The 72,089-nt window shown below is 40.0% G+C and overlaps 1 long non-coding RNA gene across 1 annotated transcript; it reads left to right on the top strand.

Annotated features, from left to right (window-relative positions):
• The first annotated feature begins 18,066 nt into the window (after positions 1–18,066).
• On the top strand, positions 18,067–52,610 carry LOC141949007 (uncharacterized). Its single transcript, XR_012630624.1, has 3 exons — positions 18,067–18,189; positions 29,044–29,190; positions 52,429–52,610. It is a non-coding gene; the product is annotated as an uncharacterized LOC141949007 (long non-coding RNA).
• Positions 52,611–72,089: the final 19,479 nt, after the last annotated feature.

Below are 72,089 nucleotides of genomic sequence, written 5' to 3'. Positions count from 1 at the left end.
AGTTTGAAAAAAACCCAAAAGATAATAAGCTCTAACCACTATATTTTCTGGTTCACTCTTGTAGTAGTAACACTGCTCTCCCTAAAAATTGCAGGATGATCTGGGACTTCATCCAACTCATGCTGAAGTCTCTCCACTCAAACAGAATCATTGATGAAAAAAATTAGAGGTGATTACTCAGTAAATATAATGCATTGTCTGTTAGGGGTCTTTCAGGTACGCCTGCATTTGTTCCAAAGCCTGGTACAGGATGCTTAGGAGAACTGCACAGTATTACAGGCCTTTCTTTGAATTCCATCCTTTTTATTTTGCAGATTTTTTTTTTTAATATAAAAAAGGAGCAGGAAATTTATGAAAATGCAGGCCATGTCAACGTAGTTCAATTTCTCAACTTGTCATCTTGTCTCAGTTCTAACTGGAAGAGCCTGAAGAAGGCCCTATGGCCAACTTGTCAGCTCTAATCTCCCCTTCTACTCTTAGCGGATATTTTATTAACACTTTTTAAGACTATTTTTTATTTATTTTGCAGTCTACATGCTGAGGCAGCAGCCAGTTTGTTTCGCTTCATCTTTCTCTCTTCTTGCTCTCTGCTGCATGAGAGAGAGGTTGGCTCTTCTGCCATCAGAGCCCACAAATCACGGCAAAAGGAATTGTTGCAGTTTTCATAAATGTGGTGTTACTTGAAAATTATAGACTGCAACTGCTTATTGCAGTTCTGTGCAATGGCTGTAAATTGGGCCCTGTATCTTTCTGGTGACAGTCATTCCCGCAACAGGCCTTTTAGGAAATTAGAAGGGAAATTAAACAAGAGCAAGGGGTAGCTTTCCTTTTATCTTTGACGTGCCTTCCTGAAATCCTTATCTATCATATTCAGGCAGAGATGTTACTGAAATGGTGGTGGATTTAGATGTTGTCTGTTTCTGAAGCTACAGACTGCTGATCCTGCATGCTCTTTGAGGCAGATCTGTTGACAGGGTCTAGATACACATGAAATTTTATGAATGATGGACCAGGATGACATGGCACCAATGCAATGTGTTATTTCTCCATATTCACTGTTCATTCATTTATAAATCAGCTTTCTCAAGCCCATTTTAAAGGATTGAGCTGAACATGCTGTGGCCATAGGTAGGGAACGGTTTGCGGGGAAGATTGAGTGGTCAGTAAAGGAAGGCTACATGGTGACTTCATTTCTCTTGCGCAGGAGATAAACGAACTGAATGCTCCGTGGTCCCCTTTGTTGGCTGTCTGGACCATGGATCCAGGCATGCAGAAGTAAACAAATCTAGCTGCTTGGTTGCCCTTGCAGGATGGACATGGAGGCAAGGAGAACTGTGATTGCTTGTCTTATTCACTGGCCTAATTGCCTGAGCCAGTGCATAGAATGGTGGGTAGTGCATAGAAAACTAATATTAAACTGTAATCCCACCTTCTCATCCCGTATGAGGAAGGGAACTGCAAATGCAAGGTGCGTTTCTGAGACTCAATGCCTTCTTGAGGTGATGGATGTTACTCACCACCCTATGTGCTGGGATGTGCCCAGTCCTAATCCAGCCCTGCAGTCCTGGCCTTCCTTCAAGTTTGGTTTGATGGGAAGGGCTCCTCACCTAACCTTACCTTTCTCTTCACCACAGAACTTGCCTGAAATGAACTCTGTGTTGACACTCACGCAGGCAGAAAGCCTCAGTCTGGAAAGGACTTTTTATATCTGTTCTACAGAAGAAGAACACATGTTAATTCTGGCTGTGGCAGATCCTCTAGGCCCACACCTCTGACACACCCAATATAAAGAGAGTTTAAACAAGCACTTACCCTTAAGGGTGGGAGGGATGCTCAGTTTTATCACCTTACCACACCCCAGATGCAGTCCTGGTTTCCTTCAGGCCCTGTTAGAGCAACCAGGTTTTTTCCCTGTCTGTGGTAAGTGGCCTCCATGCTGTGGTTTGTGTCACTTTGCAGTCTCTTGCTCCATAATAGTCTCTACTGCAAGAAAACAGTCAGGTACAAAAACACCTTCTCGCACAGGTTGGAGAGAATCAGTCAGTGCTAGGGATATATCAAATGGTGGATTTAACACCCTCATGCATCTCAGACCAACCAGCAACCTGACCTTGAAACACCTGTGCCTCTCCAGCGTTCCTGGTGTTAGCGCCAGTGGAACAATGCCTTACCTAAAACACAGCATGACAAACCCTCAGACATGCCTGGTGAGAGCTGGCACAGATCTGTGGTTATACTAACTGCTCTGCCAGGGCAAAGCCTTTCTCACTTGCTATGCCATATTTAAAGGGGCATGAGCAAATTAAAAGGCACAGTTAAAAGCACTGGTTTCCTTATGTTTGCTGTTAGTATTGCTTTTGATTATTCTGAATGATAGATCCCAAGAAACAAGATTTGCTTTTGATCCTGAATACCACATGCTTACTTTTCACTAAGCCCAAACAAGGAAAACCTGTAACTCAATTTCACTTTTGTCTGTCCCCTATTTGTTTTCATGTATGAGCACAGTGCTGCAATGTTCAGGCTGTAGAAGATGCCAAGGAAAATTGAAGTCCAAACCGAGAAGCTGCTTTCACTGGAATTTAGGAAAACAAATACAGAAAGCTTTCTGTTGCTCATTTTATTTCATTTTTAATAAATCTAAAACCTGACAGTGTTTATCTAAATAAAAATGCAACAGTTATGGGAATGAGAGCGGAACCTTAAATCAGAGGAGGAGGAGACTTTGATTAGTATTTGGCTAGGAAGAAGGAAAGCATCTAAGGCAAGAGGATTTGAAGGCCTTGCCATGTTCCCACTGAAGTGGGTATAAATTTTATTAGTGCCTTTGAAGCAAGTAGAATCAGACTCTAAATTAGTGATTCTGCATTACTTTACAACTCTTACCCAAATCTAGTGCTTCTAGCTAACTTCAGATTTTAGCTGGAGAGCTAACTGAAGGGGTTATTTGGAGTTGCCTTAAACCTATATGCTGCTAAATGATTTACTGGATATCTAGATACCTATAATCCTGGAATTAGACCTACTGGGATATAAATCCCTGAAGCTCACAAGCAGTTAAATAAGGACTAAAAGGAAAAAGAAAAACCCATCTAATCCTTTCCATGCTAAGGTATATAATAGCACAAAATTGGAAAAATCCATCTTCCACACCGAATAAAGAGTGATTACAAATGAAGGCAAGAACATTATCCAAAAATATTAGGAGATGGAGAAGTACTATGATCAAATAGCACAACAAACAATTTCTGAAAGAAAGGGAAACTGCATAAATATTCATGTATATGTTTTAAAGGGTCTGCACTGACACTAAATAGAGCTCCTTTGTATGCACTTTTATCAAAATTCTTAGTGAACATAATTCCATACCTTTACTGCAAAATTTTCCTTCTTCTGTGCCAGGAGAGCATAGGAGAGCGAAACCATGGGCTGGATTTGCTAAGGCCTGTGAAACTTCTTCTGCCTTATTGTGAGCAAATGTGGACTGAATTGCCCTGGATGGAAGTTTAGCGGTCTGCCTCCAAAAACTGCTGTGGGCAGGAGAGAACTGCCTAAGGACTTCAGTGGCCTGAGACCCAAGCCCTGTTAGTATCCTTGTTGGTCTGTGTTTTCAGCTCCAGATGGGTTGATAATACAGTTCTCATTTTAGACAACCAAACTCAGGAAGGAGATCCCCAGTTCTGGTTGCATTGTTCAAGAGGTGAACTGACCACTTGTGCTTTGCAGGGGTAAATACAACTGTGTACGAGTAATGGAGCCAGAAAAACTGATTTTGAAGGACCTCAGTGTGATTCAGTGTTGATACAAAATGCTGCACAATGCTGAAGAAATTAGGAAAGAAAGTTTAAGCTTATAGAATGGTCCTTTGCACAGCTGTTGCTGAAAGGGGGCAAATGATATTCATTTGATAGAGTGTGTGAGGCAGCGTGCACGGCAGTATCTCTTAGAACAAGGGTTATTGTATTCACTGCAGTTATCCTGTGGGAAAGGAAGTAATATGCTTCCATCCTAATTCCTGAAGTGTTCCTGGAAGAGCCAACTGATGAACTGACTGTGGTACTTCCAGTACCTCGTCTGGTCATTCTGAAATTGATTTCACAAATATTTCATGTGTGTCAGGTGGGCCGATGAGAAAGAGAAGAAATTTAAGAACAATTGATTCTACCCTAGCTCTGCTATATATCCGTATCACCTTAATATTGCAGAAGTCCGGCTGCATCCTGCGGTCCTGATGCTAAGTAATTAGAAGCAATTCCCTCAATAAGGCGACTTGCGTGTGAATAATGACAAATACTGCAGGATCTGGCGCTGCACCGCTACTGTATAAATGTAATTTTGTACAAATGGTCACGTTCATGTGCAACCAGTGGATATATTACTTTGATCATTTAACAAAATGAGCAGAGGCAGGTAATTAATTGTGGCTAGTAAGTGTTTGCCCAGTATTCACAAGTAGGAGCGAATCATGGTTATTCTGCCTCTGGGGCTATCTTTGCATAATTTCCTTTGTTTGGTAACACAATGCGCATTCCAGACGCTGGGGAAGAGTCATATAATCCCTCTACGGTGAAACCTGTGTGTTTACTAATACCCACGTACAGTTTATGTGAATGTATTTGCGGCCAGCGTCTGCCCACTGACCTGGGTTGTGTATCCGTGCAGGAGGAGCAGTGGGCACCTGCCCATTTCAGGAGGCAGTAATAAGCCTTGGCCAAATGCAGTATGCTAAAATCACGTGCTTCCCAAACTGCTCCAAATCTCAAGGCAATTTCATGTGTTTTGCCCTTCAAGAGATGATTTACGTTACTGAGTTGTGGAGTCAGCATTTCCCTTGATAAATTTTATTCTACAATAGACATTATTGAAATGGAGAACTTACTGGGTTCACAGACCCGAGGTTCTCACGTACTACGCTGCAAGGTGCGCGCCCTCCTACGCTGGCGTTACTCATTAGAGACTGGCTATTCGGTGACCCTGGAGGATACGTAGCAAAGCCACCACTGACTCCAGCCCTTCTGAAACTTGCTGATAGGTCAAAAGAGCTTCCTTAGAGTTTTCTTTTTTTTTCTTGGAGATGTACATTTTAAGTGCTTCTCCAACAAATACCAACAAGAGCAAAAGCAGATAAATGTTAAGCTTCCTTTGCATTCCACAAGAGGTCCCAGCTGGTCTTTCTCTTCCAGCGGCAACCCTGGGGCAGAAGGCAATGCTTTTTATTTCCTCTAACAGTATGCAAAACAAAACCTTAATAAGGCTTGACATAGCTGTTCTTCTCCATGTGTAGTTCAGGGGGTTTTCCCTAAAAATCGCACTGGACGCAGAGTGGCCTAAGACTTTCTAAGCGCTTTGGCTGAAAATCTATTCAAAGTTTTATCACAGGGCTTTGCATGTGGATGAATTTCAAACATAGTTTCTGTTTCACCTATATTACTGATTTTTAAGGCCAGCAGGAACCATTATAATCATCTTGGCTGACTCCTATAAGCCAGAGGATTTTACTTAGTGATTGCTGCATTGAGCTTGTGGTAGAGCTTGAGCACATAGTTCAGAAATACAGTCAAACTTGATTTAAAAACTCAAGTGACAGGGAGTTTGCCCTGGATAGTTTACTACCCATCCTGGCTTGTTCTTGCAGATCAATTATCTGACTTACAGAATTTAGGTTGTACAAGAAAAGGAAGCAAAATATAGTGGTGTCTCCCTCCACAACCCCCGTATTACCTCAGATGAGACCAAGAACTGCATATATTGAGAATTATTTTTTACAAATCAGTGCACAAGTATTTTCAGAATTTCAAAGAAATAGCACATTAAAACAAGACACCCTGAGAGCTGGAGGTTTTTCTTTCAAATATTTGTAGTGAAGTTCCTATATGTTATAAAACCCATAATTTTTCTGGCAGTTGAACTGTTTACTTGGTGGCTTGAGTCTGGGAAGTAGTGAAGTTGAAAAAACCTGATGCTGTTTAGCAAGCCAACACAGAACTAAAAGTTGACAATTTGCTTTCAATGAAAAAAAGTGTGTATTGCATGTGCTGAAAAAACGTCTTCTTGATCTCTGTTGGTTGTGCTGCAGTCAACCTCTGTCTAATTAGACCTGTAGCCTTATTATCCCGTCAAACTCCTGCGAGCTTGTCCTTCCGAAAGTTTGTTGAGTCCATTGCACTCGTTTCTGTGTTGATAAATGGGGTCCCAATACTAAGATTTTGTGCCTCACCTTGTGCTTGTTTGCTCATGGAAACACATGGCACGAGCTGTAGAGCAGTGGTCTCTTTGCTGACTGCTTGGCAGTAGTGTCTTGGCAAGTAGTAAGCTGCAGGCAACATCACCTTTGCCTTCCCTCTTAACTTGGACCATTGCAGAAGCATTGCCTTTGGTCACAGGGCATGTGGAGGGGCTCTTTGAGGGGTGTGTTGGCTCTGAACTGTGAGAGCAAGTCTGTGCTCTCACTGCCAGTCATCTTTCAGCTGTACAAACAGGGGGCAGGGTACCAAAATGTTATGTAACATTAGACAAGTCCAGGTTAAGGTCCTGTGATAATGAAATAAAGGTTGCCTGTAGGAACAATCATTCTTTAATTGTTTGGGTTTTTTTTCTTACTTGGTAAATATCTTATCAAAGTTCCGAAGGGAGGCCTATATTAACAAGCATGGGGAAGAAAACCTTATCAACTGGAGCCTCAGTTAATATTTGCCCATTTATTTAAGACTTTGCTTGTGGGTGAGAAGAATAATTGCATCAATAGTAATTGATTAGCCATTAATATCTGTAATAGCTGTTAAGCCACTGTGAACTTGTAAATGGAATAACATATAAAACTGGCCGAGTGCCATTTGACTTCAGCAAACCTTACGGAACCACCAGGAGGTGGTCAGGAGCACAAGAGTGTTCTTCTGCAGGTGCTGCTACTGCATCTGTACGACATGCAGAGCCCTTAAAATGGAAGCCAAGTAGCAAGAGGTTTCCAAAATTTCCCCTGTGTCAAATCATAGAAAATTTGTGATTACAGGAAATGTTCTGAAAAAAATACCAGCCTTATTTTTGACTGGATCAATTGAAATGATTTCTTTGGGAATTTGAAGCCTCTCCTCTGCTTTTTTAGGCCAATTTTTAAGAAATGAAAATTTCTTTCCTTCTGAAAAATGAAGTATATTTGGACTACCCAAACTTGAACTGAATTCAAGTGTCTTGGTGTTTCATTGGCAAGAAATAAAAGAAAAAAAATTACATCCTTTGTAGGTTTATCCATCACCTAAACATCCAGTGTTTCAATATTTAGCTGATATTGGGACTATAATGTTTCTGTATCTTTAATAAGAAGCATTTTACACGTTATGTAGGATACTCACCTTTAAAATGTCATTTACTAATACAGTTGTTCTCTATGCTTATATTAGAGAATATCTGAATCACTACATGATGCTAATTCATTTTTAATGATATGTAAATGTCAATATAGTATATATACATATGTATACAAAGAAGTCTTTAGGACAGAAAAACATATTAACCATAGCTGACTGATAAAAGTGAGAAAAATAGTCTTCATATAGAAAAAAGAAATCAGAGGGGAAAAAACCCTCTCCTCTGTACTGAGTATCAGGATTGATGTATGCCTTAGATCATGCAGGAACAAGATTTTGTTGCCTCTGAAAATGTTCACTGCTGGCAATAGATATCCTTATCTCAAGTTCCACAACAGAAGTCCCACTGACACTACTGGGAACATGATTCTACCCGGTGTGCGTTGGTCTGTGAGATGCACAGTGCAGCTCTTCTGCAGGTGTGATCCTCTCCGACCCATTCAAGTGACAATAAGTGAGAACTTTCTCAAGGCTCCAGTTGTTTCCATCTGGTAAAGGAAGGATGCACTTGACACAGGTGTCTGCTGGCCTTTTCAACTTTAAATGGCCAATCTCCAACTGGCTCAATAGTGGGACTATTCACGCAGGAAGGAGAAACATCCCTGTGTGCACACTTCCTTTCACAGCTAATCCTCATGCCACGAAGAGCCTGTCTGAGATATTTCAACATGCTTCAAATTCATATCTAGAGAAAAAGTTTGATGCAGATACTTGCTGCCCATTTTATCTTAAACAGACTGAAAGAGCTGGCTATCATTTGCAATATATTCTGAAATCAGTAGTCCCAGAGCAACGTCCTTTATTTTTTAACTTTAAGCTGAAAAATACTCCAGCATGCTCTAGCTTTGCTTCTCAGTTTTTGCCCTTTCATTTATTTTTTTCCTAACAGGGACAAGCCTTAAGCACAGGTGCCTGCTGTGGTTCTTTATTTCTGCTGATAGCTATTGACCTGCCAACTGGCTATTCTCTTGGTAATAGTAAACAGGTTCCTAATGGTTAAACTTCCTTCCATTTAAATTCTGTAGTCCAAAAATAATCTAGTATTTTATTAGCCAGGGAACATATTATTAAACACATACATCATTCTTACCAGACTCGACCTCTGTAAACCTAAGTAGGTTTAAGTCAATATTTTAGATTTTGTTGTTTTTTTTCTTTTAAAAATTTTGGGATAGGACTCCAAACAATGGAAATTAAAAAGTCAATTGAGTGATTGGTATGTAAGTAGAAGGCCTGGGAACTAGAAGCTGTACACAGTTTTGACAGTGTGTTTGAAACTACATGAGAAAGAGTGTCTGAGAAGTAGCAGACTCCTTGCTGGTTATGATAGACTCAGAAGTCAATACTTGATTTCAAGGGGTATATTTCTCTGGATTATCTTGGTTTATATGAGTTATGACACCCCGATTTTTTTATTGTTTGCTATTTACATTACTTGTTTAAATTGTAAAAATTCATCATACTTTCTCAACTATTAAAAGAAAGGCAAGACCTTCCTGGCATCAGCTAGATGACCCCTTGAGTTAACTGATTATGAAAGCATCAGAGCTTTCATATGTTAAGATGATCTGGGCAAGACCCCTTCTGGTATAGCCAAACCATATGGAATTTATATCTCAGTCAGTACATGGGAAGACGGTGTTATTTACTGCAGGATATGGTAATGCTCTCATTGACTTTCTGAATCTTTGTGAATGAGTGTTAATGCTCATGGAGTTGACAGACTGCTATCACAGGCTCGGCTGAAGTACAATCCAGGAGGCTCTGGTCAAGCTCTTGCACACGCTGCTCTGCCAAAGGACTTCAGCCTTCACCTACAACACCCTTGTTTTTCCATTACTAAGACTTTCCTAAATATACAGAGCCAAAGAGACATATTAACACATGCATGCACGCCAGAAGGCACAGTATGTCTCTGTGACCAGGAAGCGCGCTCGTTATTTAACAATGGATAGAGCTATCTGCGTTTGTTTTTCATCTGACTTAATTTTAGCCACCTTAGTTAATATCATTTAGGTCACCCAATACATTATTTAAGTGAACTGTAGCTGGCCAGAGTGTCCAAATTTCCTTTTCCCACAATAATGGGAAAAGACAGCTTTACTTCTTGTTGCCTCATTTGGATGTCACACGCATACGATCCTGTCCTATTGTGCTCTTTAGAAAGGTCTGCGGGTTCAGCATCGGTGACCCCACTCGTCTGGACATCCCCTTGCAAGGCTAAAAATCCATGTATTATTACAATCTGTAACTTTTACCATCAACATGGCTGCTGCTTCTCTTCAGTGAAAGTGTCATTCCCTTTGTTTTTCAAAATATATCCCTACTCTGCCTTGAGAGAGATGTATTTTTCTACCTTTCTGCCAAACAACAAAAAAAAAAATCAAAATGGGATTTTCTAGATTGTTCAATTCTTGAAACAATCCTTGGCCACACATGAGTAGTCTCTTGTTTGTCTATGAGAAGAAGGCTCAAGGGGAGGTACTGAACTAAATCGTATGAAAATCAAGTGGTCTAATCTAGAAATGAGGTCTGCGCCAAAGTGTTGGTGTTTTGTTTTTTTTTTCTTTGGTAACTTTTAATGACAAAAGGCTGCTCATTCTTAAATCTTTTTTTTTTTTTTTTTTGAAAAATTATGATGTGTTTGGAAATTCTTTTGTTCTTTTTCAGGATGAGTTTTTCAAAAATGCAAATTTTTAAATTTTTTAGTAAATTGTGATATATATTCCCACTCACCCCCAATCCATATAAAATTTAAAAAGTATATTTCTGTTTTTTTGGTATAAATCCAAACTTTTCAGGCTACATGAGCCCTTCTGGTAAATAATGAAAGCCAAACCCAATGGGGAGAACTAGAGAAGAGAGAAAACATGGACATAATTGGTTTGGGGATGGGAGGGCAGCGCCAGAGAAGGGGACTACTCCAGAATCCTTACCCTTGCCAAGTGTCCCTATAGCAGGGCTGTTCCTCCTGAAGCCATCCATCAGATACCACTGTTTTTCACTGCTTCTCTTGCAGGGATCATGCTGGGAGAGTCCCTCACAGCTGACTTGAGGAAAGTAAACACAGTGTTGAGTTGCATGGCTTCCACCTTAAAACTCTGCGTGGAATTTGGGAGCTCTGTGGGGCACCCAGTGCTGCTTGTTAGCCTGTCCTTACATCTCAGCAGCAGTCTGGCCAAACCTCTGCTCTTCGTGCCTCTGCTATGCCCCAAACACCACAGGCACAAATAATTTTGGGTAAGTCTGTACTGAAGTTTGATTTAATAAATCCCCTCTAATAAGTGCAACAAAGGAACAGAAAAGATCCCTTTGGTGGCTGAGCCAGCTTAAATGAGCAGAATGCTTTATAATTAACAATCCAGTGGTTCACTTCACATGCTTGGTTTTATGAAGAGCAAAGTGAAAAATACTTTTAAAGCATCCAGAGAAATCTTTGTTTTAAAGGAGTATAGAAATGCTGTTATATCCAGTGACCATCACCACAGATCATAAGGCCATACAGTTCTAGGTCACTCCCACAAAATGGTTGCCAATATTTTCTCAACAAACTCTCTATCGATTGCATAAATACAGTACAGTACCCATGAGGTAGTGTTGACCTGTCACATAGTAAAGATGTGGCAAGCCCCATAATTCATTACCAGTTGGAAATAGAACATCATTGGAGAGATAAGGATAACAATGACTTTCCATCCAATGATAAATTACTAGCAGCTGCATTATTTTCCCTCACTTATATATGGCTCTCTTTATTGAATTTAGCTTGAGATAAATAAATGATCTGCCAGGAGCCTGGTTAATATTACTTCTCTGGGACCCATTTCAGGCCCAACTAGGCTTTTGCTGATAATATCTTTAAGCTTTTCAGTAGGGAGAGACATAACATTTGTTTCTGACAAGAACCCTATGTCGCCTTATCTGTTTCATTTGAGAGGCCGTCGACCTCAGCTTCTTTAGTTAAAATGAGAGCTTTACTGTAGAGGCTAAGTTCTTGAACTTGACTCTCTTCTTACAATGAGATTATATGTCCTGGTTGTAAATTTGAAGCCACACATGATATACAGTTATTCTTAGCATTTCCTGTTGATCACAGGGTGGTATTGATTGCCCCCGCTTTTGAATCTTTCTCCTATTGGTTTGAAAAGGAATTCCATCTTTTTTATATTATTATTTTTCACCCCACGATAATATGTGAGTTTGTCAATGCACTTTTATATTTAAGTTCATGCTTAGAAAAGGTAGCTTAGCAAACACATATCCACTTGGTTAAAGAATAAAAAGGCCCATCTAGGAACAAAAGATTAACTCTTTCTGTGAATCAAGATGCCAAGGAAGGCACTTGAACTCCCCAAATTCTTTTTATTACCATTAATAATTTCTATACTGCTTCAGTGATTCTGGGCTTTGTAGATATTGTTGGAAGAGACGAGGCAGGGAAGGCATGGAGCAGAGGTGTGAGGCAGCAGGTGTAATCAGCCTGTGCTGTACTCCTACAGTAACTGTTTGGATACCTCGAATGTGGTATTTTTGTTGTTTCTGGGAAGCCCTATCATCAGGTTATAGATTAAAATCAGACAGTTGCCATTTTTCATACAGTGTGAATTAGAGGAAATTAAACCCAACCACTTCTGATAAATCCTCTGATAAATAAACTAGCTGGTGGTGTTAAATATAAGTCCAGCCACAGTTTGATTCGCATTACAGAGAACAAAGAACAAGTTCTGTCTATTTTAACACTCCATCATCCTTATTGTTATTTATACTATAGTAATGCCTGAGGGTTCCAGCTGAGTTTGGAGCCCCCATCTGCTAAACACATAATCAGAGTTGCCTCAAAGAGTTTGCAATAGTTGTAAGACAGAAAGAAAAGGGAAGGAACTATTATACCTTCCTGTCCCTTTTACTTTACAGTTAGGAAACTGAGGCACAAAGAAGGAAAGCTTTTTGCTCAAGGCAGTGAGGGAAATGTTTGGCAAATTTGGTTAGCAACTCCCAAGAGATCATCTGAGTTTCTGTGAGGTGCCTTGATGTCAGATCATTTTGCACATTTTTTTCTGGGGGGGGGAGGTCACCTGTCTCCTTTATGCTTTCCCACTAGGCAAAAGTTAAAAGATAAAATGGGAATATGACAATAAATCTCTTTTATCTGATGTTAGAAGAATTTGTGGTTAGGAAAAAAGGCACACCCTAAATAGCATCTTGCATAGATTTGTGTGAGAGAAGATATAATCTGTGTGCATATTAATTTTAATTTGAAAAATGTCTTCTCTTGAAATGAAATAAGGAAAATTTGCCTTTTTATATAATAGAAGTAGTTTTGGCATGTACAGGCCATTTTCCATGTCAAATCAGAAGATAAAAAATCTTGCATAATGCTCCTAAAAGGCAGATTAATATTTATTAAATCAGAAAAATAGGATAGTCATGTGACATACAATCTGTGTCAGCCGAAACCATTTCTTGTTTATCGTGAGAGATTGACAGGATCTTCTCACCAATAATTATTAGCTAAACTCTTCAGAAATTAATTTCACATACAATCACGAACACAGCCAGCAGGGAAAAAAAAAAAAAAGGATGGCGGATATCAAATAAATTATTTGCTGCCAATGAATGATAATGCATTTTCCATTTCTGCCATGCTGCCATTCTAATGTTTCCCAGAGTACCCTGAAAGTATCAGGATGAGATTCACACACTCACACAAAGCCCAATTAAAGAGGCTTCATGCAGAGCTTTCCACAGAAGACTGGAAGACTGAATTAACTCTTGTGCCCTTGTGTGTACATGATGTGTGAGCAAAGGGAGGGGAGGAGGACTGCAGCAGGACGCTTATGTTGTAGTAGTCCCCACAGCAAGCTGGGACAACGTTTCCAGGGGTTTCTGATGACATTCTAGTAGCTTTGTCACCAGATGACTTTACTCACCAGATCTATGTGATGTCCTATTTGGGCCTGGAGGTGTAAGGGACTGCTTATTGGAGGGGTGAAGTCATCAGACACCCCTTGCTTCTAGTCCAGCTGTCTCACTGCAGCAGGAAACAGCGATACATATCACTGGAAAAGTTTACTCTGGTGAATCATTCTTACTAAGATCCCTGGGCAGTGGTGGGTAAATGCAGCCTCTCTATTTTGTGAGCCTGGAAACCAGAATGCTGAAGTGACTTGACCAACATCGAGGGAGGCTCAAGTGGGAATAAAACCATTTTGGACTTGATTAATAGAACACCCTTCCTTGCTAAGAAGTGACTGCTTTTTCCTATAGTACGGGTAGTGACTCTTATTACCAGCCATGTGGCATTCATCTGTTGCTCTGTACTTTGTTCACTCTGCCATGGAGGACTCTTGATCCCTATTGCCTTTTCCACAGAATTGTTTTTTCTATGCAAACCATGTCTCTTACAGAAAGTGGTTTCTTCATCTACTGTGAGGTTACCAGAGAATTTAATCTTTAGTCTGCTGCTGAGAGGTTTTACAGCATGGCTGTCAGAACATCTTTGACAAGGATCTTTTGCAAACTTTGGCAGAGGATATGTAGCTTCTGTATCTAGCTTTAAATCTAGTTTTGTTCAGTTGAACCATGGACTCCTTGGTTTTTGACAGTCAGCCTCAACTCTGTCCACCTGTGTGCAGGAACACTGCAGTAACTTCCCTGCTAGTCATCAGATTCATCTTTACAGGCAATTAGACCCACACTTACCCTTGCCTTTGGTGATGATTATTATCCCTCCTGCTGGAGTCACCACCTTTACAGCTGATTTACAGTAACAGATCATACCAGTGCTCCACAGTTCACTTCAGATTTAACTGGTCTTCTTCAGTGGTGGTTCAAGAAGAGTGGTGTGGTGTTAGTCATTTGGAGTGATATCCATAGGGGCCTGGGCCAAGGCCAATGACTCAATTCACTTCATTGGCTCAAGTGGCAAGAAAAATGCCACTGATGTTGACCTTGTCATAAATTCACAGCCCCTGTCCCTATGCCACCAGCTGTCCAGACCAGCCTTTTAAAGACCAATTGTATCTGCGTTCTGGTTGCTAAAATTGTTTGAGGTTTTGTTATTTCAACTCTGTGGTCTCAGAGGGACAAATTCCTCAATAATTTTGCTTTCTCATCAGCCAAAGGCACCACTCTGTGCTATGCACTAACAAGGCTGGAGAACAAGGCTGTCTTTAAATGAGAAAGCCCTGCCTTTTCCTCCTCGCATTCATACAAGTTAAACATGACTTCTTGCTTCTGTCATTCATCCTATTAAGAAAACCCCAGACTGCCAAGTTCAACCTCATTTGCCAGTTTCCAGGGGATGGCAAGCATTTATACTGAATCATAAACCCTGAAGGAAGGGCCTTATCTGATGTGGTACACCAGGCTTAATGGGCTGGTATATGCAGCTGCATCACCTTGGGTAAGAACTTCAACAGAGCCTCTTATAAATAGCATGCCTGATGTTACATGCATTATGCCGAAGGACACAGGTGTTTATATTTACAGACTTAGTATGTAACTGCTTTAAGTGGTTCTTTGGTGGTAGGATCTAATTGAGCAATATTCTAAACTGGTTTGATTCAGTTTGAAATTCCAGCTCTGCAGCAAGATTTTGAATCTAATGCAGTTTGACCAGTTACCACTGTCTCTCAGCCTTACTTGTAGGATGGTGATGCGTTAACGTGTTGATGATGTAAGAGTGAAGGCAGACTTTCTTCACTTGTAGCCATGAGCCACTGCTGAACAAGTTGTTCTGATGATTTACCCAGGAAGCCCTAAGTGTCCTTATAAATGTAAAATTTCCTTTTTTTTTTCTTTTCCCATGAGCAGATGGAAGACTTAGATGGAAAGGAATAAAAACATAATTTGCTAGAGCCCTCAATTAATCATAATCAAGTTTGTGCATGTTATACTCTACAAGGGTAACAACAATGAAACACAGGGAGAAAAGGATGCTTTCCTCAGGCAATTCTGAAGACATAAAAGCAATAAAGAAGCATACTTCAAAATAATGTGGAGATATATAACTGCACTAAATAAAAATGCTTCTTTAACGTACTGTAAAAATAAAGATGTTTAGTTAGATTTATCATTATTGTTACAAACGCAAATTCATCCCCTGGACTATGCCATTGACTGAAAGCATCCAAGGGGTGGTTGGGGCCCACTATTTTCTGCAATTACTTAAACATTGTTTCATTTGTTAAAAAGCTAACTAGATTATTCCTTCTTTTTACTCCAAGGTAATATATGGGACACCTTGATCCTGCAGATACGGATCTTTCACTTTTAAACTATATTTAAGCCATCTTTTAATTTGGTATAGTGAGAGGAATGGTTTGCTTATTAGTTTGCATGAGTCGCATCCAAACCTGTGAAAATACATTTTTTAAACTAGTTTTGCAAATAGCAATACATGTTAATTGAAAGCAACCCCACTCCCCAAATCCTTACTTGATTGACTTGGGAACATTCAAACCCAGCGAGATTCATTTCTGCAGCCTCATTCAACCATTGCAATGAGCAAATGAAACAATTGTTTTATTTGTAAGAGGAGATTATCCCTTGAAGGCAGATAGAAGGATACTGCCTACAGAACCCCATTTGCAGGCACAAAGAGCGCTTAGTCAATTTTTGGCAGTGACACTGAAGCTATTAGTTTTGGATATGAGTTCACTGATGTTCAGTGCTGTAGATTTCCAGTTAGTTCATGAAGGGCCTTTAAAATTACACACAGAGCTTCATTAATTGCCTCAGAAAAGAAGCAACAAATATCAGGCCCTTAAAGTATATGTGCACAGAATGGCCATTGATTTCAGTGAATATTCCCCACTGGAGGACTGATCCTACGTCCTGGGAAGGCAATCACAGTTTTTCCAGTAGTTGCAGCAGGCACTGCCTCAATGTACAAGGGTTTTTGCAGGATCATGCCCTATTAGCTGCTATCTATCTATCTATCTATCTATCTATCTATCTATCTATCTGCATACATGGTTTGTATACACAAACACACACATGCATATATGTAATCCTGATTCAGTGTGTTAAAAGTGTAACAGCTATTGTTTTAACTCAAATTGGAGACCAATACAAGATGCCAGACAGCGTCTTTCAAAAGAAAGAGATAGAAATCCAGCTTTGTGGTCTTGAAGCTTTTTTTTGTCCTTTCTCCATTTGATAGAGCAATGCCTGAACAGTTGTTCAACAACTAACTATCCATAAGGAGAATTTCCTATGCTTCCCTTGCAAACAGCAGAACCCCATGTGATCCCTGATCACAACAAATTGATTTATTTAAATAAAAATAATGATCTTCTTTCCCTTCTCCAGCCCCAGCAGCAAAATCCCATGTAACCCTGATCAGCAAATTGATATACTTATCTTTTTTTGCCATCCTTTTTTGAACCCAAACAATACCACCTTGATCCACAAGTAATAAGAAAATGATTTATGCAAACAAAAATAATTATCCTTCTTTGCTGTCCACCCTCTAACTGTATAATCTCAGCAGCTCCTCGTTTAACAAATTGATTTATTTAAATTAAACAAATGGTGATCTCCTTTTGACCTCTATAGAGCACCTCTGTGGCAGACTCTTATCACTGCCACCACCTTACCCATATGCTTAGAAGGATGTATTTTAAAGTATAAGAGCATTTCTAATTAATCTTGATACTTTGTGATTACTTTAATCAAAGCTCATGGAAGCTCTGTTACTGTGCCATGAAATTAAGATGCATCTCCTCTGAAAAATAATAAAAGTAAGTTAAGTGTACCTTCCTCCCTATTTTTATGGCAAGAAGAGTTACTCAGTTTCCCAGGAGGAACTCTACAGAGGGTGGCTGTATACAGTTTGTCTACACCCATCTCTCCCACTGTGCTGCCCATAAGGTTCTTTGCAGTCAGAGCTTTAAAGCATTGGCAAACTCAGTGCAAAATACGGGCTACGCCACCTCACCTAAAACACTGACAGAGCCATCTAGTGCCAGTCTGCTCCGTGACAAACACCAGCAACTGGTGGATGAGATCATGAACTCCAAGGGTTTCATCCATTACGTTTTAAGGATCTGTCAAACCACGATTTGTATTGTAAGGACTCTGGGCCTGCCACTGGCAAAACTTTCATAGGCAAGAAGAGAGTCCTGTTTAAGAACCATTGACATGATCTTTTTGTAAAAACATTCCAGGTTGGATAGTCCTGAAGGTATAGGTATATAAATAAGTACATACATGGGTATGCATATGTGTGTATTTCTTACTGTGCTGGTTTTATTTAAGATTGTATTTTCTGTGCTGTCCAACCAGTATCTCTGTTTTGTGCAGCTGCTACTTAAACAGTCATTTTGGCATTATACAGAATTAGATAATTATATGTGCTATAAGCAAAAGTGCAAATAGTCCCACTTAACACCTAATCATATGATATCTGTTGTGAAATGCTGGAGAAGGAGCCAACAGATATGACTGTTACTTTGCTATTAGCTCTGGTTCTTTGGAGGCGCACACGGACTGCAGCTGGAATTTGGCATAGATGGAAGAGGGATTAAGTGATAGTGGGAGCCTGAGTGTATTGTATATAGAAACATTCTTTCCTCAACCAATTTCTGTGGTGTGTAATACTCTGAGCAGGACATTGGTGTTAACCAGTCTTCCAGATTTTGAAATACTCTGTTTTTTTGTAGTTCATTCACACTATGTGTCTGCTTTAGTTTCAGAACCACTTGTGTTCTCCAACAGAAGACAGTGACATGACAGGAATGGTAGCACAAGGCTCTTACTGTTAAATTCAATAATTGATTCTCCTGGATGGATTGTGACTCCCCAAAGGTTGCAAAGAGAGGTAAGAATGATTGTACAGCATCAAAAACATTAGTTCGTTCCAAAGCCAGAAAGTTCTCCCTTGAATCCTTCCCCTTCGAGGTCTAGCACTCTTTGTGACTCTCTGGAAATGCATAGGAAAATCATTAAGAGAGATTGTTTTTGTTAACAAAACATTTTCTTCTTTCTTTTTCAGTAATTTTAAGTGGGTTTTGTAATGTTAGACACTGAATTGGGAATCATGTGAAAAACCTGGTTGTGTCCATTTATATGATTGCAACAAACTCTCTATAGGAAATCCAAATGAAAGGGGAGAACATTGCAAAAACTGCTTAAGAAGTTGCAAAGTAGAACTATAGATACCTCTGAAGCTTCTCACATCCTACCTTTTTTTTTTTTTTTTCTATTTTATATACATTTTTTATTCTTCCAAAAGCCAAATAATTGAGGTTTTTGCATCTGAACACCTTTGGAGTTATCGTCTCAAAATATACTGGGATATTTTGTTTCAGAAAATTCAATTTCATGGAGCTTTGGGCTCTGATCCTCACCTTGCATTACCTTTACTCCTGACTTGAAAAAGTAAAAGTGAGGTGAGACTCAGACTACAAGATTATGCAAAAATGTTCCCACGAAAAAAAAAGAATCTCATTCTGAAATTATACATGGAAGATTATAGCTGCATCCTTTAAAAAAATTTGGCCCTCTCTATTGGTTTGCCAGAGAGGCAAGTATTTCTGCAGATGGCTTGGAATTAGTAGAACATGAAATAATGTCAATGGTACTGGTAAGAGGATTAAACAGCAGTTCTGATGTTATTGAACGGTTTGCAGAGACCGTATTAAACAGCCACATCAGTCCACAGGTCAGCCCTGCAGTTCTTTGGCTAAGCAAACACAGATGTAGAGTTCCCTTTCATGGTCATCATTTCATGCCTCTGACATATGTTAGGCTCTCGGGACTCAGTGGCATATATACAGTCTGAACATTAAAGATTCCTTTTTTTAGATCATTAGTGGACACCGATGTCTAAATTGGTAGTAAAAGGAAAAAGCAGGAACTCAGGACACGGGGGATGGACTTCAGTGCAGTACAAACATATAAGTGAAAAATTAAACTGCTAGAAAGTTCCCTGATGAAATGCTGGGGACTTTTTCAGTTGCTGACAAAAATTCTCCTTAAGAATCCGGTCGTTTAAAATCTCTTTTTGTTTTGGGCTGATCTTCTCTGTATTTTGCCAAAGCTGCCTATGAAGTCACAGTGGTTGAATTTCACAAGGCGAGAGGAGTTCAGCTCATGTCCACACTGCCAGGCCTCTGTGCTTGTTCAAAGTTTGTGCAAATCTGCTGGGACTACAAATTGGCCAGAAGAAATTGAGGGAACAATCTATCTTACAATATTCCTGTTCCTTTTCTATTCCAACAGAAACTTTGGCAGTTCTTTAACATTTTCCTCAGTTTTTTGTTTGTCTGAAACCGGGAGTCAGAACCGAAGAAAATAAATAAAGCAACTATGTGATAAGCAGGGGTTTTTTATACACACATAATACATACTCTTATGTGTGTGTAGTGAGGACATGGTGGGACAGATTCTTCTTGTTTGTCTGAATGGTTTTACCTGACTCAATCCTGAAAATCTGTGCAGTTTTCAAATAAAGATATAAATACAGATAAGCTATGTGTCAAGGTAGAGTTCCTGAACGTAAAGGTTATTGACAAAGAATTCTTATAGAAAGGAGAAGATAAATCAACTGATAAATTACTGAGCCTTTGGTCAATAATTGTTTAATATGACGCAAATCTTAAGTGAAATTTCCAGCGCACAACTGCTCCGCGTGTAGCCACTTCTTCCTGCTAGAGGAAATAAACATGCAACCAGAGAGTGTAGCAATGAATTACACTGAACCTCAGAAATGCTTTAGCATGTCTTCAAGAGTGGCTGCCTGCTTCAGTGATGGATTATAACTTAGCATGGGATCCCACAGGCATGGCAAGGTATTTATGTAGTGTTCTGATTGCTCAGACACTTGGAACAAATGTACAGTCAGTGCTAACAGAAATCAGAGTATCACTATCTCCCACTTTATTTCATTTATTTATATTTAGCAAGTGCTGGAATATTACAAACCACCAAGTGCAACTGTAGCTGGAATATAGTTTCCAAAGCTTATTTACAGTAGCTCTTACTCACAATGGGTAATGGTATATTACTCCATAAGTAGTTCCATTGATTTCAGGGGGTCCATTAGAGAGGTGTTCCATTCCTTGTATAGCTGAGTATATCTCGATTTGGTCCCGTGTTTGAAATGTAGAAAGAGCTCCTTTACTGCCAGGTTCTTAAATGAATGAACAGTTTGAAAAAAGCACTACCCCTCGCTCTCACCAAAAAGTTAATAATAGTGCAAAATACTGATGAGGCTGGTGGGATGCTGGTTTTGCAATATTTCATTGTGTTGCAGGAAACAGTGACACATGCCCTTCAGTTAGTATGTAGATGGATGTGCATTCCATGTGCTATTTTCAGCTCTGTACTTAAACCGATCCGAAATTCCAAAGAGAAAAGAAAAAGCTGAGATTCACATCAGTAGCAAAGAACATCAGGTGATGTTGATTTAAAGAAAACATTAATCAATCCAGATTTGCTTGGAACTGGGCCCAGGTTCACTCAAGAGGTTGGTGAACCTTAGCAAATCTTTCTGTGAATCTGTTCTGTGTTTTGACTTTGTAACGTGATCTGAAATCATCTGAGTTTCATGTGGTTTTGTTGTGCACGTTTTGGAGCGCTCGTGGGGTGAATCCAGGGAAACACAGAGATGCTATATTTTGCATGATGCAGTAAGGTGAGCGGTATTTCACTCTTACTGACACTCCCTGAGACCAAATTGAACAATGGTTGATGCTGTCAGCATAGTTTTAAAAGAGGAGACAATCACTGTCTGTCAGTGTTCGTGTGTCTACAGTAGTCTTTATTTCAGAGCCAAGAGGCAGTCTTCAAATTGTATCCTAAATAACACTATCATGAGTTTTGGACTGTTATTTTCTTTTTCCTGTTTCTGATAAATGTCAGAATTCTTACTGCGTAGGCAGGTACTGGAGTTGTGAAGACTATGTTAGGTTTCTTGATGTATACTGGTTTGAAGAAGTTATATAGTGCTAAAAAAATTAGGATTTTGAGCCTGTGGATGAACAACTTATGTTTTAACTTCATTCAGTTTGTATCTGAATTCATAAATAGGTGTACCCAGCCTCCATAGATGAATATAAAGTATCTAAGATCCATCTACCCCAATCAGGTCAAAAATACGATGAGGTGACATTTTCTATTCATTTTATTTCTAGTCCAAGCTAGAGCCCAGAGCAATAGAGATGTGAGACATTCAGCACAAGAAACAAAATCTGATTCATGAGAGGATGCCAAGTTTTTAATTCCATTTCGGAGTGAGCAACAGAATCATTTTGCTGGAGTTGGAATTTTGGTGAGAAAGGCTGGTGGGAGGAGCTATGTGGGGTTTTTTTTCCACACTGGTTTACTGCCTCATAATTGAGACACATTTGTAGATCAGTGTTATGATGAGGAGCTTAGAGAAAAGGAGAAGGATTCAGAGAGGATGGGTCAGTGAGTGTAGCTTAATGACCTGGCATACATACAAGGTCAGACTAGATAATTTAACTGTCTCTTCTGGCCTTAAACTTGAGGAATCTCTGAAGAAGGAAAAATCAAAGTCTGCAAAGGTAATAAGTAAGAAAAAAAAAGTAACAGGCTAGAGTGTCCTTTAACGCCCCCGAGGTTCTGCCCCCCCTAACCCATCAAGCAGACTGTGGTACAGCCACAAATTGAATGGTCCTGTCAGTCCATTCAGAAGTCCAGTAGGAAGGAAGAACAGTTTGCCAGTAATATTCAGGTTGAAGCTGACATCTTTATTCTCCTCTAGAAGAGTTGTGTTTGCACTGCTTGTATCTGCATTTTTCCACTAAGGCTGTCTCACTTATTTAACTTGACACACGGAGCACCCCTCAGAGGTCTTTGAGATTCAAACCAGCATTGGAAGTGACAGCCCGGATAACATAGGTAATCATATCGGACCTTGTGGGACTGCACTGACTACCTTTTAATTGATAATTCCAAGTTTCCATAATAAATTTATTTCTTAATTATATATGCTGTGTCATACATGGTAACTAATGATTACCGCTAGTTTAAGTTTGCAGCCTAGAAGACATCCTCCTCCCTACCATATAATCATGATTTTCCTTCCAAATTAAGATTTTCTGAGAAAGAAAATGAACAAAACCTGCACATTAAATCCAATTCCTTCCAAATAAAGGGAGGTAAATTTAAGGTACTACATTAGGTAAGTGATTTTAATTAGCTGATCATTTCAAGGAGATCATAAAACATTTAAATAACACTGAAGTTATGTATATTTAAGCAGTTTTATGGAGAATTAAAGTCTTAAATGGTAAATTTAAAATGTAAATACAAAAGTCGATGGAGGAATGTTAATTGCTTTTCTTAAGTTTCTCACATGGCCTGGGATGTTATGAGAGGTATCAAGAATTACATTCATAGTAATAATGTGTCCAATCCAAAGCTTATTGAAGTCCTTGGAATTTTTCCACGGATTTTAGCAGTCATTGTATGAAAACAACAAATGCTTTTAAATGGCTAACTTCCAGTACTGTGGAAGTCACTTATATGCCAAAATTATATATGTGATGTCAATATTCTAAAATAACTAAACTGACCTTAAGAACTTATCCAGTTCCCTTTTAAGCAAATAAAATTACATTTGCAGTAACGGACACTTTACACTGTCAGATTAGTTTACATCAAAAGAAAAACTCACATACTAGGAGAAGCTGCTATGATTGGACAACAAAACATGTCAACAAATTGGATTATCATGAATATGAATTCTCACATTGCCTATCCCTAGCTCACTAATACTCTTACATTATTTTTGATTCAAATAGATCAAATTAAAACTTAATTCTACAGGTTGATAATAATCAAATGCATAAAGTTTGAAACTAATGAAATTAAAATCAGGGGTAATAAGGCTGAAAAGTCATGATGTGTACGTTTGTCTAAATTCCTCATTATCAGCCACTTGGAAACGAATACCCCATTGGAAGAAGGAGCACAGAAAGTGGACCTCAGCAGAAGGTTTCCTTGATTCTCTGAAACTATTTGAGCTTCTGGGAGGTCCTGGAAGAACCACGGCCCCATCTCTTCCTGTGTCAGTGTCAGGATCTGGATGGAAGTGGTAGCCTTCCATGCAAGCATTTTACTCCATGTAGACATAGGAATCACACTGCAGGGGCAACTGCTCCACCAGCAGTCAAAAAGAAGTGGGATTGCCATCATCTGGGTTTCTTTGTGCCTAGATTGTTGCAACTGGTACGTGCGAGGAACAGATACTTTAAGGGACTGGTAGTTCCCAATGCCCATGGGAAAAATCAAGAAGAAACGTTTTTTTCTCCAGAAAAGATTCACCCCCACCCCTGGAATGATTTATTTCAGAAGTAGTAGATTAGAAAGTGCAATATTTGTTTTTATTTGGTCAGTATGAGACAAGTCCCATTGCTTTTTATAGTAAAAAGACGTCCTGGTGCAGACAAACGTTCCTGCTCCAGTGGCAGGTAACCTGGGGTGAGGTGAAGCAGCGCCCATGTGTCTTGTGTTTCGGTGGCTGGCGGAAGGCGATGCCTGACCCTAAGGGCTGCATAGAGCCACCGTGAGCATTTCTGGGACAGGGAGGTGCGTGCGTGGTGGTGCTTCAGCCTTACGGACAAGCCACCCTGCCAGTCCTAGCAGAAGCGTACGTGAGAGAAGGGGTGAAGCCAGTGCAAACCTGGTCTTTTCTTATTCTTCAAAGCATATAACATCCACATTACACACAGTCCGAGGCACGTGATCTAGGACATTGCTATGCCTCTGTTTCTTCAGCTGTTGGATGGGGATATTATTATGCTCTTGTCTCGGATGCTGAGAGGGTTAATTACTTATGTTTATGAAACCCTTTGAGATTCTCAGATGAAAGGTGGCTTTAGAATTGTTAGGTGTTATTATAAGAAAAAAGAACGATTTTATTGCTTCATGTTAATGGTTAACATCTGCACCACAAAACCTGCTTGATCACATAAAGATTCTGCTAAGCATTTAATCCTAATTTGCAGGCTGATGCATATTCATTTTATTTAGAAGATTAATTTAGTCATCAAAGGTTAATCTGCCTCGGGTTTGTAATTAGACAGAGCAGTGACTTGGCGTCTCTGGGCTCACCCAGGTTGCACAGGGTTTTCTGAGTGGGTAGGGCTGTAACTGTCACCAGTTTTCACTTCCAACTAGTGCTCAAGAGAAGGCTGAATTTTTGGAGAAGGTAAATGGTGAGTGGTAAAAGCTTTGGCCAGTTCAAAGATTAAAAATAAGAGCAGAAGCACAAGCAGATGAACAGCCCACATAGTGAATCTGAGAATGCTGGTTTAGTTCATCCCTGGCAGGTTTACTCAATGAGATGTCGGGGGATTAAGCAAGGGGTTTTCTTCATATGTATATGTAAAAATGATTAACAGATTTCACAATGCTTTGCTGTATGAATCTTGCCCCTCTTTCAAAATTACTGATTAGCAGTATGAAGAAAGTTTCTGAAATGAAGGCTTTCTGCTGAAAATACCAGATTTTAACTTTTAGGTGATGTTAGCAGACACTGTTAGAAGGTTATACAATATGACCTGTAGCTGCTTGTCCCCCTCAAAATTAAGCCTTTTGTGCTCAAGGTTGGCTCCTTTAATGAAAAGTCACTAAAGAAAATGTGGTCCTTGTGGAGAATGAAAATTATGTTTCCTTTGCATGTACCCCAGAAGGCATCTTTAATTACTGTTTATAAAGCTAGCAGAAACTTAAGTGTGAAGGATTATTAGTGGCATGGTATTGTCTTTTGAAGTAAGGAAGAACAGTTGCTGCTGCTTTGTCATGTCCTCACCTTTTCCCTGTTGCAAAGCAGTCAGAGGAGGGTGATATAAGAGGGTGTGTACTGCCCGCTGCTCTGCTTCAGCGACGTTGTTAGACATCGAGGCAGCCTCCAGCTGCAGACACAAATTGGGTGATGGGAGGCCAGCGTGACACAGAACGTGCTCATCCTCACTGTACTAATATGTCTGTGAAAATGCTGTCAGAGGAGATAGGGTTGTCAAAGGGCAGCTGTGTGACTTGGGGATCCAGCTCCCACTGGGTTGGATGTGGACTGTTCGGTGTGGTAGATAGGACTGGGAAATGGCAGGTGAAAACCTTGCAAATTGAAAATTTGTCTCAAAAATAGTGTTTTACCCAATGTGAAATTAATACGTGCTGCAAAATAAGTACTGTAAATGAAAATCATGATACTAGAATTTAGGAAGTTGGCCAAGCTTTTACATTTCAGTGCAGCTTGGCTTTGGTTGAGTTCAGAATCCAGATTCCAGGGGGTTTTTGCTTTTTTTTCCCCCAGCACAGTTCTCACATCTCTATTATGATTTGCCAGTTTCCCCTCCTCTTTCTGGTGCAGAACCTCAGAAGCATCCAAGAAGGGATTTTGGAGACCATAAACAGTTCTTAATTGAGAACAGCCCCAAATCAAGTTAAGTGCCAGCTTGACTATCAGAATATAAATGAAGTTGTTTTATTAAAGCATTGTATTTTAATTATTATGAAGAACAAGTGGCCTAACGTGAAAAAGCTTTTAACGTAGCAGTTACTTGCTTGATAGCTGATAAGTTAATTTTGGATGGATGATTACAGCTATGGCTTCTTGTCTTCTTTGCTTTCATTTTTCCTCGATCTAATGACTGTTCACTGATTTTCATTTGGACTTGAGGTGAATTCTAATTCAATTGCTAATAAACTCAGATCGGTTGAGGCCTGTGACTGCAATCAGATTTGCTGTTTCCAGTTTAAAAGGCCAGAGAAGTTTTCTTGGTGTTTTGAAAGAAGTTAAGTATTTTGAACTGATGATTTGTGAAACTAGGAGCTGTTTGCAGGGTGACCCATTACTAGTCACTTGTAAGCACTTGTCACTTTGTTCTTTACGATGAAGATAACCAGCCATGCAATGAGAGTACATGATGGAAATTCACTACAACTGGGGGGGGGGGGGGGGGGGGTAAAAAACACCAAACAGGAAGAATACATGTCATGCTAAGCAGATATTGAAAAATAATGTTAGTTACTGTTACATCGTTCAAGCCCTTCCCTTCTAGCCAAGAGACTGAGAGTGGAATTAAACACACACATTTGCCACAGATTTTAGACTGTTTCTGCTGTCTTAGTTGTCTCCTCAACCTGAACCTTTAGCGTCTTCACTTGCATCTTAATCTTGAGGTGATTTGTATGAATGGTAGATAGGTACCACTAAAATGTGGAGCTTCATCTGTCATCCCTGCTGCTGTATCATTGACTTCAGTGAGCTTCCAGAGGAATGAGTCTGGCCCACAAGAGGATGTGAACTGTCAGGAAGACAAACTTCTTTCTCATCTATTTGAAATGTTTGTGGGAAAGAATGCCCTAAATATTTAGCAGTTTGTGTAATTTGAGAGGCAATGCAGGTTTTTTTAATTTTATTTTTCTCCCTACCTTTCCATTTTCTTTATTAAATAGAGGAAAACCTTGCCTTAGGCCCAGTGTGCTTATGACAGGGAAAAAATATCTGCCAGAATCTCCATTATTGCTCAGGCCTGTATATATTGTTATTGCTCTTGTATTTGTAATAGCAAAAGGTGACTACACCTCTTATGAAAAATTCTGTTTGCAGAAAAATACCCTCTTCCCTTCACCTTTTCCAAACCCATCACAGCACATAAAGAATCCAGGAGGGTTTATGTTAGTTAAGTTAATGCAGCAGGGCTCATAGCAGCGTATATGTAGGGACTGGACACATGTGCAATAGCTGGGCATTGCAGTGACGTACCTGAGTGATGCAGCTCTTGGAATCAGGAGGAAGGAGAGATGTTTTAAGCCAGTTTAGCTTCCTCTCCCTTGCACTGTTTGGGAGTCAGTGCAGCTGCACAGAGAGCATCAGTCAAATCTACTACATCCCACCCTAGTTTCTGGTGGACAGAAGACATGATGTGGAACTTCAGTGCTGCCAACTTCAGTGTCCCCACTAAGATCTCCTATTTCAGCACTTCCCAAAGGCAGCCAAACTGATTGCTTGCATCAACCACCAACAGAGATCTTGCCCCTTCATATTTCGACTGCAGGGAGCTGCAGTGAGTCAGGCTTGGGTGGAGGGGGGAGATCCTCCACCCAGATTGCTAGCTCAAGCTTGCCACTGGTTTATCTTGTGGTCTTAGGCAATGTGTTAAGTTCTGCCTCTGGAAGACCTCAGGGTTAAACTCTTAAAGCAAAAGCACAGCCCATCACCATTATATATTAATGGCTGACTGCTACCTGTTGAAGTCATGTATGTTCTAGGACCCCGACAGACACCCATGTCTGTATGTTAACGGAGGTGTTTTATATTTGATACGTAAAAAGGCACGGCACAACGCTCATGAATAATGCTGAGCATGGGAATATTCTCGCTGTGCTCAGCGGGGCCATTCATGTGTGTGTGATGGCAAGTTCCCAGTCTAAGTGTATATGTAAAAGTTCACATTTATGCACCGTTGAATTTGCATAGTACTGTCCACAAAAGTCAACATTTTAAGCCTTTTAGAGCATTCTTATCATTCCTCCCTTGTGCAGGATGATTCTGAAGCAGATCCTTGTTGGCTAGGATAATCTAGGCTGTAGGTCCCTGGCAGTGGTATCTTTCTCTCAAATAAGTATGCCAGCTCCAAGACTGGTTGCTGGTACCTTCAAAGGATGAGAAGTCGGCACCTCCTTTGGCTGGCAAGGCTTCTGCACAACTGGGTGCTTCTCTTTCCCAGCAGAAAGGACTGTGGTTTCTGCCTTTGCCCTTGCCTAAGGGTGAGTTGTCTTTATTACAGTTACCCTATGGGCACAGGAAGTGATATTATATAAGAAATCGTTTTGCAACCCTACTTCTACTAATCATTGCCACTCCTACCATAATAACAGACAGATGCAATATACACGATTCATGTTTCTATTATTTTTCTGCTACAGTTTGCATGTGTTTTCCATTTAATTACAGTATATGAATTTCATATCTCTCACTTTTTCCCTTCTCGCATTCAAAGTTGAATTTGATATCTGTGATTTATAGATAGGCCTGTGGTAAATTGTTTGATGCACTTCACACTCTTAGGTTTGAGTCTCTGCAAATCTCTTAAGTGCTCTGAATATTTTCCAGTTTTGTTGGTGATGAAATAGTATCTGGGATACTATTGTGGTAGTTTCTGCACAAGACGTAAGAGTAGCTTGAGCATTTAAAGAAACTTTGCTTAACAACAGTAACAACACCAAAACCAATTGTAACCATTTATAGTTAGAGAACTCGTTGCACCGTTGTATCTCAAAACAAATTGTAAAGGACTTTGCAGGGGGAAAAAACTGAGGTGTGATGTTAAGAGATGACCAGGATACTACCAACAGAGCAGTGACAATACTGAAATAGAAACCAGATTTTTGTGACTGATCTACTCAGTGGGAAGCATGTCTCAAAATAATTTATGCTTGAAGAACTTGTGGTGTGCTACTCATCAAGTTCTTTCTTTACCAACATGTATTACCATGTTTGAATTGAGCATATTGTAAAACTTGAAGGAGTTTTCAGTTCAAGTTTTACATGAAAGAGGCCAGCCAAAATGAAGAGGAACAGGACTTTCTGAGAGCCTTTACTAAATGTTTGTACATACTGTATTTTCAACTGAATTATCGGAAATTCTTACTAACAGTGGGCTCTGCCTCCTCTGTAATTTTCCATGTGTTTCAGAAAGAGTTGAATTATGCTGCCACTTACCAAGAAGGAAAAACCAGCATAAGAGCATTGGTTTAATGGACATGCTTTGGATTTACACTGGCATCCTGAAAGCAGAGTTGTCCCCTGTGGGTGTAGAAGTATCATGGTAACTCTTCCCAGGTAATATTTTATTTTTTCTGAGTGCAGTGTCTAATTGTAATGTCCTCTACAGATCAATCCACTGTGTAAATGACACGTTTTTAAAAAAACTGGGTGAATGCCTACTTACTTCACACATAGCCCACAAAGGTTTTGAAAGCTTCATGTACTCTATTGAGTAAATAACTATAAATAAAACAGACTATTAAAAAATCTTTAAATGTGCATTATGCCATCAAACTATGCTGTTTGGAAAAAGCTGTGGTGTTTGGGAAAGATTATACATGTTTTTAACAACTGTCCAAATACATATTTACGCATACTTTAAAATGTACACAAAGCTATCTCCATGGCAACTCTTGGGCCCCAACAAGCTTTATTAATCATTCTTTGAATATAGTATTTTTAATAGCTTAAACACTGCCAGTAGACAGAAGACAGCTAATTATAAGGAGAAATGCTGATTTCAAGGGAGAGAGAATATGAAGATGTCTTTGAACTTAAAGGTCAGGGCATGTAAAGTCACTTGCAACATAAGTCTTCCACAACCATCAGTAGCAAATGGCAAAATGTTGATATGGGATGTATGGAATATACCTGTGTGGTAAATGGACAGAGATTTGTAGCTCGTATAGGCTTTTAGTACCTGGTTGTTCAGCCAGGTGAATAAAGAGACATTTCTCTTGCTGAGAAATCTCCTAGGTCAGCTCCAGCTGGAATTTTGCACTAAGGCTATTATCACTGAAGTTTTTTTTCATTACCTGCATGTCATCTATGACCTGCAGATATTTTGGGATTCTGGATTCCATAGACTCAGAATATTAGAGGCATTCAGTGTCCTAATTCCTTTTCAGTCCATGAGGACCAGAATCTGTGGGCTTCTTCTGGCTTCATTGTTTAACATGGGTATAGTATGATACTTGAAAGACAAAATTTCTTTAGATAAGAAACTTCAGAGTAGGGACCTTACTTTCCTGCTTGCCTGTGATGTTATCAAGCAATAATCCTTGTTAAGTAAGGATTAATGTTCAAACATGATCAGGCTGGTGAAACGTCTTTTTGGCTGCAGAGATCTGGCAGAGTCTCCCTCTGCCTGCCTTTGGATCATTTTATAGACCTTTTACATAAGCCACTTCATCTGTGAGCAGGGTGGGGGTTTGTGTATGGGATCATCAACTTCTCCCAGAGATCTCACCTGCATCCAAGAATAATGCCCTACAAAAGCATCTTTTAGTTGTAGAGCTCTGGAACCAAGTTCTCTGACTCTGTATCAGCTGGAAAGTTGGTTTGGATTTCACCAGCTTGTTTTATTGCAAGCTAGAGAGCTCCTGTGTTGAGAAGACTTGTCTTAAGCAGTCCTCCTAGTGTTCCTGTGAGAGGTAGTTATATTTTAAATACAGTAAGTCAACCTGTTGTCCATCTCTCATGGGTGACTTGATCTGGCCCTGTGGGGCAAAGTTAATAGAATCCTGTAATATCTAAAAAACCCCTTTACAAGCACCACTGTTTAATTTTTGGTTGTGCTGCTTATTTGTTAATTCCCATCTCCTTGCAAAACTTTCTAGGTACTCCTCTGGCACTCTGATTTCTTTATCTGACTTGCTAGGAGTGAACATGGCCCTTTACTTTTGGACAGTTGTCAATTTTACCAATTAAAAGAACGTCTTTGGATAGTTATCAGAAGCTGGAGCTGAAAACATGTTTGCAATTACTGATGACATAGCTGTTTCTATTTGCTGCTCTCTCTTTTAATTCCAAAAAGTGATATTTTTTTTGGCAGTAGATATGAGAAAATATGTCACTGTGTATAATTACAAAATGCTGTTCATTTCTGTCTTGTAACTGTGGGGGGTTAGTTGGTACAATACATTTGGTTCATTCTTGGCTCACTCAACTGCATGACACACATTTAAGTGTATTATTAATTATCATGTTAATATTCATTACCATGTTAATTTCCATGGGATCATATAATTCTGCATGCCTCCAAATTGATGTTCAAGTGTATATGCAAGCATGAAAAAATACACTGAATGATTTCCTAGGACTTTCTATTAAGCCTGAAATAAAATCATGTTCCATACATTTTCCTCTGGGAGACCTGGGTTTTTTCAGCAGACTTCAGCCCCACCATGATATTAGTTACAAAACAAGATTCATCCCTGTGAATGGGCTTTGCACAAAGCTGCTTCAAATGCTCCTTGTGCTTTCAACCAGATTCTAAATACAAATCCACAGTACTAGCTTTACTTTAATTTCCTAGGTTGCATCTGCCATCTCATCAGAGCAATCTGACTGTACAGCGCACTGAAGAAACTGCATAATATTTCTAGTGGCTTGGATTTTTCACTTGATATATTACAAATATATGAATAATGACTCTATAAATATCTGTGAATTTTTCAGTAGATGGCAGATTGTTTTGCAAGAGAAAATTCTACTAGAAACAGCAACTTGGAAACAACAAATTTGTGGGGTAAGAGGTAAACCTCAATTTAAATGCCTGTTGCCCAGGGACTTAAAAGAAAAGGCTTGATACAAATATTTCGGGGTCAACCTCCTGTAAGCACAGACCATCCTTACCTGAAGCCTAGTGAAATCAGTGGGAAGTTTTCATTGTTTTTGAATGTGTGTCAGACTTCTAATGCATGTGTCTGTAAGAACAAGAGACACATAATGCCTGAAATGCTTGATTTTTTCCAGAAAATAGGCCCATCCAACTCAAGCTTGTCCATTTCTGAAAATACCTTTGGTTCTGAGGGACTGCACCTGCGGCAGTTTGTAGATGGTTGGGTTCTTTTCTCTAGTCCTGGTGAAGTTTTAAAAGACTTCAGGTACATTCATTATCCACTTTACCTTCTCTTAGATTAGAGAACACACAGCATTCAGGGGAGAGAGAGGGTGGCTTTAGCTTCCTGCCTCAGCTGGTGGGTTGTCACTCCAGAGCAGGCGTAAGGGTGATGTCATGAAACTAGGATAGGGTCACAGCATTGAAAATTTTATTGTAGTGTAAGAATACCTCCCTGCCACAGTCCCTGTAGAGCAATCTATTTCAAGGTCAGGTACACTCTACAATCATCTGAAAACATGCATGTAAATAAATTGTATGGGCTTAGCTCTGCTGTCATTGACATTTTTCTCCAAGTAAATGCCAGAGCTACTGTTGAGAAAATTCTACTGACTAAGAAGCCCCACACCTGAACAGACTTAGAGCTGCTCTTCTCAGCTGGGATTTAGTAGTCTTGGTTCTAGGTGGCAGCATAGCCCTTCTCAAACCCTCTTGAGTTATGTGGGGTACACTTACCCTCTGTCATTAAGTGCAGAGATACCTGATTACTTCTAGATAGGCTGGCTCAGGAAGCAGGGTGGCTGTATCAGCCTCTTCAGAAAGCAGAGCTTATAAAGCAGGGGCACTGCTGCACCCACAGGTCCCTGCTCCTTCTGGGGTGTGAGCTGGTGTCAGTGCAAGGCTGTGGAGATGCATCCGCTTCAGAGATAGCATGTTTATTTGTGCAGAAGATGGGTATTTTTCTGTGCTTCAACTTCACTTACTAGGGTAGGACTCTTCTGCACTATGTCTTTCTGTCTGATGATAGTATAAGCAGTTTCAAGCATAGATGAACTCCTACAAAGCATTTGTGTATTGCCTATGACAGGGAGCTCTGCTCTTGTAAGAGACACCAGCATGCTGCTACATCATCATCATCATTATTGTTGTTGTTGTGTTATTATCATTTTAGTCAACAGGTTGTATTCAGAAGTCATAAGGCTGATTTTAGGATATCAGACCTATTTGAACACAGCCATTTAGAAGTGCGAGGTCTAAATTAATATATTGATAATATCATGTTAGGAAGGATATTTTGAACTTCTTTTTAAGCAGAAATTAGCATTTTATCTGAAAATAGTAATGGAAACAAAATTGTGTGGTCCACCAAGGTATATAATTTAGACCTGATGATAGAATAATTGTTTTCCATCAAGCAAACCAAAGAAGAACCCATAATAAAATTTTGCAAGTTAGCTGCCACCAAGAATAAACTCAAGAGCACTATATGAAATGAATTGGGTGTTTTAACTGAATCTTCTCTCAGGACAATAACTCTAATGTAGAGCCAAGGTCTGAGGAGGTCACCTGCAGAAAACCCTCCTGGGGCATTTCAGAGGAGAAAGGAGATATTCTTTTCCCTGTCAGGTTCACTTCGTGTCCTAATACATCTGAGGATGTGCATTGAAAATGTAATACACAGCCACCAGTCTGAATTGGGGTTTAGATAACAAGGGTCATTAAGAAATCTCTGAGGATGACAAACTTAACCCTGTATGAACTTAAGGATCATATCCTGCTACTAATGCGAAGAGTAAGTCTGGTTGATTGTAATTGTGACTGAACTAAAATGTCACTTACCATTAGAATCAATTTCATTTTTTTTTAAATTACAGCATTTCTCTAAAAATGTATGTGAAAGATCATACCTGGCATCTACTGAACATAGTCTATAGTGATCTTTTCCAGTACTGTATGAGAGAACATCTGGATTTCCATATATTTCCAAATATTTGCCATGTCTAAGATTGTGTTTGCAGGAGTGGGGTGTGGTAATTCAGTGCAGGATCCCAAATTAAAATACCTATTGAGAAATCTCTACGTTTGTCATCACAAGTATGTTTCTAACTCCACAGCTTCTGCTAAGGCCCTTCGGGTAAACCAGGGTGTATCGCGACTTGCTGAGTACAAAGGATGATGTGTGCTTTCCAAAGAATGCGCAATACTCCTGGTTATGAATAATGATAGATATCGCTTTGTTTTCAGCACGCTGCCTCACAGCTGGATGCACTAGGGCGAGGTGCTCCAAACATTTTTTCGGGGATTCCCATGTTAGCTGTGTGCAATATAGAGTGGAAAGGGTTTGAAGTTACCCTGCCAGTGCCTGTGTGAAAGATTCCTGACTGTTTGCGCTATCAAAGTCATTCCCTGAGCATTCTCAGACCTTTATCAAAATGGCCCGATTTAAGTTTGCCTGTATCAAGCATGGAGGCCACTTTAACTCCCCTTGCCCAAATCCCTGCACTCCATCCTACAGACATGCCTTTGAGCCTTGAGCCTCAGCTCATGTAAATTTTTATAGCTCCATTAACTGGGATGTCATCAATTTGAACAATTACAAATTACAGTGATATTAAAATATCCAAGCAGCACTTGCCAGAAGTCAGCAAGGACGGGAATTATCACATTCTTTGCTCTCCAGTCATGCTGGGGCTCTTCATTTGGTTCCTGTGCCCTGTGTCTTGCATCAGGGAGCCGAGTTGTCAAAGATCTGATTTGCATTTTTGCTTCCTTGAACTCCTCAGTGTTGCTCATACCAGTGAAGGAGCTTGGCTAAGCATAGAGTTTTCAGTATATTGTGTTTACTTAAGGGGATTTAGGTACTTACAGAAAACACTGTGTAGATAGACACTAACTACAAGGATTATGGGTGAATTTTTTTTAGCTCCACTTCTAAATCAGTTCAATTCAGTGAGGCTTTTTGACTTGATAAGCTGTGGAAGTCTTTTGTTCATAGTAAAAAAAAAAACCAAGATAGATCCCTTGGGTATCTTTCATGGACAGGAATGATAGAAGGAGCCTTCTTTACTTTACAGCAGATTCAATTCTTTGTGCCCATTTGTCAGTAGTGTCCATCTCTGCATCTCTGAGCTAGTGTCAGGGTGCTGCGTACAACAAAGCCATCTCCTTTCTCCTGGGATCAGGCAGAATTTTTGACTCATCAGATTTTTTCCTGAGAAGCCTTTTTTGATTCCTGATGATTGGATGAACTGGCTTTATAGCTTTTTTTTTTTCCTTCTTTTTCTCTTGGTTTGGTCACAGGACACAATTATATTCATTTTTAGAGTGGTCCAAGCTGTAGTAGCTAACTGAAGGCACTATGCAGCGTAGTGTCTTTGGGACATTAATAGACACATAATCACCAGGGAGGGACAAATTTGAGTCCCTGGGAGACAGGAAGCCCTGCTTTTTGGAGGACTTGTGTTCTTATGATGAAATAGCCTCAGACTAATTCTCCTCTCAGTACGATAAATCAGGAGTGATTTCCTTGGACTAAAAAGGGGTCGCAAAGAGATAAAACTAGTGACAGGAGAATCATTGCCCTTCTCTTTTAAGAACAGGCAATTGGTTAAATTCCTTTGCTCCTCAGATAGTGTTGAATGTCATGCAAGTGATCATTCAGTCTGTGGGGAGTGGGATACAATCAGGATGCTAATGTGCCGTGAGTGCAGCTGTTTCTTCCTCCATGTCACCGTACTTTGACTCACCTTTGCTGCCAAAGTATTTGTTCACCGCTCTTCATTTGTAACTCAAATCTATACCTACACACATTTGCAACTGAGATTTGTAAGAGACAATTTTATGCTTGAAAAGGGAGAATTACTTTACAACTGTACCTGTTGTCTGTGCAAAGGCTTGACATCCTCGCAAGAATTCCTTTCACTCTGTGCCTCTGGTTCTCTTTGTCAGTAAGAAACAGAACATGTGTAGTTCTAAGTGCTGAAAATCAAATACTGACGTGATATATTAGTTTCTCCCCCCCCCCCCCGTGTTCTAAATATGGCTCTACTTTGAAATTAAGTGCACTACAGAATATTCGGTTGCAGCACATTGCTGGCATACAGTTTATAAATTGTTAGTGTTTGGCAGCCCTTGGTTTTTAAATTCCTACTGATCACAAGTAGCTGGCACTAATCAGCTCCAATAGAGTTATGGTACTGTGTACCTTCTTAAGTGGCTGGAGTGGAGATATACATCTAAAACCCCCATATATAATAGCCACATGCCAGAAACACTTTACTCTGAGCAGGGTTTTTATTTTACTTTTTACATCTCTCACATTTTACATCTGGTTCAACAGTTCTGAAGGAAACTACATCTGATGTGATAGCAGGAGATCTATATCACACATCTCAAAACTTGCCAGAAATGCAATTTAAATATAGTTTTGGACAGAGTAAAAAAGTATTATTGGTATCAGATGTCTGGGCAGTGAGAAGTTGAGCTCCGTCTCTGCTTGATTTTTTTCGTACAGAAGGAAATCATAAGGTGAAATCCTAGTTCTGCTAAAAGTAGTGAGAGCTTTGCCATTGATTTCAGTCATCAGAGTTTCACCTTGCAGCTCTAAAGTAACTGCCAAGTTCAAGCAAAACTGTATAGTCTGAGCAGCAATGGCAGACCTAAATGTGGCCTTTTGCAGAGGTGAGCAGGGTTTGGACTGTTTTTTCAGTGTGGAGAGCTATCACCTGTACTGTGTCACAGACTTCAGAGAGGTCTTCTCCAGTATTTGGATTCACCAAAAGTTTGGGCAGGGAAGGCTGGCTCTGGTGTACATCACTTTATTCCAGTTTATTTTCATGGTGCAAGTGTAGAAATATCTATTTCAAATCAGTAGGAGTTTTATGCCTTGGTCATCTGAGAGTGCATATACCACCTGAACTAAGGTTCTGAAGTTTGTGGGAGTCATTCATCAGTAGTGGATGGAAAATGCGACCTCCTAGCTGTGTCTGTCACAAATCAGCACCTCCTGTGGCTCCAGTTTGAAGGGGCTGCCTGCACCTCATCTGCACATGGCAGTGGATTTAGTTGCCTGGAAATAAGATAATCTATGTGTTCAAGAAGTATAATTTTAAGGCTGTTGGTACTTGGGGTTTGCTGAAAAACAAACCTCACTGATCCAGGACACTGAAACCTCCTGTCAGTCAAAGGCTTGGGAACGTATTCAGCCACTTCTGTGTCAGCGATATGTCAGAGCACCTATGCAAGTAGCCCAAATGCATTTTGTTCTTGTGCTGCTAAGGTACATCGTTGTGCAGAGTCTGGGACTGTCTGAACAGACAAACCAAGATTCACTTTGTTATTAGGATCGTAATTGTTATTATTTTATCACTCCGGAGCCCTAACGAAGGATGGGGGCCCCAGCGTGATAGGCTCTGTAAGAAGACGAGCTTCAGCTCTTGCTTTGAAGCACACTACATTTTTGTCTCATTACTTCTGATCATAATCCAGCACCAAAAGAAATCAAAAGCTGTCTGAATTCATTGAGAGCTGAGGGCACACAAAAGCTCTCAGGAAATGCTCCATGTGTTGTCAGGATCAGGCCCATAATGTGTAACTCCAGCCTAGAAAACTCATTTCCTTTGAAGCTCAGTTGAGTGTTACTACTACACATCAGCATGTTGCACCACACAGAGTATATCAAATTTGATGTCATTTTTTTTTCTTCCTTTTTCCCTGGGAACCTGTAAATATCCTTTGGTAGCAAAACCGGAGAGGAATAAATTCTCCTCGATGTATTTACAAATGTGAGAAGCTTTTCAAGTTGTATTTGCAATTCTCTTTCTTGCAATGACCTCTATTTTCATAATCCTTCATGGAATATCATGGTTTAAAGAGCTTTTTCTCCCTGCTGTTTTTGTTAAAAGGTTTTTGGTGTGATATTTGGAAAGTCAAATTCTGCATTTAAATGTTGTGTTTTCACAGATATAAATGAAAGAGGCCATATTTATCTTTTTCCCTCTTTTCCCCTTTTCTGAGAACATCAAGCAATTCTACTCTTCTGCACGTATTGTTAACTAAACCGTGAGAGCATACAGCAGCTTTAATAGTAAAGCAATTGTGATTACATCTTGCTTGTAATTACATTTATTTCCTCACATATGTCCAAAAAGGCAAGGATTAGTTTGGCCTGTATAGGCATGTGCTAATGGCAGGAAAATCATCTGGCAGCTTGACAGCAAGGAAAATAGCTTACAGTCACTTAAAGTCTTTCATGTCATGGACACTTGCAAAGACTCTGAGCACTCAGTTTTTTGCTCGCATGCTTTTAAAATCGATTGCATTTTGAGAGAGGGAGAATTTGTTGTATGCTGTGGATTTGCATCTAAATAATCAAAATATAAAGAGATATAAATGGCAAGGTATGGGTGTGTGATCACAGATATGAAAACCCCAGTAATGGCACTCTACGGGACTGATCTACAAATAGCCTTGGGCCCTCTGCTTTGCTGTGTGTTAGACGAGCAGAAACACCTGCAGCTGTTTACGGAAAAAAGGTGGACAAATAAAGAGTCCCTTGTTATGAGATGGACTCTCAGACTCACTTCTATCCCACACACAACCTCATTGATTTAATTGACTCTGTATGTACAGGATGGTGCCGTTCAGAGTGACCTATCGGGTCACGAGTTGTTCCTGTTAAAGCAGGGCTTTGCCAGCCACTGTATTTCTGGCACAAGATGGCCACAGTAGTAAGCATTCTTTTTGCTTTTCAACAAAAGCCTGGCTAGAAGTTTTACAGACTGATTTATGACAAAGCTGAAATCATATGCATATTCTCAGTGAAAAAAAGTTTCTTATTTGAAACAATACATGTAGTTTTGCTTTTAATTTCAACCAGAAAGTTTGCAAAGATCTTCAAAAGCTGTATATAACCTTCAGCTGAACAGCGTCCGTGGTAGATCCCTAATACTGTCTGGGAGGAGTAAGTATTTTTCACTGTTCATATAAGACACAAACTAGGCCAATTTGCAGCGAGTTATTCTGAAATTAGAGGTGCATTTGTATCTTCAGTCTGGTCTGCTTGCTTTCCTCTACTGTGGTTATCAAGAATCAACCAATGTTTTCTCCAGTGGAATAAGTGAGTACCCAGCCAGAACAAGAAAGCTCTCCAAAGGCATGCCTTGATCCTGTGTTAGATCTTTCCCAGATTTGTGGGCACACACAAGACATTTGATTGCCAGTATTCATGGTCTCGGAATACACAAATTATGGCCACAGCTGTAGAGATCATTACTGAAAATTTGTTCATGAGTAGGTAAATACATGAACAAATGTTAATCTGCCCACCCAATTCAGCAACTAATTGCACAGTCTTGCAAATGTGTCCAGTTTGATATTTTTCTTGCTTAGCTAGAGAGGAGATGCTGCATAAATCCTGTAGCCTTGTGCCAGATGATGAGACAGACAGACAGACGGAACTCGACTGGTATAAATACACCTAGCTTCACTGACAGGGGCTGGCAGTCGCTGAGTTACAGTTACCAGGAATCAACCCACTGTTTTTTGCTGAGTAATTAGGCTGGGCAGCCAGGGTAGCCAAACAAATACTCATACAAAGCTGGTTCTGCCCTCCAGGCAGCACGGACAAAGAAACAGCAAAATAATAGAAGTTGTTTACTGGGTATGTTGCTGCTGTCTACAAGGGTAAGGCATTTTCTAGTTTTCTTGGGGCAATAAAGTTCTGACCTTCTTTGTAGATGTCCCTCATCCTTTAGCTGCTCACAATATGGGCAGTCATTAAATCTTTTAAAATGGAATTTGTGAGAGTAGCGGAGAGCCACTATAGGTCTAAAACCCAGGGGTTTTTTGTTTAGTTTTGTTTTGGCTACTTTGTAGCTTTATTGTGTTTATTGTTCCCTGTCTCTCAAGCCTCCCATTGAGCTTAAAACTTTCAATAGCAAGAGCACAGAGCAACTATCTTTATAATAGTTACTAAATATCTTTTTCCTCCCAGAGAAAGAGCCTAAACTTTCTCCTCCAAGCATTATAAGCAATGGTAGGATTATTATTTGCCATGGCAATGGGAGGAGGAGGCAACAGAGGAATTAGTATGGATACAATGAGAAAATGAAGGTGCACAATCTGTGTTCACTACAGAAATGAGGCTTGTCTTCTGGCTAGAATCGAGGTCAAATTGCGACATCTGAGCACTGGGTGAGGAAAAGCAGAAGGTTGGACTGGAGTTTTGGTCTGTTCCCCGTGACAGAATTTAGGGAGTGCTGAGAAATCTGGCTTTAGATCTATTTCTGGATTTGTATGCTGTGTCTCTAAGAGTTATGTTAGCTTTCTCCATTTTGCCATCTGAAAATGTTAATATTTAGGGGATTTTTTTCATAAAAACAGCAACAACATGGAAAATATTAACAGGAAACGTTTTAGATGCTACAGGAAATTACAGCTGTGAAGAGTGTTTCACATTGTATTAGCAGAAGATTGAATGAGGCTTCTTCCCATCCAAACTTTTAAATCTGTGAAGAGGAGGAATCTCTGACTCCATGTACTTGCTCCTAAGTGGTATGAAATCTATAAAGAACAGGTATTACTGTCTGCTTTGCTTTCACAGACCATGGAGTCAGCAAATACACTGAAGACAACTTTGTTGCATAGTTCTGAGAATGGTGAATGTAGTGAATGACATGTACTAGTCACAGCTGACAATCTGCTGTCCCAGTTTGAGCACTACACTGCAAGGGCTGTTGTCAGCAGGACACAAGTGTCCGACAGGCAGTGCCTGTTTGGTCATGCCTTGGATCCTGCTTTCTGAAATGGAGGTCTGTCCCCTGCCCCTCACACCAGGAAGGGCAGTTGGTATTTCAAAACTGCTCTCATGGGACAAGTGGGCTGTAGACCCACCTGAGACTCCAGCTCACTAGCAGCCTAGATCTGGCAAGTTCAGAGTGAGCAGTGAAGCTTCCTGAACAGCCAGGTGAATGAAACTACACTGAACTTTGTTTTGTTAGCTAGCTAGCATGAGCCTAGTCTGGTTATTTCAATATTAAATTTGCAGTTTCATAATTTATATCCCTCAAGCATTATTGTGACTCACATCGGATGACTGGTTTACTCTCAGATCCTGCCCATGTTCCTACATATGCGGTTTATTTTCTGACTTGGTTGACCTAGAGAGAATATTGCTGCTGGATGAGCCTTTCCATGAGAAGACGATGTGCTTGCTTCATCCTGTTCACAAATCTCCCCAGACTTAATGCACAAAATTAGCAAAAAAAAAAAAATAAAAATAAAAATTCTGGTTAACTTATCTTGAGATAAATCCTCTACTTTGGAAAATGCATAAAAATCAGAGATAACTTCTGCTGCTGGTGTGCCTGTCCTCATCCTGTGTGACTGTAGGGAATCAAAAGAACAGTGCCTCTGAGCTCAACAGCTTTGCTCTGTTTGTAGTCTCGGACCAGCCACTGTCCTGGAGAAGTCTGCCCTGGCAGTGGGAGTGTGTACCCTTCTCATCGGGATCGCCTGCCCTCCCTGTATATCCACTTTCCACACCCACAGGATGGCATCAAGTCTGCATGTACTCATAGCCACAGAACTGCTGTGCTCTGCAGTCTGCGAGGGGTGGATATACCTGATCTGCCTCAAACTAACAAATCCCCCTGTGCTTGGAAATAAAACAAACCTCAGAAGGGGGGAAAGTTCCCTCTTCTGAGATGATCAGATGCCATAATACAGTTTCTTTTGAGCCATATTCTGTTGGGCAGACAGCTATTGATGTGCTCCCCATTGTCACTTAGGTATTTGGTCTATTCATTATTTTCGTTTATACTGTTTATGTAAAGCACCTAGAGGCCTGTGATAAGCAAATTTCACTGAATAAAATAAGCCAACTTTAGTAGGTCAATTAGCATTCTCCAAAGATCATACATTTTAGCAGGGAGTTTTGCAGTTTACCCCTGTTGTCTAAGGAGAAAATGGAAAGCAGACCCCTCCCCTCTTATACAGTGTCAAATATCAACTCTAAATTAGAATGTTACTTATTCTTACTGAAACTGGGAATTCATCGTATGAGCTGAGTAATCACAATGCTGTGCTCTGATTTCACTTCTGGAGATCATCCAATGAAAACAGCCCATTTTTACCTACTGGGAAGAAACAGGCAAATACAGTCATGTCTCTAATATGTGTACACTATATCAGCGCTTTCCAGGTTGCTTGATAAATGCAGCTTAAGAATGTTCTAAGATACAGACAGGGATATTTGTAATGAGACCTATCCAATGTATTTCTGGTGTCCACTGTTTGCTTTATTGTTGTAAAATCAATAAAACTTAGGTGTACCAAAGAATATAGCTCAGTAATACAGTGATGCAGGCTGATTGAAGTTGTTTTGATGGTGAATTTATTTTAGATTTGAACATTATGAGCTTCCTCCTTTCCCTACTTACACAACTTCTAGCTGTTTTATTGCCCCCTTCCCTTCACTTGCTTGTCCTCTTTAAGGAGTCCTTTGAGATGCTTTTTTCTTCTGCTTAAGTTTTCTTCGGTTCTTTCATGATGCCTCTCTGTTTGAAGCTCTTTCCTTGTTCTAGGTATCTTTTGATTATGATTTTTTCACTACTGACTCCTAACATAAAACCAATTAATTAGGTAACACTGCCACAGAGAAACAATACAACATTTATATTTTGTGTGCCATGCTGAGATTGTGTCTTTCATCTCAGTTTACTAAGGTCAACCTGCCTGAAGTTGGGTATTTACCTTTATAACTCCTCATCTGAGTAAGTGGTCTAATTTTTACTCACAGTTTCACTGACATCTACTTCCTGACTTGAGAGAGCCTCTTGATGTGCTTCTGGTTTGCTAATTTAGGCTTAAACTTCATGTCATACTCAGTCAGACCAAGCCATATGAACTGCCTCATGTCTATTCTTCCTGTAGGCTGTGTTTGTGAAGCTGACCTTCCTAGGAATCAACCTCAGAAAGTTGATTTTTTTTGGTTTTTTGGGCTAAGGTTGTGCTGACCAAGGGGCACAGAAGAGGTGTAGGAGCAGGCAGAACAGTTGGGAGCAAAGAATGGGGAATAGGATTGCTGCCGTCTGGACTCCTGTGTTCAAGGTTCAAGATCCTGGGTAAATTCTAAATACACACAGAAGTGGAGTGTGGGAGGAACTGTGCTAGTGTATGATCAAATTCGTATGCTGGAGTTCAGAGGATTAGAGTCGAGAGTTACTGGAGGTGTGCCTCAGAGGTTTCAGTGTAAGTGGTCAGCAGGTCTGTGTGTTCAGGAGACCTTCATCTTAACTCTGGCACTGCAGAGATGGCCAGTGATCTGGGGCCTTCAGCCCAGGTCCTGAAGGGTATTTAGGTTTCTCACTGCAATTGATTTTGGTGTCTTCAGTGCTGATGCAAATGTGAATTATTAATGAATCAGTGAAATTAGCACAGCTCTTGTTGGTAAGGGTAGAAAAACAAGCTGAAGGAAGGAAAGCCACTCTTTTGAAGATGCCCAGAATGACTATATTAATGCAGCAATGTGAAATATTAGTTTTTCCCAAGAAATAAGGGACATAAATACCTAAAGCAGTTCTCACCACAGCAAAACCATTTGATTATTTTCCCTTGGTTGCTGATGTTGTTCATCAGCCTAGTCATACAGCGACTATTTCTCTATACCAGAACTTTTCCATTACAGTCATGGATATTTTTGCTTCCTACCTCATTTGTTCACCAGTCATGCAGAAGGCATCATATACTACATTGCAATCCAAATATTCTGTCTCTAGTGAGAATACATAAATTATTTTGATTTGTGATTGCTTTAGACTCTGAAAGCTTGTCCTTTGCTCGTGCCACAGAAATCATCCATAAAGATATTGCATGCTATGTACAGGTTGGAAGGTCAACTTTGGTGGTGGCTTCAGAACTTAATGATTCTCATCAGGGCTGAGAACCAAACCAAGAAAATTAGATATGTAACTATGAACTCTGGCCTAACAACATCAGCTACATCCAACTGCTAACACCACATTGATAGACTTTTAATCCCAGAATGTAAAGTACCCAACCCAAGTCAAAACAAAACTGAGAACCAACTACCACCCTAAATCTAGTGAGGTTTTATCTAATTTTTTTCCTGGGATATAATAAATTAAACATAGTATGAAATGCAAAAAGGTTACATTGAGACATATAATATTTGAAGGTTTAATTCATTTTTCTAGTGTATAAGACACAAGGCTATTAAATTTTTAAAGCAGTGATCTCCTGAAGTCCCTACTTTATGAGGGCTTTCTTCATAAAGATAAATGGTTTCCTTGCCAAATCAAATGCAGATTTGAAACAAATTAAGTTAATGTTCAACGGTACAAGGTAGAATGGATGGGGGAACTGTTTTATTTTGCATTGTAATAACCATATACACCTAAATCAATAGCTGTGGAAAAAAAAGGCAATAATATCACGTAACTGCAGGAAATGAAATATAGTGAGATGAAGGGGGGAGCGGGTTGCAGAATGAAAGGATTTGTATTGGAATAATGACATTTCATTAAACAGGGAAGGAGTGCTATTGAATATAAGTCCATACCAGTAAATTCTGTTTCTTATAATAACACTTGAGATGAGTTAAAGTTGCCCAAGTATTGTGATAAAGCATCTTGCTGGATTCCTGTCTTATATTATGCTGTAATTTTATGTTAAAAGAAAAATTTGAAATGTTAAAGAGGCAGTGCATGTTTTCTAAAGTGCTTTCTATTTCTCCTAATGTTTCATTTAACTTGTTATATTTTCTTGTGCTCCTGCAATCTGAGCAGGAGGAAGTTTATCAGTTTCGTTCTTCTGTAAGCTCATATTAAAGAAACAAAACAAAACGTGAATTTGGCAGTGGTGGAAGGTATTGGATTGAGAGTGCTGGGGATTAAAGCCCTCTATTTATCCGCAGCACAGGCTCAGGCTGGGGAGTAACAACACAGATTTATAGCAGGATGAATCTGTCCTCTCTGCAATACAGAGGATCAGATTCTCAACTGGTGTAAAGCAGCAGCAGCCAGTGGCGATACACTGGTTAATGCTACTGAACAAGACTGGCTGCAATCTTTCTCAAAGTGTCTTAGAAGGAAATCCTGGTTCCCCTGAAGTCAATGGCAAAAGTCCCATTGATTTCAAGGGGGTAGGGATTTTAACCTCGGTTTTCCCGTGTGTCATCCCTGAAATCTCCCTGAAAGACTCACCAGGTAGAAAGGAAAATATTCCATGTGCTTCACTTTAGTCATTTCCCTCAGCTGCTTAGTTCTTTTGAGATTGCCCACAAAGGGACCAGTCCCACTGACTGGGCAACTGAGAGACTGAAAGCGTGTGAGTGCTAGACATGAAAATGGTACCATTTATGTCACATGGGTCAGATCAAGAGGAGCTCATTAGAGGGACAAATTAATTTTGTTCTTTTGCATGAACAGTATCTGCCAAAACAGGAACTTGGGTGTCAGTGTGTGGGCATCTCGGTCAAACTTATGCCAAGCGATCATCTGGAAAATCACTTGCAGTTTTAAGAGGTGTATAGGACTGTAAAGAAAGTAAGATTGACAGTGTCGTATACCTTTATATCAGTGATACAAATATTTTGGAACGTGGAACTCAGACAGCTGTCTCAGAGTTTCTCTCTACCATTCCTCATATAGTGTGTGCAGACTACATGAAATGGTTATTATCGCTTTCAGCAGTTTTTGAACCCTGTATTTTACAAAACATGTCATAAAAATGCCATGGCAGCAGGGTCTATATGAGATAGCAATAGAGCTAGACCTGTATTTGGGTATTAATGAAGAGAGGTTTGGGAACTTCACTGTAGTTTACTGAGTTGCTCACTGTTGGGTACAGATTAAAGAGGAGCCCATCATCATGAGAACATGGTACCCCTTTGTGTCATTCTCATGCCATAATATCAAGGCTTCTCTTTCCTGTGGTGTATTTCTGGCAATTGCAGAAATCAAGCAATTCTTTACTTAGATTTCCTGGACTAATTATACAAAATTACTGTAGTCAGAAATGCATGAAAATTCAGAGGACATTTGGAAAAAACTTGGCTTATCATTTAGGGCCTTACAAATTGTTGCATCTTGTCTACTCATCATAGAAGAGGCATTTTTGTGCAGAGCTTGTGTCTTAAATTCTTTTCAGGAGACATCCAAATGATCCCCTGTGTGCAGTTAAAGAATGAAACTTGTCCATACGTACACAGCTCTGCATCATCATGTCCCCAATACAGTTTGCGTCTGTGCTTGTTCCTACTTGTACCCTGCACAACGAATGAGCTGTCCCTTTGTGTTGAGCCAGTGAGGGGCTTGCTTTGAATTATTTTTACGGTCATAATGAGCTATGTGCTTGACTTGTTGGTTCATTTGTTTTAATAAGGATGGGTCAAGCTTTCTCAAACAGACTTCAGACCTCATTCAGTTTGAAGAGTCTCATCCCTAAGAGCACTCTAAAAAATGCATAGCTGTACTTGAGGTTGTCTCAATTCCTTAGCCTGCCTCCAAAGTAAGATCCAAAGAGGAGCTTGCTGAAGCAAATCAACTTTTCAGAACTGCATATTGTGAAATCGGTACCCATCTCTGTCAGAAGGAATCGATATATCACTGAATGATCCAGGGTTCATCTGGATTCATATTAATAAACCTTACCTGAGCACATCATGGGCTGCACTTTCCATGCAAAAAGTGTCTGTTTCAGGAACATTATTTATAGTGTCTCCTTCTGTAAGTTCATCAGCTAAGGTATCACTAGATTTTTGCCAAGAGGCTGGGATTTGGCTGTCTCCCACTCAGGAAATGAGTGAAATGGGTGCTCAGTGGAATTAAATATTTTTTGTAAAAATAAAAAAAAAAAAAAAAGGCAACCAAATACATCCAGGCTCTCATGTAAAATGCCACAGGGAGTTTCATTTAGAATATGTACAACTAATCAACCTCTGATTTGTGCATTGCTATCACATTTTCTGGTCTCTGTTTCTTCTGGATAGGACACTTGGGATGTGATCCTTTCAAATTGCCTTTTAATTTTACTCCCCATGAAATTAATTATTGACAAGTCCTAGAATCTGAGCCACTCTAACCAACTGTTCATGGATTTGTCATGTACACTTACCAGTAAAATTCACAAGTCACACTTTACTATAAATTATATAAGTCAATTGGAGAACAGAAACAGTACTGCATGGTTTATCTAAATAACAAACACAGTTTTAATGGTAAACATTCACTCTGAACTTTCCAAGAACATCTTGTAGCATAAAAAAAAAATACTGCAAAAATTCTCGGATAGTGATTTTAGGTAATGGTTAAATGTAAGAATTTCACTGTGTTGCAGGAACAGTAAAAAAAAAAAGATGAAATATATTGAATAAAGATTTTATTGTGAGTTATTTGCTCAGCTCTGAAGCACCATCAATTTTTTCTCCCTATATAAAAATAATGAAGTCAATAAATGTGTTTAGGTGACCTCTGAGACTTACAAAAAGGATGTTATGAGATGGGTGAATACTGGATACAGTATTTCATTCAGATGCCGAACAGCTGTTGTGGTAGACAATGCTGGCATCCTATTTTTCACCATTGATGCTAATGCAAATTGGTTTTTGATTGTATATATATTCTATCATATTGCAGGAATGTGGAAAAGACTACTAGGCTGTCAACCCTTCTGTCCCACCTGTTCATGTGACTTTCTAACGTGTAGTTACAGATAGTAAATCAGGAAGCTTGGTGACCAGTATGAGAGCCTGCATACAGATTTGCCCAGCCATTGCTGACAACCAGCCTGGTGGCTGAATTTGTCTGCAGCCTCCTTCCAAAACCCATTGGGCCATATTGTTGTCCTGATGATTTCGACGGGCATGTGACAGCAGTGTAAATGGTTACCTGTTTTTTTTTCCCCTGGAAATGTAGATTTTATTCAGATGCATTTATGAACATCTGGACTCTGTTGTGACCCTGTCACCATGGGCTGTTAATTGTTCCATCTCCTTTCCAAATGAATAATCTCAGCTTGCTGCACATCACATCAGATACCAGCAAAGATTTGTTGTGGCACTGAATTGCTTGTGTATATTACAGAAAGTCTCTCATGAATCACAAAATGCGAAGGATGACGCTGTGTGCTCCCCTTAGATGTGTGGTGCTCCTGTGAAGTTATCTGCCTTGCTACCTGTCTTGTCATCAGTGCTAAGTGTTCACAGAAATAGGAAAAATATTTTTCAAGGAAATATACAAATTAGCACTTTAGGACTAATTGTTGTGCAGATTTAATATTTATACTGGTTGGGCCTTTTTCCTTTGCAGGATGATGAAAAAGAGAGAAATTATGCGTTAACAGTAACAATTAACAATATGATGAGAACTCTGTGTTAGCTTAACCACATTTTCGATGTATTTTCTCTGAGTTCAGTATTTATTTTCTTTTCAGTCTGCCAGCTATTCAGAAGGAGGTGCACACCTTGTCAATTACTGGATGACCTCCTTTGTAAATTGACTGAGAGTCTGTGATTTGCCCTGGAGCATCTTTTTTGAGTAATTAGTGTAAATCAGTCAATAGATCTGTGTTAGGAACACCTTAAAAATTGCAGTAGTTTGGAAAACGTTGCACTCTATTATATGTTATCTCTTTTAAGTGCCATTGGTTTAAAATGTGAGAAAATTATCCATTTTTAAAAATAGATCAGTAGTACTTTGATTATGCAGCTTTTGATTTAGAGGGCTTTATGCATTTATTCAGTAGACAGTTGACACTGTACCTGCAGTTTTCTGCTTATTTAAAAGTACTTTCAAGGTATTGCTCCATAAACTGCTCACACTGAAAATAAGGATATAGAAGGATCCTTTTGACTTGCATACGTGTGACCCCTTCTAAAACAAAGTTGCCCACACTCTGGGATGCTCCACAGTTCTGTGTGATATTTTCTCGATACACTGTTCCTCTGCAGTTGCTGAGCTATGGTGGTGGTGACCTCAGGCTCTCTTCTTAGTATGGGAGGCAAGAGAAGGACGCTGGTTGTAGGCAAGGGCTTGAGCTGAAGGTGGTGTTGCTACAGAAGGAGTTTGCTTGGGGGTGAGGGATTTGTTAGTCGAAAGACAAGTTCCAACATCCGTTTTAGCATGTTAGTGAGTCACTCATGACTGTCAGACTCCAGTGGCTGCTTAGCTTCTTGGGTGCAGTTCTTTCATCTACAATTCATGGATGCTTTTTTGCCCCAACCAGTTCTTTTCCCCTTACTGAATTCTTGCTCATGGAGTCCAGCCTTTTTGTTTGTTTTTGGTTTTTTTTTTAAGGGAGGTGGATATCATTTCAGTTTCTGCCTTTGTCAGATTTTGTGGTTTTGCAACTCTGTGTTTCTGTTTTCTTTTTATAGTAATTCTGCCCTTCAAAACCACAGAGAGACTGACTCTAGCCATGAGAAGTGCTCTCAGAAGTACATCTAGGAGCCTTCACTCCTTCATATTCATATACTAGAGTCCTCTTATTTGTTACTTGTATGAGTAATTAAAAATGGTTTGAGTAGTTCAGAAAATTTAATCAAAACTGGGAATAGTCTTAGATCCTGAATAGGTACCAGCTTTGAAAACGCTGACCATTGTAGGTCCGTCATCCCCAAGATGAACCTTGCTTGGCTTTCTAGCTGTGCACATAAAACAAGCTGTTTAGAGGAAAAAAGCCAGGGATTTTTTTTTAAAGAACTGTAATTAAGCAATCATAACAGCCCTTTAAATAAATACAGCTTGCATTTACATTTTAACATGCACTTCTGGTGTTTGTTTAACTTTATTTCTTTTTCACCCCATTTTAACTTAATAGAAAATCTACATCAGGCTTTCTGAATGCTTCCACTCCTCCCGCCTGTCACAGCCTGTGTGCTGTTCATCGGAGCCCTCCAGACTCAAGCTGGCAGGACGCCTAACGTTGTCACCCGCCTAGGAGAAGTAGGTTTAAACTGAAAAGCCAACCATTTAGAAAGGGGCATTGTTTTGCCCATCCCCAGATCAGGATCTTTGAAAGCAATTAAAACTTAATTGTGATCAGAAATCGTGTACGTTCGTCTCAGGCCTCAGCTGTATAAAGTTCACTGTTCCCTGGAGTTAGAGATCTGGGCTGTTTTTTCAGAAGAGCTCAGCATGCACCAACTCTTGTTGAGAACAACAGGGATGCTTCTTGAGATTGAATGCCTTTGAAAATCTGATCATGTCACTTTATTTATTTATGTAGATTTGTGTATGCACAAATATATACAACATGCCCAGAAACAAGCACGCACACATACATGACAGCTCTAGGGTCTGGATTTTCAAAGAAGCCTAGGAGAATTCAGTGGGAGATGGGTGCCTAATTAAAATTCATATCCTTCCTGCCTTTGGCATAACTTAAACCTACAGCTAAATTAATACCAAAACATGACTAAAGGGCAGCAGGATAATTCAGTAAAACCCACAAGAAGCAAGCCAGGCAAATTAGCCTTCCTTTCACCAGCCTTACATTTTCCTATTTCTTATTTTCAAAGATGGAAGGAAAATGGCAAATGAATGCCAAATCTCTTTAAAATACTGCCCTTAGGTTGGCAGATGCTTTAGATTGTCTGGGGTCAGGACCTATCTCTGGTTATGTGTTTGTGTAGGCATCGAACAGGGTCTGTTTTTTGTTGAGACTTCACTGTACTGTTGCACTAGTGTATAAATACCATAGCCAGGTAACAGAGCACTTTGGGGTACTTGTAAAATCATACTGTAAGCTGTAAAATCATAGCAGAAACAGTGCATCTTCCCCCTTCAATATACTGCAAACAAATAAACAAAACCCTTGGTTTAGGATTCCCCGGAATCTTGTTCCTTATCTACATGTACAAAAAGAAAATCCTGCATCCTGGAAGATGATTTACCAAAGCAATAGTTTTTATGATAGTGCACAGTACAGTTTACATTCCAGCCTTGGTCCCAGGAGGAAGGAGGGCACCCGAGTTCAATGCCTAGCATCTCTGCTTTATCTAATGCATATACTCTAGACATCCCACCAGAGTAGAAAATGGAATACATTCATAAGAAGGGCTTTTACGCCACCATGAATCTCTGCTGCCCAGGATATATCCTCAACAGGTAGTTTGGAGAAAGTATAGAAGATGATAATTTTTGTTTTCTCAAAACCGCTGTGGGGAGGGAGGGATTTGAATGCCACTCTCTCCTAGCCTGGGTGAGAGCCAAGTTAGTTTGTAAACCTAGAACAGAATTGCTTTTTCAGCCACTGAAAGTGGCTACAAATACATTTTGCAGGAGACGTCATCTCTCTCTTTCTGTTTTTCTTAGAAAAAGCTGAGAGGATTTGACCTCTCAATCCGAGAGGATTTTTAATTCGTGTGTCCTGCTCAGATTTAGTAAGAAACCGGTGCAGAATTAGTCCTCCTGAACTGGTGCTTGGGTATGCCCAGAGACAGGAATTGTGGTGTGGAGTGACACATATGGGTAGGTGTGAGTTTGGTACCTCTGACCGGATGTATTGGACCCCTGGAAGGGGATGAGAGCCTGACTCACAAATTCACACTTTTCCTCATGGATTCTGCTTGAGTCGTATTTAACCTGGGGCACTGAGCCCTGACAGAGAGCGGTTTGAAACTGTTAGGGCCAAATGTTTTCTTCCCTGTTTGTCAGTGTCAATCTGTGTTTTTCTCTGTGAGCTGCTGCTTTATGGAGTTACAAAGAATGAATCCAAACCACTTGCTTTTCCAGAACAGGTCAGGTTTGCAACAGTTCTCTCACTTGCGCTCTCGGATGGTACTGACAGTAGAGAATGGATTTTTAATTAAAGGGAAAAAAGGTATTAACAAATACCTTACATCAAAGCAACTGGTCTCTAACCTAACTAGCCTAGGATGCTTGCCCCTGCTAGGCTCCTGGACAAACACACTTCACCACTGTGATCTTAAGAGGCTGAAGTATCTTTCAGACAAGCTCATTCCTTAGACTTAATTAAAACCTAGTTCACTCCTTTATTCAATTTATGAGGCCTAGCCAGTAGGATTAAGCGATTACAGGCAAAAAGCCCCATTTGTGAAACACTCACAAGCTCAAGCTGCTAGACTGCTCAGTTGTACTCCATTAAATTAATAAGGAATGAATAGACTGATCCATTATGAATAAAGCTGTGGGGAGCCTCAGCATTGCCTCAGACTCTCTGCACACTCCTTAGAGAACATTTGTGCAAAATGATTATGTTCATATTCATTCAATTGGAATTCTATAAAAGTGGAATGCATAAATTACTCTGAAGATGGGGAGTTTATCTTAAACATTAACTATGTGTGTGAATTAATAAGACTATTATAAAACCATTAGCATTCAGTGTATTTACCTACGTATGCTGCATACCTAAATTCAACAATTGTTCCTAATTGCTATTCTTGTTGTGTGATCAAGCTGTGGTTCATTTTCCCTTGTAGTCATAATATTTATGAATTACATTTTTCCTGTTAAAACTTCTGAATCCCCCTTTTTCCCCCCCAGCTTAACATTTGCTCCTGTCATTTTTCAAAATATAGTAAAATACTGGGCCATTAACATATTGGGAAATGAAAGATCAACAGATGCTTACAGATGTGTTAAAATAAAACATCAAATAGCACCTGCAAGTATACATGCTGGCAACCAAACCTTTATCTTTTGTAGAGTATTAGAAGAGGAAGGATGGCAGCAACTCCTGGGAGAGTCTTCCCTGAATCTATTGCTGTTCTGCAGGACCCAGCAGAATCCCAGTTTCAAAATACAGAGGGGTGCAGAATTCATCCACCAGCCTTTGCCATGTTGTGAACATGCACAGTCTGTTTCTTCTGGAAGAACTCCAAGTGACTTGAAAGGTAAAAAAAAACAAAATGGAAAAACAAACTCAAAAACCAAAATGAGGGGGTGGGTTGGTGAAGAAGAAAGCAGTTTGTAGGGGACTTGGCAAACAAGGAGTTAAAATCAGCTAACACAGGTTAGTTAATAAGGTTATGAAAGCAAGTGCTCAGACAGTGAGTAGTAGGGGTATGCTGCAGGATGAGAGAAGGGCTCAGGGCTGAGCTGCTAGCAGCCACTTTGAGCCGGCAACTTTTCCTCCTGCCCTGCTTCTGTCTTTCTGTCCTTTGACACTTTCTGACAGAGCAACCAGATCAGTAGACCCTGTGGGGTTATCGAGTTGATTTGCCAGGAACTGGGCTGAAGCAAAAAAGACTGCGTTATTAGGACTGATTTGATGTGATCTCAGTGAAATGGCAAGGAGGGATATCTAGGCATGGTGTTATTTTCAGTGCCGTTCCTGAGCAGAGCGGGGAAGTTACATGTTAACATAGGTTAGCTAGCACGTCTGACCTTCATTGTTCCCAGTGGAAACAGTGACAGTCTATTAGTCCTCCACAAGGGATATCACTGTCTCACAGCAGCTCTGAAAATCCCCCAGGACACTCCTGGAACAACAATAATTCAGCAAGAGTTCACACAACGTTAGAGCTCTGTGAAATATTTGCAACAAATCTTGCCTGGATGGAGAGGGGGATGTGGTAAGAAGGGGGAGAGGGATCATTTTGAACTCAGCTGTGTTTGAGAGGAGACACTAACCTTGCAGGCAAGTCAGACCAGGTGGGAGTTTTGCAACAGGAAAATCTTGCTAATTCTCTCGAAATGAAGTAGCCAAATAGATAAAAGAAGGTGGAAATTAGTTTTTTAGCTTAATCTTACTTCTGAAGTAGAATGTCAACCTCTAAATCTGAATTTTAAGGTGAAAGACAAAGAATTTAAACTAGGAAACTCATAGGGGCTGAAAGCCAAAGAAACTGATTTTCAGCTGAACTCCTAGGAAATGGAGTAACAGAGTTTTAATACAACTTATAGAAAGTAGTAGTTGAATCAAAGTATGATTGCCTTTGATACAAAAATAATGCTGTGCATAGGTAAGTAAAGCTGTGGATTTTGACACATTGAGTGGCTGCCAAAATCTATTCATGGCTGTACATTTAGAATAAAAGGGTAGGAGTAAAGAAGCTCTTAGGTTGACTACTGGATTTCTTAGACTTGATCTCCTCATCTTGGGTTACACTACTCTTTCCAATACATTAAATCTTTCAAATATTCCTGTAACATGCTTGTGTGGTATGACTGGCCTAAAATGGAGCACAGCCAGTCAGTGCTCGCAAAGGGATGAGTGATACCTGTACATAGACGCCCTGATCCAGGTGCCCTAGGAGGAATCCAGAACTCAGTAAAGATACAGCATGGGCTGTATTCAGGGGTAACCTCTACTTGCTGTTTTGGAGATCTTTCAACTGGGAGGCGTATCTCAAGACACAGAGTTACTTCATGTCACTAGGGCCCCTGGATGGCTTAATCCAGGCTTGATCGAAAGGATTAATAAATGAATTCTTGACCAAGCCTGCATGTGAAGTCTGTATTGGAGAAAGGCTTATTCCTTGGCCCAACTCCAAGAGAAACTAATCATCATGAACTTCATGCAGATTTACGATTATTCTTTCTATAGAAAGGGTTAGGCCAGCACTCTCTGGCAGTAATGAAAAGCCTGCAGAAAAGGAGAAAGCCAAACATACACAGAACAAACATTGTATGTAGGTTTGTTTCCCTGAAATCCTTCCCTTGGATTTTCTACACTTTCACAGAAAACTGATGGAAGAGTACTATCTTGTATTAAAACAGATAGAATCGTTATGCTCATCTCAACCCCAGGAGACAGAAATATCATGCAGTCTTATTTTTTTGAGGCAGATGATATCACAAAATAAAGTGATAAGAAAGGAAGTTACTGTGATAGTATGAAATATGTCCACTGGCTGCCTTCAGCACAGTAATCTTTTCTGTTCAAACTATTACTCAAAGTACGGATTATTGAAACGCTGTTCTTCTGTGGCGCTCTCTTGGGTGATCTATGGAAGCCTATAGAAGTCAGCGAAAAGAATCCTATCATTTCTGGTTGTTCCTTAAAAAAAAAAGATAATAAAATAATATGTCTATTATGTCAGTACACATATATTCATGTATTGGAAATACAGTACAATAGCAAGGGTTTAAAAAGGTGCTGTTTAATAATCAGATTTCTAATAAACTTTTAGAACATGCAGAAAAAAATGAAAAACCACCGGATTTTGGGCTTTTTTTGGGGTTTTGTAATCTATTTCCAACACTGCTTTTGCAGATATGCATGGATTCGTTAGGTTATCTCCTATTCATAGGATTTTGTTAAACAAGGTTGTGGAACAGTCATTACAATAAAAACCAAAGCTCTGTCCTAGAGTTTTTCCTTGGTCTTGAGATAGCTTTTTGCTTTTTCTTTTTAATGCTAAATTTTTCACATTAAAACATGATTTTCCTGCCTCTTACACAAAAAGGACATAATGTGGGGACAGAGATAATACAGGGGCTGTAGAATTCTTTCATTTTGTAAGGCTACAGACCAGTGGTCTGTAAGATCCAGTAGCTATCCCAAAAGAAGATTAAAATCACTTGGCCAGTCAGGCAGTGCAAGATGGCAACAATTCTTCTGTGATCCTTGAACGTGATTAGTGTATTTCTACAACCATGGGGACTGTTAATCCTTGTGACTTAAGCTAAATAGTCTAACTACAGATGTTACTACTTTGTAGATTCTGCATTATTTGGATCTCATTAATGTGTGACATGGTTTATGAGCTACATGATGTGTGATGTGTGAATGGGTGTACAAGGACAGGGGAGTGCCTCCCACTTGTGGGGCTGTGTAAAGGCTGAGTTCATTTTGTACATGTGCAGTAAGGGTGAGCGTAAATCTCCTTAACTTGGGAGAGTTAGGAAATTGCTCGCTTCTAGCCTGGCTTTGCCTTAGAGGCAAAATAGGGTGTGTGGTTAAAGCACAGCAGCAGCTGATTTTATATTACTGCTGATGGTACTCTAGCTTACTGGAAAATGCCTTGGTTCATGCTGCTGTGTCCATTCTGAGGGCACCAGGCAGCCCTTTTCTCCCACAAAAGCCCGTGCCCCGATGTTGATGGCTGACATAGCGTTCTGTGTAGTCCAGAATATCTTCAAGAGTGTTAAATAATAACCTGTGGAGGGGAGGGTGCTTAGTAATTGACAGTGGAGGAGGGTGGGCACCTCTCAAGACAAGACTATCCGGATTCTCAACCTAGCGTTCAGTGAGATGCTACAGTGATGCGTCTGTTAGAAACAAGCACCTTTGTACTGCTTGGGTCCCCTCACCCAAGCGGTCATCCCTACACTGACAGCTGTGGCAGGTCTTCAGGTCTCGGATGTGTTTGATTGAAAGGGCAAATAGCAATGTAACCCCTGTTCCTCTGTTGTAGACAACAAATGCCTCATGGTAGTGTGGGTGATCCCAGCCTGGATATCATTTCTCCTTGACATGAAATCTAATATCAACTTTTTGAAAGACAGATTTGATAAATGATAATAGCAGATACCATGGATAATACCCACATGAGTATACATGTTCCAGGATATCTGTTTTTTCCGTGTTGTACTGATATGTTTGGATTTTGTATGCTCAGAACCACTGCTTCCACCATGACATGGAAACATATACATGACACTGATGAGTCATTTCCTCCCATATTCAGGATACATATTTATTCGATGGCTTGTCATGGAAAATGAAGCAAGGTGATGTTTCTAGTGTTGAGAGAAAGGAGAGAGACCTATTTCTTCTGTCACCTTCTATAACCTTTTTGGGTAATATGGATCACTTGCATTTCTTAAGATGATGTGATAATACATTCCTGTTCACCTTCCTCAAAGAGATTCCTTCCTTGTCTCAGTGAAGCAACAGGTAATGATATAGACACACTTATTAGATTTGTCTTCAGATGTTTGCATTCCAGTGTTAACATATCATATAGATATCTTCTCCCTTGAAAACAAACAAAATGCCAAAGAATAGCACCACCCATGCTTTAACATCACAGGAGTCCCAAGGAGGAAACTTCAGTAATACCCTTTGGTTTCTTGGATGTATATATTTAACTATATGATTAGCCTGGGAAACTAGAAACTTAAACCTAGTGGAATGATCCTCCCTCCTAAATGACAGTCCTCATGAGTGCAGGCTGGAGCTGAGATAGAAGAGGTATTTCATGTGCAAGGAGCCAGTAGGATTGTCCCAGGAGCTGGCACCCTTTTTCTCTGTAGTGTTCACTGTATGGTATTGACCCCTTTCCTTCTAAAGTGGGGCTTGAGTGGATCTTCTAATAAATCAACTCCTCTGTTAAAAAATAATTCTCATGAAAGCATAATACTGCCAAGGTTGAGAGGGCTAAAGGTCAACTTGATAATAAACGATAGCTATGCAACAGTCTAGGAAGAAGTTTTAAGTTTTTCCAAAGTTTGAACAGGGATAAGTGCCTGTTAGGTAATTTTCCATTTCTTGTAATGTCTTGCCTTTTTTGGCCAATTTGCCCTCTTCTTACTTGTTGTATTTTGGCCAGTTTCCCTAAAAGCCTGCTAGAAACTCAGCATGTACTAAAGGTCTGCAAACCAGATGACCATATAACAATGACTTTCCAGTTTCCATTGCACCATCTCTGACTTCCCATGGTACCATCAGGATTATACTGGGTACCCAGCATGTCACACCAGTCCCTGTGTACTGACGTTCTGTTGTCCTGTGGCTGTATCATCAATTAAGGGTTGAAGCTACACTGTCTCTTTCGGTCTGCAAGCATGTAATTCCAATGAGCAGTATCCCCCACAGGGTAATAAACTCTTTAATAACAGTAATGTAGCAACCACAATAATGAAAAAAGTGATTACATTCTACATAAAAATATAAAAGCTCATTTGATCCTACGGTCCCCAGTGGCACATTACCTGAACTTTTATTTAAAATATAACATCTCTTACTTACATCTTATTCAGGTCCTTTGTTAACACTAATATAAAACACCAGTAAAATTGTCATTGGAGGAATTTAATAAGGAGTGGCTATGGCTCAGTGATCCATGCTGCAAATTCTGAGTCCTTTCATGAATCTAATCTAGAAAAGCACAAGATGCTCTGCTTGAGTGTTTCATTACTGAACCCCACTTTGCATATGCAAGGCAGCTAAGAAGATCCCTTCTTTAGAAGCAGGGCTCTTTCCTCTCCTAAAATAGGAATGCTTCTACAAGAACATAAGTTTCATGAAATGTGAGAGTCCCTTATTGTACTTTTACTTGCTCTTTCTTCATGATGTTTTCCCTGCAAATCCAGGCTAACTCCAGGGATCTAAAATGACACCAGGGGATTTTCTTCCATGTGTATGTCAGGGGATCTGAGAACAGAAGCTAGCCAAACCCTACCTTGCTGTATTTCTATTATATCTAATACTGGGAGGAAAGCAACTCTGCTAAATGTTGCTTGCTTCCCAGTATACATAGTATAGACATTACTGAGCCTCTGGGCAGACTTCAAAAGAATCTGAATTCCAGCGGCAGTTTTTTGCACTGTCCCTTCTTGTAATCTGTACAGTTGAGCAGAAATATATTCGGACTTTTTCCATTTCCTCCTTTTTCTGTCAGTACCACATTATTTCCTATTGAAGGCTCTAGCCTTCCCATCATGTCACTGAGGAATTAATCCCCTGTGCTGTAAGTAAGAACATATGGCAAGCCATTAGTCATCAGCCAATGCAATGGACACAGTTTTGTTCTAGAAAGTGTGCTGGCCGAGATGGTGAATGGAAGGATAGGGTTTTTAATAGGAGTTACGTTCTCAAATCAGAGACAGATCTGAAGATTTAGAAAGTGCGTTAGCAGGTAATGCGCATTAGCAAATCCCCCTGTGAGGTTTAGCAAGGGCAGTGTGGTGAACTTCCCGGTTGTGATGTAAAAGAAGCTTCTACCTCCCTTTGTATGGAAACTTTCTGTGTTCTCAGAAGCCAAGAGCCTACCTTCATTTCTAAGTGTACAAATTGCTTTCTATCAAATGGAAGCAAACTAATTTAGGTAAAGAAACACATTGCTTCTCATTTTTCAAGTATATGAACGTACTAACAGTCATCCCAGGAGCTCTCTCAAAACTTTGTGTGACCATATAATATCATCTATACCTTGCATGACATAGGCCCTCCAGCAGTTGGTGAACACATGGAATATGTCATATATGTTGTAATCTTCTCTAACCTTGTTCTTACTCCCATTCTTTGATCATATCCACTTCTTGTCTCACTAGATGTGTATGGTCAATCACAGCTCTAGGGCAAGGATTGCCTCTTTGTTTTAGTATGCGTATAGGCATGTAATGCAACAGGATGGTGTTGCTAGGTGTTAATGCAAAACAAATACATAGAATCATAGAAGTATAGAATGGATTGGGTTGGAAGGGACCTTAAAGATCATCTAGTTCCAACCCCCCTGCCGTGGGCGGGGACACCTTCCACTAGACCAGGTTGCTCAAAGCCCCGTCCAACCTGGCCTTGAACATTTCCAGGTAGGGGGCAGCCACAGCTTCTCTGGGAAACCTGTTCCAGTGCCTCACCATCCTCACAGTAAAGAATTTCTTCTTTATATCGCCTCTGAATCTACCCTCTTTCAGTTTAAAACCGTTACCCCTTTACCCTTTTTTGCCTCAGTCTTCACCAGCAAGGGCTCCAGCCAGACCACCCAAGACACAGAAGGTAAAGGCAGGGACTGGGAGAATGGAGAACGACCCGCTGTAGGAGGAGATCACGTTTGAGACCATCTAAGGAACCTGAAGGTGCATAAGTCCGTGGGACCTGATGAGATGCATCTGCGGGTCCTGAGGGAACTGGTAGGTGAAGTGGCTAAGCCGATAACCATCATATTTGAGAAGTTGTGGCAGTCTGGTGAAGTTCCTGCTGACTGGAAAAGGGGAAACATAACATCCATTTTTAAAAAGAGAAAAAAGGAAGACCTGGGGAACTACAGACCAGTCAGTCTCACCTCTGTGCCGGACAGGATCGTGGAGTGGATCCTCCTAGAAACTGTGCTAGGGCACAGGGAAAATAAGGAGCAGATTTGTGACAGCCAACATGGCTTCACTAAGGGCAAATTCTGCCTGGCAAATTTGGTGGCCTTCTATGATGGGGTTACAGTGCTGGTGGATAAGAGAAGAGCAACTGATGTCATCTACCTGGACTTGTGCAAAGCATTTGCCACTGTCCCACACAACATCCTTGTCTCTAAATTGGAGACGTGGATTTGACAGATGGACCTCAGTGGATAAAGAATTGGCTGGATGGTCACGCTCAAAGAGTTGTGGTCAGCAGCTCGATGTCTGAGTGGAGAGCAGTGACGAGTGGTGTCCTCAGGGGTCATGTTGGAAACGGTGCTGTTTAACATCTTTGTTGGTGACATGGACAGTGGGATCGAGTGCACCTTCAGCAAGTTCAACAATGACACCAAGCTGTGTGGTGGGGCTGACATGCTGGAGGGAAGGGATGTGCTATCCAGAGGGACCTGGACAGGCTGGAGTGATGGGCCTGTGCATACCTCATGAGGTTCAACAAGGCCAAGTGCAAGGTCCTGTCCATGGGTCGGGGCAATCCCAAGCACAAATACAGGCTGGGTGAGGAGTGGATTGAGAGCAGCCCTGCGGAGAAGGACTTGGGGGTATTAGTGGATGGAAAACTGACTGTGAGCCAGCAACGTGTGCTCGCAGCCCAGAAAGCCAACTGTGTCCTGGGCTGCATCAAGAGAAGTGTGGCCAGCAGGTTGAGGGAGGGGATTCTCCCCCTCTACTCCGCTCTCATGAGATCCCCCTGCAGTGCTCTGTCCAGCTCTGGGGGCACCAACATCAGGAGGACATAGACCTGCTTGAGCGGGTCCAGAGGAGGCCACGAAGATGATCAGGAGCTTGAGCACCTCCCCTGTGAGGACAGGCTGAGAGAGTTGGGGGTGTTGAGCTGGAGAAGAGAAGGCTCCGGGGAGACATTATAGCAGCCTTCAAGTACTTAAAGGTCGTAATCAAGGCAATAGGCTGCCTGGAATGGATGTGATAAAAGGTGACACTGTTTCAAAATAGTATCTGCCAAAGATCCTTTTACCTGAACAGAAGGTGAAAAGTCCCTACAAAGAGAGAAGGCCTGTTGTAAAGCTTTCTTGTGTTCCTTTCCATGGAGCTGACTGCAGTATCAACCAAGATTTTAAAACCCCTTTGTTTTTGAAGTGATGAGCCTTTTAAAAATAATATTGCATGAGTAGCCCTAGTGAATAGGAATTGAGGGAGTCATGTGCCTCCATACTTGTTCTCTTACTAGTCATTGACTGGAAATGCTCACAAAAGGAATAAAAAGTACATTTGCCTTGTTAATACAATTTGTATTACATATTCATAAACCATTTTATAAAGCTCCCAAGGAAAAATTCAATTGTACTGAAAGCACATAATGGTAGAGCGGCCATACAGAAAACAGGCAGCATGTTACAGAATTAACTGCACAATGAATGAAATGCAATGTCTATAATAAACCCATTCAGATATAAATTATGGGAGAGTAGATGAAATGTTTGTTAAGCAATAAAGCTTGCAACCGTACATGTGAAATTGAATGGGATTTATCATAAAATATTGTGGAGGATACAGGCTGAATATGTGTTACAAATTGACTGAATTAAAAATAATCCAAGGAAAGCAAGCTTTTGGGAGACTGAAAATTTTAGGAAATGAGTTCATAAGCTGTTTAACTCTGACCCAAAGTCCCCTGGTGCCAAGAAAAAGAGAGGCAAGAAAATAAGAAGAAAATAATTTCATAGAGGACCACAGTTATGTTGTCTTAATTTTAACCTCCTAAATTTTGTCAAATAATCAGACTCCCTATTGAACAAACAGCATCTCACTGGAGTGGAGGGTAGAGAATTTGGCCCAGCAGTGTTTGGTTAGTATGATTTACAGAGGAAGATTTTTTTTCCCCCTGAACTATTTATCTCAGTATGGCTGTTGTACTGAGGGCAGGATAGATGATATTTTGGTTGGACCTTAAAGAGATATGTGGTATGTTTTCCCAAAAGACCTTACCAGATATCTCAATACAAACAACAGAGCTGCTGAAGAACACATTCAGTGGGATCCCATACCAAGCTTGACTGAAGTCCACTTCTCAAAATTACATAGTCTATGCTTTTGCTCTTTTTACTTCCAAAAATTGAAAATACTTACAGTTTTTACAACACGATGGAAATATTGTACTTACAAACAACAACAAGAACAAAAATTGCCAAAACCTTAGAATTAGATTTAAAATTCAAATAGATGTTTATGGGGTAGGGGGATAAAAAGTGGGTGGGGTAATTTCTAACCACAAATAACATTTGTAGCTGTGGAAACATAGGATAACCTAAGAAGGAGAGAGAAATCTGTGCCTGAGAGGGTTAAGAGAATTATCCCTTTTCTTAAGCTTACCTAGATGCTTTTTAGGTCATCTCTTTCCTTTTCAAGCAGTGAATAATGACCATTTCTCAAAGTAGTTAAATGTATACAAAGAAGTCTGGAAGCCAGAATACAAAGTGGTGTTTCTGTAGAGGCTTTAAGATAGTTGTTCTGATTTATAGACGGAGGATCCTGCACATAGACTGAAGACGAGTGTAGCCAAGTGCCACAGACGTGGTTGACATGGTCTTTGTGTGTCTGTCGATCCTAAGATCCCTACTCTGGGGCTGTGTTTCACTATGGTGACATTCTGATAGGGTATAGGGTTTGTCAGACCAAAGGAGTAAATACCTAACTTCCCCCTGATTAACACACCTGACTAACCAGTAGATTTCCTTTAAGGTCTTTGACCATGCAGCCTAACAGAATTCTCTTCATCTCTGCTTGCTGTTTAATAAAGGGATTCCCCTTCCCAGAGCCACATGTAAAAAGCACTTAGAGTTGTTTTCCAGCAGCGTTTTAATTCCAAGAGGTAATGCTGAGCCATTTCAATGGAATGGGAGCTGCTGGAGCATTATTGCAGAGCTAAATATAAATAAATGAGGAGAAATTAACTCAAGTAGACTCCATTTTGCTTCCCTGCCGAATGGATGTAGTTTCCTACATATGAGAGATTCTGTGGATTTTTTTGTTCCCTTTTTTCACTGGAAAAACCACACTGAGTACAAACATACATCGGCATCCCGCAGTGTATCAAGAGGGGCTGGTAATCTTACCCTTTTAAGAAGCGTGGCATGTGCCCAGCACTTTTGGATTGCATTTTATTCATAGGAATACAGGCTATGAAAACCCTCTTTCCTACTGAGGAAGAAAAGCCTGTTAACTTGTCAGCCTGCATCTGAAAGGCCAAGGGTTCAAAGCTGCTCATCAGTGTTGGTTGACATTCCCCCTTAGTGCCTTTGGAAGTATCAAGTTTGCCAGTTATTGACTGCGTTGCTGAGTTACTGTTGTATAAGCACAATTTCCATAAAGGACATAAGGCCGGGGACGTGTTCACCATGCGCTTTAAGACATGGTTGATTTGATTTTCTCATTTCTTTTTTTCGTTAAACATATTTCTCTCAAATAGTAAATTGTAACAATATTATTGATTGTGTTCTACTCGTGAAACAATAGCAGCTATTTGGCTTTTTAAAATTTTTTTCCTAATGATTTGCTCAGAGGATGGAAAGAAGTAAAGGAGGTGAAATACCTTTGTTTGATAGAGATGAGGGCTTTCCAATCGAGACCAGCAACATGACAATATGGTTAGCACCATAGCAGACCAGGCAGAGCCCCTGAACATGAAATCTTTCTCTGCACTTCCATAAGAGATCCAGGACTTCACATCTAGACCTTAGTATTGAAACGCTATGTTTTTCTTTGATTAACAACTAAATTCCCTCTTGTTTTGAATAAATCTGGGGGAGAATTCTCTAGGAGCACAAGAATTGTAAAGTCAGTTGAAGGGAAAAACATGCCATGTTAATCTGCTCTGGGCAAAGAAAATGCATCAGGTTTTGAAATGCTGAATGCAGGCAGTTCAGCAGAACGTGAATTGTAGACAGAAACGCAGCATTCAGCTGGTGGAACAGCAGCAAGGATGTCTCAGTCAATTCTGTCTTTTTACTGTTTACTATGTTATTGCAAGTGAAGAAGTAATATCCCTGAATGAGGCAAATTTCATTCTTAGATACATGTGCATAATTATTAGTGACCTTTTATATCTGAGAGGGAATTGATTTTGATGAGAGCTCTACCTCCTGCTCTTAGGGCAGGGTCTTGCCCAATTTGTTTTACATGCTCAACAGTCATTATTTGGATGAACCAATCATGGGGATTGGCTATTATTGATAGATCTTCCAGGAAATATGTCAAAGTTAAGTAAAAATAAATAAAACATGAAATTAACATGAACATGGTTTTCTCCTAATCAGATACATGTTTCAGTAGCTCTTGCTAAAGTGCCAAAATCTAACCAGCAGGATGCAATTGATATGAAAGGTTTATTAAGAAAAGCAATTCAACAAATCCAGTATACACAGGGGAATGTTACTCAGGATAAACCGATCTGGAAAAATTAAAATTATCCTCCAACAAATATTTGTCTATTGCAAGATGCGCAGACCTGAACCAAACCTTCTTCTAAGGATCATCAAAATGTTACAATAATTTTTTGCTATTCTGAAACAGATCTTATCCTGAGGAGCTGCCAGGTTTTCTGACACACCGTACTAGGAGGTCAGAGGACTCTTATGACACATATATAATGCCCATTTAGCAGGTGGGAGAAACAGGGAGTGCTCAAGCTCATGTGTCCGGTAATTTTAGATGTCATGATTAAATGCTGAGTCCTGCATCTCTGGAAGAATCTCTCTTGGGCACAGGAGGAGCTCTTAGCTTTCTGACTCAGATGGAAGAGTGCTTTGTGTCTTCCCAAATGAAGGTCCAGATCATGGTCTGGATGGTTGACAGTGGTGCGGTGTGTGCCAGAATCTCCCTCTGAGTTTATGAAAAACCATAGGTGCTCTGCGCCTACATGTCTCTACTTGTTTACGCAAAAAAAATTGGCTCCCAAAATTAGCGAATGCTTTTCAAGAATTTTGTCCAAACAGTTTGCTGCAGTGAGTCAGTAGCAGAGGTATGAATAGAGCCCAGGGCTCCTCACTCCTGGCCCTGTGCTCTAACCACCAAGACCATTTACTTTTCTAGCCAGGGCCAGAGTGAAGATGTGAAAATACCACAGGCAAAATTTGTTTTTTTCAAATTTTCCACTCAGTTTTGCAGACTCAGGAGGTTTGGTTAGCTCTCCATGTTGAGCAAGAGGATACTACTGGCTTTGCCGTGGAGTTTTTCACTTCTAGGTGTATGAAAGATGAGTCTTTCCTCTTGCTTTCCCCACTGACTTCTGCTTGAAGGTGAGTGGAGATGTGTGTTGAGTTATTTTTCCTTCGGAGAAACTGGTACAGAAGGAGGGCTGAGCAAGGAGAACTCAGCCTGTCGGGGTACTGGCCTCAAGCTCTCATTGGCAAAGAGACCAAAGAGGATGGGGAGAACAGGGAGGCCAGGAATAGCAAATGGTCGGCAGTCCTGGTCTGTGCTGTTGATTACATCCTCTGGTGATCCAGCCAGGGGATCAACAGGCCAGTTGTGCCCAGTCATTAAGGAAAGGCATGTCTGTAATTAATGGCAAAGGGCCTGATACAATAAAAGACATGTCTGCCTTCTGCATTGCGAAGCCCGCATAGGGCTGCAAAAGACGCCAAAGAAAATCAATGTTAAGCAGCTTGTATGGATTTGTGCAGACCTGTACAGTGCCAAAGTCCAGACATATTTCTCATTGAGCTGAGTCCTCATATGTTTTATTTATAATTTAATGCTAAAATTTATGAAGGAGATGCATGGCAAAGGGAGAACCCATAACCTTGTCATTTCTTTTCTTAAAGCAACAGCTACGAGATCTGGGGAAGAATTATGTCCTCCTCCTTTTCTCTGACTCCCCAGCATAAAATGTAACATGATAGAAATTTTTTTCACTCTGAGTTTGTTTTCACTGACTCGGCTGTACAGCTGAGTTGCCCGCTGCATATCATGCAGCAAGTTTTTATCAAAATCACTAACTGCCAATCACTTGCTCTAAACTAAATCATTTCAGATGTTATTCATCAGGCATGCCATGTTACATTATAGACTTTCATAACTCAAACACTTAAGGTATGAAGGAAATTAATTGCCTGTATTATTTTCCATAAAAACAAATAAACAGCACTAGGTGCCTTTTTAAAGTCAATCGGAGGATTGATTTTAAATCAAATTGTATTTCACAATAGTTCAAGCACTCACCACTAGAAGCTGTAATCTTGGGACTTTAAATATGGATACTGTAATTTCATAATGTCACATGCTTTAAACATTTGTATTGAAATTTAAACCGTTGCCATAAGAAAATAAAAGGAGTATACATAAAAATGTATTAAACATGACAGCAACATTAACAGCCCTGTTTGGAGGGAGGAAGGATTTTAACGGAATATGTTATTTACGGGTCTCTTTGTATTGTTCCACCATGATGTCAGGATTACATTTTCCCTGAAACTGTGGATCAGGCTTTTCTGCTTCTGACATCAGCCACATTTGTATTATGAAGCTCAGATGAGACAACAAGGTGCAGGATTTCTGCTAGCATGCATTCAACCAGATTAGCACTGCAGAGCTAGCAGAGCTTAATTGAATTGTGCTGGAAACCTAAGAGAGAAGAGGCTGCCAGAGGAAGAACACAGGTTCCTGCAATGGAGAAGACCTAGTGTCAGGAGAACCTCCAAATGTTTTGTTCCGTTAAATTGCCAAGAACAGGTAGGAGTCCAAAACTCACACAAGACTCCTGGGTAAGGATCCAAAAGTTACATATATTTTCTTGTTCATTTGAATTACCCAAATGGCCTGGTTCAGCAAAATCTGAGATGGGAGTCTCAGGGAAATGGCTGTCACACGAGACGTCTAGTTAAATTTAGTTAAACAGTTAAATATTACCACTTCTATAAGCAAAGAAAAGAAACTCCACCGAATCCAAAACATCTCACATTTTCTTTAACAAAAACATTTGTTTCCTCTTTTATCCCCCCCCTTTTTGGTGCCATAAATATGTCAGTTGTTTAAAAGATGTGACTGCCCTTATAAATGTATCGAAGATAAGCTAGGTTGTAAAGGATTCAGGTTCATGAACTGTGTTTATACAGTCTATTGTTTAGTACTCATGAATAATTGATTCTTGTCCTTCCTGCACAAATATTCAATCAGATACCATTCAAATTGATAGCAGGTGTCTGATCTACGAAAAAATGGCAATGTTCTTTGACTGGAGATGTGATTGTAATACAGCTCAACTTCAGCCATGGTGTACAGAGGAGTGTCACACATTTCAAATGGGACCTGTTGAGAGAGAGAGCTAATTAGAACAGCATACCGTGTAATTGTCTGGTATGTTTTGGGTAAGCAACCATCCCAAAGCACATTTATTGCATTTTATTTTTATGTGTATACATATGAAATGGAGAATGGATCATAATTTTTATAAATTGCTTGTTCTGATGAGAGGTTAGATTATGCAGAGAGAAGAATACAGTTCTACGTAGTCTAATTCTGTAGGATCCTTACATTGCCAATATTAAAAAACTGACTATGATTTCCCCAGACCATGTGATGACCAGGAGACATAGAATAATTGCATTATGTGATATATTATTTAAGATCCAGTAAGAAGGTGCCCGTTTCTTAAAGAACAGATTCTTTTCAGATGAGTTACAACTTTCCACTACTAGAAGCTTCCTGTAAGTCACTTTATATACTGCATGAAAACAAAATGTGCATAGAAACAGAGCAGGGAGCAGGACCTGCTTGTGTATCCTTGAACCTTGGAGCAGTGCTCATTTCTTGCTCAGGGAGGTTTGTTGACATGAGTAAAGTTATGCCTGATATGGAAAGAATAGCTGCAGAGTGAATATAGATGTATAACTGGAACTTTGCTTCTGGGCACATGAAAATAAGTCTGAGGAGTCAGAGGTCCAATATGTTCCAACTAAAGCGAATACAAGTTTGGTCATTGAGTTAACCAAGGCAAAAATAAATTATCAGTTGGTATTAGGAAACATAGAATATATTCCATGTGTAATTAACTGATATTAATAGGTGCTCTTTGGAAGAGCCATTGAGCAAATATGTAAATAGTTTGGGGTTTTTTATGTCATTGTCGTGCTGAAAATGTTCCTGTGGAAGGCCTCAGCCTTCTGAAGGGCGTGGAAGAGCAGGGAAGTCATGCAGCAGTGCTCATGTGTTTTGCATCAAGGACCCAAAGCACTGTGCTGTGAAGAAGCAAAGTGCTTTCATTCATTCTCGTTGCTACCCAATGCATGGGTTTCCTTGCTGCCTTCTGCAAGGGTATTTTTAGAGTTACTGTTTTTACTTTGTTGTGCCTCTTCCCCCACCCCCTCCCACCCCCTGAGTTTAATGCTTAAAGATAGAAAATTGGAAGCTCTGAAAATTACTTTCTTCTGGTTGGCAGTGAAGACGCTTTTCCATATTTCTTTATTTGCAGCACTTTATATTTTCATCCTCTTTTCTATCAAAATGGCTGTGTAGGTGTAGAAAAGATGTTGTAAGGCATCCGTGTCCATTCAGTCTTTGACCATACACATTCGTCTACCACCATGGAAAGATAATGTTGTTTACAGGTGGGGTATGCTCAGACCACAGGCATTAGATCAATGAATGGTCAGTCACGTGAGGATAAGAGTTTTTTATAGTCCTGTTGGATTTATACACTTGAACTAGGCATCTGTTTGCACTGAATGGTTCTCCCACATCTTTCAGCTTACTAGCTCACTTGTATTTCCAGAAAATTAATTCAGCCATGGAGTGTTAACTCTCATTGTTTATTTGCATCTTAATTATGGCTGGCAATTCTTGAATGGTATCAAGTACCCTCCCTGACATCTCTCTCAAACCTTCAGACCCATCTTACAACCCTCTGTGCACTTGATCCATCCTTCAGGTCCATCTCATAAGCCTCCGTGCACTTGTTCCATCCAGTCCCACAACACACAAACATTTCAGAAAGTTGCAGCTTTCTGCCTGAAGTGAGGAGAGGGGGTGAGGTACTGCCTCTGCTATACTAGCTGCCAAAATCAAGGTGTATTTCAGAGAGCTTTGCTTGTCTCGATTAAAAAGCCCTTTTTTTGGTTGCTTATTTGGGTAAAGTGTTTCTGCTCTAGAGTGGCATAAAACGTAAAAGTTCTCTTTCTTTTCTTTTTTGAATACTAAGCAACTGTCTGTTTCTGAAGGTTCAAACAAATGCTTTAGTTATACTCTGTCTGCTCAGCACTCCAGTGCACAAAACCTGGTATTTTTAGGGAGTGCAGACCCTGAAGCCAGTAGCACACTAAAATGCTCAATCTTCCATAAATATTACCCTTCCCCTGACCTTCCTTCATTTTCCATGCTGGATTCCACTTCTGAATCTATTCATTTTGAATAGGCAGCAAAATCCTTCCCTGGAATAGACAACACAGATACACCTTGCCAGCTGTAGCAGTTCGTAATGTATATATTATTGAAATATTGGCAGTGGTCTCTGGAAACCACAAACAGAATTAGTTGTACCCAGAGAAACATACTTTCTTTCAGTGGCTTGAGTAGCCAACAATTACTAAAAATATCCTCCTCCTTTCTATAATTTCAGAAGATAACATAGTATTTAGTGCACAAGTGACATAACACATGAATCAGCTCTTCATAAAGGCTTCTTTTTCCCATGGTATGTTAAAAATATTCAGATGGGGCAGCACACAAAGACAGCAATTTCTTTCTGTTCTTTATTAAGAGCATTTAATGCTTGCTAAAGGTTTCAAGTTGCCTGCCTTCCACTATTAAAGTTTCTCTTCAGCTAAGCACAAACCTGAATCCCATTCTGGAACCATTTTACTCGTGTGTGTAACCTTAAGCACAGGAGTAACTGCAGTGATGTTTCTCACCCACTGCTAGAAACGCGGTGGGGAGGTGGTGGCAAGGCTGGGACCAGATCCCTGGCTCTGGTTCTCAGTACTCTCTCCTATTCCTTGGGCCACAGAGGGAGGGACAGCTGTGGTGACTGAGGTGTGTCCTTAGTGTGGTGCCTGTGGGGGACTGCCCGTTGAGTGACACTGTGGGAGGAGTGCAGAGAAGGGTAATTCTCTTGCAACTCAGAAAATGGCATTTGCATTATTTCTTCTTGTAGTCTCTGCACTCCACCTCAGGAGTGGTCCATAGCTTGTAAATTGTTGCTTGGATCAGTGTGCTTAAACCTTTGAAGACTCTGGGGTTGTCATACATGCCAGTTTTTGAGTGATTATGAAGTTATTTGTAAGTTATATGTATTTGCAATAATCAAATAATAGTATGAACAATATGCTCTGCACTCTAGGAGCAGCCAGGCTGGGAAACCGGTGGAACAGACCTGTTGGACAGAAGAAAACATCTTGGATCACTGCAGTAATGAGCCTAAAACCCAAAAGTCAAAGCTTTTGGAGATCTGGACTCTGCTGATATTCCTTGGCTTAGCATTCTTCCTTTTTTGTTGCTAATAAGCCAGGATTTGGTGGTGTTTTCCTTGCACTTCTGTGGTGAGATACCACTTTATAGGAAAACCAATGTAATAACAAGCAGTTGCTGGAAGGAGTCGCTCTGCTTCTCAATCCCTCGGTCTCACTGACCTCTCCAATCCCTTGAAGCTGCACACTCTGGCATCTGTAGAAAACTCTTTTCTGCCCTCATACTTATTTTTCTGACAATTTAACTCCGTTAATTTGCTCGTTATTTACTTGGATGTGCAGAGCCAGGAAGCAAACACATATATGACCAGTTATGGGGGGCACTGCCTTACCTTACCTATAATGGGAAACTTCACCTCTAGATTTGCTTGGAGTTGGAAGTTGGGCTGCTGCTGTATATTCAAATTGAATTTTTTGCTGTTTAGTTCTCTAGGAAGGTCTTAGAATGAGTCCATCAATCTATCAGAAATGAAATACCAGCATGGATATCTATTCAGCAAATGCTAAATGATATTCTGAGAATTTTAGAGGATGAAGGAAGCCCCAGAGCGTGGGAGAAGTGTAAATGTTGTACCTACCTTTTTAAAAGTATAAAAAGAAGGGATCAGGAATTCATAAACCAGTCAGCCCAATAGCTATTCCTGGAAATACACTGGAACAAATCTTAAAAAAAAAAAAAAAAATTCTTTCTAACTATTCAGATGATAGGAAGGTTGTAAAAGATAGCATAAGACTGAAGTGATTTGTTCTCAGCAAATCCGTCTGATTTCTTCCTCTGAAAGAATAACTAGCCTGGGGAAAGGGGGAAGATGTTGCTGAATTATCCTGATTTCAGCTTTTTCTTTTTGTCTCATAATGTCCTTGTGAAAAATTAGGAAAAAAAAAATTCCAGTAGAGAGTGCACAGCTAAAGAACTGCATTGGGCACCATATTTTACAGATCAAGAAGGCATATTAAATTGAGTGGAATGTGACAGGAAAATCTGAGATTTATAGAACGTGATCTATGAAGAAAAGTTGTGGGAACTGATAAACCTACAGAGAAATCATCATGATAGTCTTTCCAATATGAGAAAGTTACGCAAAAGCTGGTGCTTATTGTTCTCTCTCCACTTGAGGGAATTCAAAAGAAACCAATCTAATTTTCAGCCAAGATGCATTAGGATGACTGGAAGGAAAACTTTCTAACCACGAGGGGAATTGAGTAATGATGCAGACTTCATCAGAGGGTTTCCAGAGCAGGGTAGACAGATGTTAAGGGGGGTCTGGCACTACTAACGATTCAAAGGCTGGGAAGGTCCTACCCAGGCCTGTGTTATTACCTGTGAAGAGCAACCCAAGAGGAAAGAGTAAAAGCTACTGCCAAGAGACTATGAACGAACGCTGGTTTTATCAGATGGTGATAAATAGCTCTTTCTTAGAGATAAGGATGATATTACTTTCTAAAAAAATAAAGTTCTTTCATCATGAATTGATGGTGATATATACATTTTAATATATATAGGAAAAAGCAATGTAAAATGCTGTAAAGACATAGCATACAAGTGATAGTCTATCAGACTCTGTTTATATATTGTGATAATAGCCCTAACTTCTTGTTTTAAACATTGTGATCTAATAAAAGATTAGGGATTTTTAAAGTAACTTTTACTAGACTCACATACAGTTTTAGTTCACATACAAATTTTTGTAGGCCTCCTGAGAACTTATAGTAATAGGACGGGAGAGAATGATGCAGAATTCATTTTAATTTGCTTGTCTTGGAATGCCCTTTGCTGTTTATATTACAAATTTCAATATACATCTCAGAGGATCAGAGCAAGTATAAATATCTATACCAATTTAAAAATGTACCATTTTTAGAACCTGT

This window comes from Strix uralensis, chromosome 12, assembly GCF_047716275.1.
Source record: "Strix uralensis isolate ZFMK-TIS-50842 chromosome 12, bStrUra1, whole genome shotgun sequence".
NCBI lineage: Eukaryota > Metazoa > Chordata > Aves > Strigiformes > Strigidae > Strix > Strix uralensis.
Note: the sequence above shows the minus strand (reverse complement) of the source record. Positions and strands in the feature narration are given on the sequence as shown.